Here is a 72,089-nt window from a genome sequence, read left to right as displayed (position 1 = left end):
AAGATGTCATTTCCTTCTGTCCATGTTTGGAGTCTATTTACAATTATTCTGCCTGCTAGTTTAGCTGATGTGTCAAGCAGGAAGATTGGCCTATAGCAAGCTGGCTTGAGGCGGTCACCTTTTTTATTTGGAGGGATGATGATGGAGTCTTGCCACGTCGATAGGGGGCCTTGTGTACAAAAGGCCCTTAGTACCTGCATCATTAAAGGGCCCCATAAGTGCGTGTTTGCCTTGTATAAATCTATTGGGATGCCGTCGGGGCCCGGCGCTTTCCCCGCTTTGCTAATATTTATGGCTTCCACTACCTCCTCTAAACTAAACTGGGGTATTACAGCCGAACGTGGGCCTTCCTGAGCGTCTGGGACCTTTAAGAAGACCGCAGAGTCTATGTCAGTAGATTGGCGGTATATCTTAGAAAAATATAGGATCCAATCCTCTTCCGAAAATGCAATTTCCATTCTGAGGATATCTCTATTCCCTAACACAGGAGTATTTATTATTTTCCAGAAGAGGATGTTATCTCTCGCAAGGCTAGCTTTATGTAAATTTTCCCACAGGTTTCCTCTCAGGGTGGATTTCCTCTTTTTTTATGGCTGTCTTATAAGCCTGTCTACACATGCGTATTTCCATCGTGCATCTTATTGGGGCACTTCAAGCTGTTTTAATCTTGTAAGTGCTTTTGTGCAATCGTGGTCAAACCAGCCACTTTTCCTTTTTTTCCCTGCCTTTCCCGGCCTAGTAGTAAGAACTTCCTTCATGCCTTGCGTTATCTGAGAAAAAGCACTCAAACATTTTCCTGGTTCTTTGTCCTCACTAAGGCAGTCTACAAAGGCTTGGTTGCATTTACATATTAGCTGTTTCAATTGAGCCTGTGAGTCTATCTGAGACCATCATAATGTATATCCATTGCTCGGGGCTAATTCAATGTCATTTACCATTGTGACCTTCCCATCTTTAGCCAATGTAACAGGAGTTAGTGAGAGTTCCAAACTCTGAGGGAAGTGGTCGCTTATTGCAATGTCATGAGTTGTATAATTAGTAAAATAATATGAAAAATGGGTTGACATTAAAACATAATCGATCACTGTATCAGCGCCCCTTCCATTAAAAGTTGGTTTAAACTGTGGTTCTTTGAAATGTAATTTGTTTACAAAAGACAGGCTATGTTTTTGGGCCACTAAGTTAATCGCATCTCCTTAGGTAGTATGTGAGAAATGAGGCCTTAAGCCAGTGTCTTCAGTGTCCCAACCGCACACCTTTTCCAAAAACTTTTTACAAAGATGAATATTAAAATCACCACCCCATATAATAAAAGTCTCACGTCTATTATTTGCACATATTTTCTCTAGGTCCTCTCCCATCTCCATTAAAATATTAAGAATTTCTCCAGGTGATGCATTGTTATAAAAATTAATAACTACTAACTGAGTATTCTGATCCAGGTTACTCTCTATCATGTGGTAGTGTGGTCTCGTAATTCGCATTTTTAAATTCTGTAGCCACAGCTTATTGGAAATGTATGTGCATAAACCTCCTTTCGGTCTACCATGCTTGGTCTGTACTGCTGGTGTGTGGAATGTCTTATAGCCATTTATGTGAACAGGGTTTAATACCCAGGTCTCCTGGTGACATATGCAGGAGAAATCTTCTATAAATTTCACCCAAAGCTTGTTATTAATCTTACTAATTAGGCCTGCCACATTCCAATAAAGTATGGTTATTTCCATATTCTGATAAAACTGGGAACACGCATTATCTGTGATTGGTGGGAGTATGCCGCCTTCTGTTGAGTAGATTGCTGTTGAAAGAGGATCTCTCTGGTTCGACTGGGTCCCTGCGGTATTCCTATCGGATACCATTGGATGCAGTGTGTCTCCCCTATTCATACTAGGCCCTTCTGTGTTCGCTTCCGGGACCACTTCATAAAAAGAGTCTTTCTTATTCATGCTGAGTCAATCCTGACCTTCTAGTGTTGTAAAAGGTTGGAATTTATTACCAGGAACAAGGGGCCTGGACTGTTTAAGGATTGGTTGCTTACTGATTGTAGGTTCCTAAGGTTATGCCTTAGAGGTTTTTGATAGAAAAATCCCAAGGGTAATAGGGAGATTCCTTGGTGGGTGGCTTTTCTAACTCCTAATTTTGGGGATTTGAATGAAAGGACCACGCAGTCTCCTTCCAATTCTTTCTCCCTACTTCCTATCCACTTGACTCTTCTAACCATTTTTATATCATCAAAGAGGGCCCCCGTCCTTCCGGAACCCAAACGTGTTCCTATCCAGTTCAAAGCCTTATTCCTCAGTGCCGCCCACGTTTCCCGCTGTTGGTCACCTATAGAAGGAACGTTTCCCAAGACCACCACGTATGGAGATGCTTCTGGAGGAAGGTGTAGAAGGTCGCTTGGGGAACTTGGAGAAAGATTGAACGATTATTATATTATACGCAAAATGGAAGATAGAAAAGCAAAAAGAGCTGAAGTGGCAACAAAGCTTTTTGATACAAGTAGAGTGTTGAATGAGGAAAAATCGATAGAAGCAGACCCCAATTTACAGAAAAACTTATCTTTAAAGCAATTATTTTTGGAACTGGAAAATTTTTATAAAAAATAAATTAACAAAAGTTGGGATTTATATCCTTAGAAAAATATATTGAGGTAAAAAGAATCCCAAGAGGCTTGCGAATTTTCATAATTCCAACATATTCAGGTATGAAACCTGAATTATACACGGAATGGGCAGAAAATAATACGCAATGTTCATTAAACATGATGAGGATTCTCATAAAGCATGCGCAAATTGGATGTGGAAGATGTTCAAATTAAAATTAAAGAACTAGAAGACAGACTCAGTAGTTATGAGGATAAAAGTGAACAGATCCCTTTACTACAAATTATGGAGAAACGACTTAACAATTATGAGGATGAGATTCAAGAGAGAAAAAGAAATACATTTTAAAGGGATGAGAGAGATTACAAATTTGCAAAAAGATTTGAACATTTGAAACAAGAGTCGAGACATAATAAATTACAACAGAATCGTAATGGTGAAGAAACTTCTATAGAATCAGAAGTAGAATCAAGTGAGGGAGAAGGCTCTGCGAATGGCAACACTTTTTTAGAGGAAATGCAGGTACTTTATTTGGACCAAAAGCTATCGAGAGGAAGGGGCAGAAGCAGGGGTCGTGGTTCTGGCTTCAAGCGAAACCAGTTAGGATCAATAAGAGAAAAACAAGGAGGGCCAAAAGAAGTAGAAAAAAGACAATATCCCCTGTGAAGTCAGAAGAAGCAGTAGTGATACCAAATTTAGTAGTGAACCTCTCGAGCTACCAGTTAACTGATACTGAAGTCAACATTTTGAATACAGGTTTGTCATTTTGCCCTGAGTTTCATTTTGATTACGTTGATACTCGGATTGATATTTATAAATTTGTGAGGAAATTGAAATTATTAAAATTTCATGCACAGCAAAGTAAAAAGGGAACATCTAGTATGATCAGTCAGATCATTGAAGAACTGGAAGAAATCCAATTGAGGATTGATCAAGTTACTGATCTCAAAACCTTGTTTGACTTATCTCATAATTTACAGGATGAAGCTTATAAAGAAAAGGAAATCTTACAACAATTAGACATTGACACTAAAGTTCACAAACCTTCTGGATTGAAGGAGAAATCTAAGTTTTGTCCAGTATTGTCACCAGGGAATAAAGTGGATTTATTTTCAGAAATGGTGCTGGATGATATAGAACGGTTATGTAATAAAAGGTATACCAGTCACTCAGAAAACCTTACGAAGAGGGAATGATTAGCACTGAGGAGCTTGATGTTAAATAATCAGATAGTAATAGAATCGGCAGACAAAGGAGGTAATATAGTGATTCTTAATACATCTGATTATATGGAAGAGGCTTATAGGCAATTGAACAATCAACATAATTATAAGAAATTGACAAAAAATCCTTTGAAGGGTATGACTGCACATTTACATTCTAAATTGGATGATTGGCATCAACAACGATTACTTTATCAGGAAGAATACATTTATTTGAAAAAAGAAAATCCATCCTTACCGACAATTTATTTTTTACAGAAGATTTATAAATCATTGATATCACCACCAGGACGACCTATTGTATCAGCATGTGATTCATTATTTGAAAGAGTTTCGGATTATGTTGACAACTATTTAGCTCCTATGGTTAGAACATTGAGCTCATATATTAAGGACTCTGGAGATTTACTTGGAATTTTGTTGGATTTGGATTGGCATGAAAATTACTTACTGGTTACAATAGAAGTTGTCTCCCTTTATACTTCTATTAATCATGAAGTGGGATTAAAGGCAGTTGAATATTTTTTAAAACAATGTAACATCTCAGAGTTAGAACACTCTAATATGTTGCTAGCCATGATTGACATGTGTTTAAAGAACAACATTTTCATGTTTAATCATGAGATTTTTCATCAATTGTGCGGCACTGCTATTGGCATTTCTCTTTCACCAAATTATGCCTACTTGGTGATGGGTTGGTGGGAAAGAGAAATAGCATGGGAAAGAACTAATGATCAATTTGTCGAAAAAGTATTACTGTGGGTCCGCTTTATTGATGATCTTTTTATTATATGGAAGAATTTTTGCAATATTTTACTATTCTTAATAATAATCAGGTAGGTCTTAAATTCACATGTGAAACAAGCACAACATCGATTAATTTTCTGGCTATTACCATCTATATTGAGAATAATAAAATTGAAACAACAGTGTATCGGAAAGAAACTGCATGTAACATTGTGTTGCATGGACACAGTTTCCATCCTAAATCTTTGATTAGGAGTATACCTGTGGGGGAATTTATTAGAATGAGAAGAATTTGTTCTAATGACAAGGAATTATCCCTAAAATGTTTAGAAACATATGAAAGATTTAGAAATAGAGGGTATAATGAAAATTTGCTAAAGAAAAATATGACTTTGATCAAATAAAAAAAAACGAGAGGAAATTTTATTCAAGAAAAAAGAACCAAATTTAGGTGAACCATTCAGAATGACCATGAGATATACTAAAGAAAGTGGGTGTATCAGAAATATAGTTGAAAAATATTGGAAAATAATTGAGAAGGATTTAGATTTGGGGCCCTTGGTAGGATCCAAACCTCAGTTTACATATAGAAAAGCACCGAGTATTAGAGACATGGTGGTGAAAAGTCATTTCACCTTAAGAAAAGATTCTAATTGGATGGAAGAAGAACAAAAGGGTTTTTCTAAGTGTAATAGTTGTAAAGCATGCAAAATAGGGAAGTCTGTGAAAAAGATAACACTTCCAAATGGGCAGATGATGGTAATTAAACATAAAATCACTTGTAATACTAAATTTGTAATTTATATTATAGAATGCCACTGTGGTCTTAAATATATTGGGAGTACTATTTGTATGCTGAAGAAAAGAATACTAGAACTTATTAGAGCGATAACCCATACAGAAATTACATGTGCAACTACTAAACATATGCAGACACATATATCGAATGATTGGAGGAATTTAAGATATTATGGGATAGATCATATTCCAGATCATAAAAGAGGTGGCAACCAAATTAAAAAGTTGCGTCAATTGGAGTCCAGATATATAATTCAAATGCGCTTATGGGATGATTTATGATGAGGAGCTTTATGTGCATTTGTAAGATGGAACTTGAATAATTAGAGAGAAATGATTTGAGGAAACATTGACTTACAGGTCATCTCATATTATCTATATTTAGAATATATGTGGATATGAAATAGAATGTTAGAATCAATAGGGTGAGATAAATACAGGGAGTGCAGAATTATTAGGCAAGTAGTATTTTTGAGGATTAATTTTATTATTGAACAACAACCATGTTCTGAATGAACCCAAAAAAATCATTAATATCAAAGCTGAATATTTTTGGAAGTAGTTTGTAGTTTGTTTTTAGTTTTAGCTATGTTAGGGGGATATCTGTGTGTGCAGGTGACTATTACTGTGCATAATTATTAGGCAACTTAACAAAAAAAAATATATACCCATTTCAATTATTTATTATTACCAGTGAAACCAATATAACATCTCAACATTCACAAATATACATTTCTGACATTCAAAAACAAAACAAAAACAAATCAGTGACCAATATAGCCACCTTTCTTTGCAAGGACACTCAAAAGCCTGCCATCCATGGATTCTGTCAGTGTTTTGATCTGTTCACCATCAACATTGCGTGCAGCAGCAACCACAGCCTCCCAGACACTGTTCAGAGAGGTGTACTGTTTTCCCTCCTTGTAAATCTCACATTTGATGATGGACCACAGGTTCTCAATGGGGTTCAGATCAGGTGAACAAGGAGGCCATGTCATTAGATTTCCTTCTTTTATACCCTTTCTTGCCAGCCACGCTGTGGAGTCCTTGGACGCGTGTGATGGAGCATTGTCCTGCATGAAAATCATGTTTTTCTTGAAGGATGCAGACTTCTTCCTGTACCACTGCTTGAAGAAGGTGTCTTCCAGGAACTGGCAGTAGGACTGGGAGTTGAGCTTGACTCCATCCTCAACCCGAAAAGGCCCCACAAGCTCATCTTTGATGATACCAGCCCAAACCAGTACTCCACCTCCACCTTGCTGGCGTCTGAGTCGGACTGGAGCTCTCTGCCCTTTACCAATCCAGCCACGGGCCCATCCATCTGGCCCATCAAGACTCACTCTCATTTCATCAGTCCATAAAACCTTAGAAAAATCAGTCTTGAGATATTTCATGGCCCAGTCTTGACGTTTCAGCTTGTGTGTCTTGTTCAGTGGTGGTCGTCTTTCAGCCTTTCTTACCTTGGCCATGTCTCTGAGTATTGCACACCTTGTGCTTTTGGGCACTCCAGTGATGTTGCAGCTCTGAAATATGGCCAAACTGGTGGCAAGTGGCATCGTGGCAGCTGCACGCTTGACTTTTCTCAGTTCATGGGCAGTTATTTTGCGCCTTGGTTTTTCCACACGCTTCTTGCGACCCTGTTGACTATTTTGAATGAAACGCTTGATTGTTTGATGATCACGCTTCAGAAGCTTTGCAATTTTAAGAGTGCTGCATCCCTCTGCAAGATATCTCACTATTTTTGACTTTTCTGAGCCTGTCAAGTCCTTCTTTTGACCCATTTTGCCAAAGGAAAGGAAGTTGCCTAATAATTATGCACACCTGATATAGGGTGTTGATGTCATTAGACCACACCCCTTCTCATTACAGAGATGCACATCACCTAATATGCTTAATTGGTAGTAGGCTTTCGAGCCTATACAGCTTGGAGTAAGACAACATGCATAAAGAGGATGATGTGGTCAAAATACTCATTTGCCTAATAATTCTGCACTCCCTGTATATATATACAATGTGATTGGATTAAAGTACACAAGGAGGTGGTTAACATGAGAATGATAAATGTACATTGGAAATTAGTTGGATTCCGATTTTGATATCAACACAATCATGAACATCTACTTGATTATTGTTGATTTAATGATTTGTCTTTATTTAAAATCATTGGGCAAAAATACATTTTGTTAGTATAATTAATAATCACCAATGTTAGTACAGATCGGGATGTTATAATTTGCTTTTTGTTAATTGGACTACCAGTCCCAGCATGCACTATTTTGGTTAGAAAGGGGTTTAGCTATAAATAAGATGAAAATGGATTGTAGAATTTTAGAACTCGACAAAGACCGTGTTGGTCGAAACGCGTTGTTCTTTTTTGTCACAGTCACTTAATAAATAATTTATATACCATCCTTGGTGGAGTGCTCGACCGAACGTTTCTTCAAGGTCGCTTGGGGTATGTATAGACTTCAAAGGTCTTATTCCACTACGTTGGCTCCCTCCTACGTTTGGCTGGGACTGATTTGCCCTGGCTAATGGTGGAATATTAGGAGCTATCATAGTTGATTTATAGCTAGTATTTGATGCTATTAAAGAGAGTTGTAATTTGGTCGTAGGCTTTGAGGTCAGGTGTGAGTGACTGGTATTTGATAGTATTAGTGGCGGCTGTAGTTTAGTCAGGGTCTTTGAGGTCAGATATGGATAATCTGCACTGTCTTATATGGTAAGTTATGTATTGCTCACAGGATTTAGAATTGACAAATGTATGCCAGAATCTTGTTTCGCATGGTGTAGGCCCTCGAATTGTATGGACTTTATAATTCCTACACCTGTCTCCACCTTACTCTCCACCACTTTTAAGCGCTCCGTCAAGGACTCCAGTGAAGCCCCGATTGATGATTTCAAAGTATTTACTAAATCGTAAAGATTTACAAGAAGGGTTCGAGTCGTGTTTGCTGAGATACTTGGGAGTTTCTTTTGTGATGATTTCTTTAGTGGCTGTCTGCCAAGTGTAAATACTGAATCTTTCTTAGTCACTTTTTTAGGAATATCGGCTGCCTTCTCTACCACCGGCTTCCTTGGGCGTTTAGCTACGGGTGAAAAATTGTCCGGGGTATAGATTAAGTCTGAGGTATTTTGAATACAACCGTTTAAATGCCTTGCTCCTCTATTCACTGCCCCGTTATCACTCTGATTAGAATCGTCAGATATCCCAGTATTCTTTGGTGGTTGGGTAGTATGTTCTTTGGGTATCAGCATTTTTCCTTCTACATTGGCAATTTGTTTGTCTATCAACCCCATTGACCCTGAGATATATTTTAATATGGATGTACTATCTTTAACATTTGGGGGGTGATTCAATGTTGAATGCTTTCTTTTGCCCATGTTTTATAAAATATCACTTTAATTCCAATATGGAGGAATGAGGATGTATAGAGTGTACCAATTGGGTTGAATTACCGACACCAAGGGAGCACCACCCCGGTTAGATAAATTAGATGACTTAACCAAGGAAATTAAATACACAGTCAAAGTCAATAACCAATATTTAGCGATCTACTCAAAGAGTAAAGTCAGATCTCATATAAAAGAACGTTCTCACTTATGTGTCCAGCGCATAAGGGCTCCTAGAATGGTCCTGAGGTTGGTGTCCTGCCAAGGGCTGGAAATGAGGCAAAAAGGTACCAAAATATTCCAAAAGTGCTGCCGTCTGGCCCGGAATGAGTGAGGCTTCTCTTTCGCCTTTCTGATTCAATTGATGTTTTGTGAGGCGCTGTCCACGGGCCCCGAGAGAGAAGATGTTAGAGGGAGGGCCCAGCCCAGCCTCTTCCTGGCAATGATGGGTGAAGGATGGGCCTGCCCTTGGCCCGGGCTTTGCCCGGGCGCCGCCCGTATGAGTACCGCAAAGCAGGAGCGCTCTTCTTGATTTAAAGGGCCTTCCCTCTGCCTGGCCCAGCAGCAGGAGATAATTAGCGCGACCCACGAAGCGGGCGCTACACGGTCCTTTGAAAGGGCTCCTCCCTGCCCCAGCTCCACATTAGTTATTGCATCCTCCAGATTTACTTGGTACATCCACTCAAACCCAGGAACAGTTACCCTCCTTAGATTGGGCTCTGGGAAGGTCCCACTCTAGGGCGCTTTACAATGACGACCGGCAACATGCAGTAAATACATCCACCTGATGCAAGTGCTACATTTGCTTACACTCAGGCATATAATAACCTATATTTATATAGCAATATTCTCTCTCTCTCTCTCCATATATATATATATATATATATATAGAGAGAGAGATAGATAGATAGATAGATAGATAGATAGATAGATAGATAGATAGATAGATAGATAGATAGATAGATAGATAGATAGATAGATAGATAGAGCTTACTGAAAAAAGCAAAGGTTACAAGGATGCACCCTAAGGTAACTATGACTCCCCCCCCTGCCATGCAGAGTTTTCTTATCAATAATGTTATTGCAAACATTGCAGTCATATCAAAGATACCATATAAGAACTCATAAATGATATAATATGCAGAGTAAATAGCTGTGAATGGTGAAGGCGCTAGTTAAAGTTACCTTAGGGCTCGAGTTAAAGTTACTTGAAAGAACTCTAACTACAGCTGCTGAATGTCTCAGGTTTCGTACAAGTAAATTCAGAACCTAACTATAACGTCCCTGTAACCTTTGGTATTTCCAGTGATTTTCTCTGGTTTTTTTATTGTGAAGTAATTTTAATAAGTATACGTTATTCCAACCCTCTTGCAGCCAACGCCTTATAACTACCCAACCCCACGCTATGCAGGCCTTTGGCCGGGCGCAGTGCAGGTTGGGCACAGGGCCTCCCTCTGCCAGTGGATGTGTGAGTGGGTGCATGAGTGTCTGAGAGGGTCTGAAAGTGGGTATGTAAGTCTATGATTGGGTGCATAATTATTTGAGTGGGTGTGTGAGTGGGCATGTATGAGTGAATGAATTAGTGTGGAAATAAGTCAATGTTTTTTCTTTAAAATGTTTCAATAATCATGAATATTTGCTAACAATTCAGTGAAATTTGTGAAGGTTTTGCAAATATCGCACCCTGTGATGCAAAATCATAGTAAACCTTTAATTTACACCCAAAACACACGTATATCACACCCCTGGGGTCAGGGTACCTTCACCATGACCCCTCAAGCCACTTTCATTTTGAATTTTCACCCTGGGGTCCATGTCCTGTGAAATAAAATGGCAGTCACAACTTTCTAGTGAGGTTGCAGTCAGCCAATTGCAACGCTGCTTTTCACACATGTATTCTTGAAAATTTGTGAATATTGCAAATTACTCACGACTAGAGAAATACAAATTTATTTTCCCTTAAATATCTTCTAAACTACTGAATGGATTTACCCCAAGTATCAAAAAGCACAATCTTCGTACCAACAGCTAGCTTTCTACCAAATATGGTGCAATTCCTTCGAGTGGTAGGGGCTGTAGACCTGTTGACAGGTCCTCCCGCCACGCACCCCGCCAGGGTTAAATAGCATTTTTTGTCAAATATGTCGGAAAAATCAGTGGATAGATCCACAGATTTTTACAACATTTTGCTTTTTCATAAACTGTAGTTTCCTGCCCTTTTCTTTTATTCTGCCCCCGGGTGGGACAGTTCCTGGGGGTACTGCAGGCTTAAAAAAGGAGAGGGGCACCCCCCCTCTGGAGCAATGACACTAAAATATGCAGGAGGCACGTGCAGACCCCCACGGCCCAGAGACCACCACCTCCTAGGGCAAAGTGTTTATTGCCACAGATACGGGGACAGCCACTTGCCCAGGGCTGAATATGAAATATATGCAGGGTGTCTGCATGGCCCCCCACAGCCTCAGGGACACTCACCTCCCTGGGGAAATTTATTGAAAATTAAGGGGGAGTCTGCATTGCCCCCCAAGCATCCCTGGGGTCCACTGCCCCCCCCGGGGCTCAAAAAAATATTGAGGGAGTCTGTTGTCGACCCCCAGCCTGGAGGCCCACCACCTCCTAGGGGCTAATTTAAACATTGGAGGGGGACCGAGTGGACAATAATCCAAAAATGACCCTAGGGACCGCCACCCCCCAGGTCCATCTCTTGCTAAGTCATGGGATGGCCACACCGGAACAAAGCTGTTTCCTAGTCACACACCGACGCAGACCCTCTCACACCCACACAGACACTGTCACACCCATACTCACACTGAGAGACACTCACTCACAACTATTCTAACACCCAGGGAAACAGGCCCTGCGGCTGTGTGCTATGTGGGGTTGGGTGATTCTGGGGGTTGGATCCCAGGGCCTGTCCACAGGCCAGGCACCACAGCCAACCCCCACCACGCACAGCCTAAGGACATCCACAGTAGTGGTTAGATTAACATATAGAAATAAAGTTTAGTTTACGTTAAAAAACCATAGGAGTTCATGGTAAAAAATGTTACAGGGACATTATAGTTAGGCTCTGAATTTACTGGCACAAAACCTTACAATTTCAGCAATTATAGTTAGATGTATTTTAAGTAACTACAACTTGCACCCTGAAGTAACTATAGCTTGCGCCCTCGTCTTGCACTGCTAATTACCCAGTTACTACTGCACTCACAGCAACTTTTCTAACACCAATAAAAATATCAATGAGACATTAGCAGTCAAATTATTGAAGAAAACATTGTGCATACCTTAGGGTATTAGTTATAGTTACTTAAAATAACCCTAACCATACCTGCTGAACTTCCATGGTTTTGCATGAGTAAAATCAGAACCAAACTATAAAGTCCCTGTAATCTTTGTTTTTTAAGTGAATATATATATATATATATAACTAGGTGTCTAAAACTATCTTTCTATCTAAATATTTATTGTAGGAAAGTCCTACTTTTTTCCTGGTCACCACCAAACGTTTTGGGCAGATACTCGTGGTTACTGACGCTTGGCTGTGCCCTGGGTACTGCTAAACAGCTCTGTGTAAAGTAGATATGCAAATTAGGCTAATTATAATTGGCTCTATCAACCTACCTATAAGTCTCTAGTATATGGTAGCCATGTAGGTTTAGGGACTCCAGTATAGTAGTGCACCTATAGGTGCACTGCTGAATGCCCAGTGTCATTTTAAAGGCAGGCCTGCCTTGCTGGCTTCTTTTAAGTTAAAGTTACCTTCAAATTCGGCTTTGGAATTAATAGTACTTCCAAAGTCTTAAACTACATTATTTTTACATATAAGTCACCCCTAAGGTGGGGCCCATGCGCCCCTAGGTGTAATGTAACTATAAGCAGGGAGCTAGATAGTTTGAGTTTGGTCTCAAACTGATTGCTATAATAAATGCAACAACTTCCGATGGTTGAACTATTGAATTTAATATAACTAGTTCAGGGAAAGAGTTTTATAACTCTACCTAAAAGTTGCCAACTTCAGCTATGTAGTGCCCCTCTCTGATTGATTAGATGTGAAGTGCCCTGGGCTGAAGACAAAAAATGTGCCTGGGGAGGAGATCTGCCTCAGCAGACGGTGAAACAGGATGGGGGAAAGCAGCTAAACTGGTCTTCAAAGGAGGGAAGGATATTTGGAGCAGCTCAATACCTCCCCCATTTCTGCAAACTCAGACAACCAGGTGCCCTCTTGTTTAGATTAGGAGAGGGCAGGAAAGGGGTGTGTTAAGTATTTTTAGCCACAACAGTGGGTGGGCTCTGCCAGACCTAACCTCCAAAATTCAGTTTCCACCATTTTGGATCTTAAAAGAATGTTGCTCCCTGGGATTGTTTTTTGCCACACTTCCTAGGAAGTGGTCATCCAAGAGTGTAGTATTCTACCTGTGATTGGATAGCTAGGCCCCCTGCTTTTTACCCCAGGAGCAAGGGTACATTTGGTAGAGCTGCACCCACACCTCAGATCCCTACAAGGAACAATGACAGAAGAAGAAGGACTGCCCTGCTAGACACCTGACCTGCCCCTGGACACTGCACTCTGAAGAACTGCGCCAGCTGCAAACTTGAGCTTCACCACAAAAATGATTTTGCCTGGCTTCAACTGGTTAAAGAAGGGACTCCCGGCTTGCTGCATGTGCAAAATAGATATCCAGAGTCCCCTGCATCAACTCCTGAAGAAACTGACTTGCTGACCACTGTCCAGTAATCATTTTGAAATTTGGGGCCAGTGCATTCTGGGAGTTGGAGTCTTAGTCGTCGAAGAGCCACTAGTAGCTTCTGGAACCGTGGGGTGAGCTGTGGACTCCTAAAGGACCTTCAAAGACCTTCTGGGAGAATATCCACAAGTTTGAAGAAGACTGGAGAACTTTTGTTAAAAAGCTTAATAAAGGGGAGTCAAGCTGGCTTACCTCATTCACGACCCGGCCTGACTTGCATGTTCGCCCCGCTAAAGGGCTCCGTAGTCCCAGACTTACAGGAGCTTCTGGAAAGGTGATCCGATAACTTCTCATTGACATCAGCTTGCTGTGGAGAGTTGACCACCGTCAGCAGGAAAAAGCTCCAAAAAAGTGCCAAAGTCCGAATGTAAAAAGTTGACCGGGACTTCCTGCGCAGCGTATCCGAGGAGGGCAGCAGGGACATCGGATCAAGATTCAGCTTTGAACCAGACAGAGTTTTCCACCCTGAAAAATTGTCTAAGTCTAAAGGTAGAATTCTTCACTAGGTCTCCTGAGACACGTATTCGAAGGTTGCTCGAAGGAGGTCAGTTTGGATTGGTGACTTCGTAACGCTGAAGAAAATCTAAAAGAAAACAACTAAGGGGCAGATTTATGGACAAAGGCTCTGCACCTAGTGCAGCGCCACTTTTCTTGCACCCTTTATTGCCCCCCCTAATTCTTCCATGTGTGCACTGTATTCAAAAGACGCACACCATGGAGGTAGTCAGGGGTACTAGCTTCATAATTTTTTACGCTAGGCTGGGACTTTGCAGAATTAGCATAAAAATGTTTACGCTAATCCTGCAAAGCACACCAGAGATCCATTGAAAACAATGGGAACCTCTCTTTAATGCCTGCTCTTAGCAGGTGTTAAAATTGCCGAAACAAATATTGCTGGATCCCCCCCTTGCATACCTTATGCCTGGCATAGGCAAAATGTAGCACAAGGGGTTACAAAGTGGGGCAATGCAAGCATTGCCCCACTTTGTAAATATGGCGTGCTGTTTTTGGCCATCCAACGGCACATTAGCGCCAAAAAAATTACACTAATGTGGCGTTGAAATGGCACTAGGCCCTCTTAAATCTGGGCCTAATTCTGAAGTTAAACTTTTGACCGAGGCCTCCGGCTTGCCATAGATGAGCAGGGCTCCATCGCTGTCATCCGTAAACATTGACTTTGCCTGGTCGAGGTGCAACCAGATATCCCGAGTGGTGCTTTTAGTTTCTATGCACTAAAAAGAAAATAATTCTTTAAAAATGTATATCTCGGGTCCTCCTTTTCCGATTTTATTCATTTTGGTGGCAAATTGCAGATAAAGATATTTCATATTTTGATTTCTAACTGTTTCCTGTGTTTAATTTATTACTGATTTGTGATACTTGAATGATTTACACACTTTGTGCCACATTATAACTTTGGAGGTCTTTTCGAAAGACTGCCAAAGGTGCTGCAGTCAACAGACCGACAGTGCTAGCAGTCTGCTGACCACCATATTAGGAGTTGTGTTTGGACTTCTGCCCATTTACGGTTGCATCACCAACATCGCCATGCCAGCAAGACTCCAACTGACGTGTTACGAGTCGTAATATGGCTTGGTGGATTCTCCACTCTTGGATGACCAGCTCGCTGGAAAAGGTAAATTCACCATCCCAAGGGGTGGGGTGTTGGGTGCATGTGTGTGGTGTGTGCATGTGTGTGTGTGAATGGGGGTGTATGAGTGTGTGATTGTGAGAGAGCAAGTGGGGGTGTCTTGATGTATGCGTGCGGTTGGGGGTGTATGTCTGCATGTATGTGGAGGGGAGGGGGTGTTAGGGTGCGAGTGAGTAGGTGTGTGTATTGAGCTGCATGCGAGTGGGGATGCATGTGTGCAAGTCTGCGAGTGAGTTGGTGTGTGTGTGTGAATGTATGCGTATGCAGAGGGGTATGTGTGTGAATGTATCCGTACGCGGAAGCATTGGTGTGTGATTGTATGCAGAGGGGTGTGTGTGTGAATGTATGAGTATGCGGAGGGGTGTGTGTCTGAATGTATGCATATGCAGAGGGGTTGGGAGTGTGGATGATTGCAAAGAGGTTAGGGTGTGAATGTTTGTAGAGGGGGTAGCATATGTGTGAGTGGGGGTGTGTGTATGTCAGTGTGAGAGTGGGTGGGGTAGTTAGAATGCATGTGCACAATTGTTTGAGGGTTTGGAAGTATATGGATGGGTGGGGGGTGTTTGTAGGTGTGTGTGGACGGGTGGGGTGGGTATCTGCATGTGTATGGATGTGTGGGGGTGCTTGTGCCAGAGACAGGAATGGTGATTCCTGTCGCTGGGTGCGTTACCACCAGGGTTTTCGTGGCAGAGTGACCACAACGGAAAGCCTGGCAGTCTGCAGCCTTGTAATCTGGCAGGCAGGCAGAGGCCTGCCCCCGGGCTGGAGGAGCTCACCGCAGACCATGTTGGTGCAACCGCACCGGCCGGCCAGGCAGCTTTGTGGCGGTTTGTCTTGTGACAAGCCTCACACCTTGTAATGCAGTGGTGTTTACCACCAGATCCGCAATGGTAAAGCTCTACAGCGAGGCTGGTGATCTGATGACCGCTAGCCTCATAATGAGTGCCATTGTCTCCTAAGTTAAGCCTTGTTGCTCGTTGCCAAGCTACCATGGGTTGAGCTAGGGTTAATTTATTTAGACCTAAATTAACCTAGTGGGGGTTAGTGTCCTGTTGCTAAGTATAGATACTTGCCTGCCCTTACCAATAATCCACTTTCCAACAGGAATGTAGGCCTTTAGGAGCCTACCTCACCAGATGCATGGCCTTGCCCATTTTGTAATTTGCTCCCACCCAAGCGTGCATTTTTGGTTCTCATCCAGTTGACGTCCAGCGCTGACTCATGCACGGCAGTATATTGGCATGCGTGAGGAAGAGGGACCCTGGTAGATAGATCATGGGAGTGTATAGATTCCAAGTGTGAAATCAGCATTCCCTTCTCAAAGAGATCCTCCACCATAGAAACCACCTAAACTGCGAAATTAATCAGTTTGGCTAACAAGAGTACAATAAATGGCATGGCGCGGCTGCGCAATGGGATGTTAGGAGTATATTGAGTCACGACTCATGTAAGACAGAGGACCGATCTCCAATACACAAGTGAATTATTAAGTAGTGACAGTAGTACATAGAGACGTCAAATCTTTTCTGAAAAAACAGTGCATGGAGATCCCCTTACATAATAGTGTTGGTGTATAACCTATATTTTTTGTAGATATATACCGCTATCCAATAAGAGAAGCACTGCAACAGTGTCATTAAAAAGTACGAGTGAAAATTAGGAGCTCCTAGACCTACCTCGTCAGTATGTAGCTGTAGCATTTGGAGACTAATATGATGGCAGTCCGATGCCCAGACAAGGTCAATTAATAGATAATTTAATGTTCTGAATACCATTTGAGGAACAATGATGGGAAGTTTAAAAAAATAATACAATCATTTCAGCATCATTACCATCTTAGCCAAGGCCAAGCAGCGAGCCCCCAAGAGTGGATAGGTGATCCAGAACTTCACCTGGGCCTGTAGTGTTGCCATCACCATTAATAGGTTCTGTTGAGCCACCGGGAAATCATGTGCCCCCAGTACTACTGTGTCATGAAACAATGCATTCTGAAAAGAAAACAACTTTGATTTAATAAGATTAACCCCCAGGCCAATAGATCGCCAAAGAACTTTAGGGTTCTAGCTATAGGTGCTAGGTCCCTTGCATGTTGTGTGTATATATAAGTATACGTGTGTATAGGAAGACCTGTGTAATTGAGGCCCACATGTGATGCACCAATCCGTCCCTTCCTGCTGAAATTGTTGCACAAGAGGTTCTATAGCCAGAACAAATAGTAATGGTGACAGTGGGCAACCCTGATGAGTGCCCTGAGACACTGGATATGGTGTACAGATGATGCCCCTGCCTTAGTCCAGGCCATTGGATGTGCACAGAGTATTCTAACCCATTCAATAAAGGTCATTGGGAGACTGAATTTCTGTAACACAGAGAAGAGTTATTCCCTCCCCATTGAGTCAAAGGCCTTCTGTAAGTCTAATGAGAAACAACCTGCATTAAGGAAGAATTTGATAGTGGTGCCTTATATTGAATGAGGTGCTCCTACGGGGAACAAATCTGCTTTGATCCGTATTGGTCGAATCCAGGAGTATTGGGAGTAATCTCTGTGCTAGCATTGAGCGAAGGATTTTGTATTCTGTGGTCAGATGAGACAGCCATCCATAGGAAGATAAAACCTTCGGAGGGCCAGCCTGGTTTTGAAAGGGAAGTGACAGGTAATTGGCCTGATGTGGCTGACAATAATCTGGTGTCCAGAGCAGCTCAATAAAGCTTCTCCAACCAATAGACCAAGCTTGTAGTGAACACAGCTTAGAGTTCTATGGGAAGACCATCCACTATAGGTGTTTTATTACATGACATTTCTCTAATGGCTGCACACAGTCCTTCAATCATGATAGGCACTGCCAACACTGTGCCTATTTCACCTGAGAGCTGAGGGAGTCAAAGATCATCCAGGAAGCTACCTCAAATTACAAGGGAAGATACCGGGGCTAGCATCATATAAAGTGGCATAGTATGCCTGGAAAATGTCATTTATGGCTAACTGCGTGGAACATTTCATCCTTGATGTCAAGATTATTTTTAGGATTGGAGTAGGGGACTTTGGGGGAATGTATCATTTGTGCCAATAGTGTACCAGCCCTGTCTCCCTCTGAGTGAATTTTATGTGTATAGCTGATATAGTTGAGTACCCTCAGCTGCTCTAATTTTTCAGCATGCTGTTTCTGGCTTCCGGTAAATCTGCCAGGCATACAGGATCATCTACTACTACCCGCTCAAGGTCACCCATGCACTTTTTTTCAGTGCGCTTAGTCGGTGCTGCTGCTTCCATAGACAACCCTCGGATCACCACTTTAAACACTTCCCATTCTATCAGTGGTGTTGAGGCCCTAGCCTCATTAGTAATGAAATAACCATCATTGGCAGTGCCCAGGGGCTTCCTGAATGTTGCGTCTTCCACCAGGGATGGTTGCAGGCACTGTATTGGAACCTGCAAAGGGACTTGGCCCAGGTCAGAGCTATCTTTAGTTATTTATGGTTTAAGAATGTTTTTCTTCAGTATGTCATATCAATGAAAAGCCCAGTCACATGATATGGTTCAGTCAGGCATGGAGGACATGGGGCGTGGAAAAAAAGGAGTATTACTTAATTCCTAAATTGTGTACTCTCCAAACATTTGCCAGGGCTCAGTGGGACATCCAACTTGTAAAAGCTAGTGCCTGTGAAGCTAGATTGGTATTAGGAACTGGGAGGTGAAAACTGTCTAAGTCATCATCTGGTACTACATTAAAATCTCCACCTGTGAACCAGGGAATATATGACCAATCTGCCAGGACAATGGACAACCACTGTAGAAGCAGGTCTAGTTCAGTATTAGGGGAGTGCAAACTTCTCAAGACCAGGAGAAATTTTATCGAACTGACCCTGGAAAAAGACATATCAGCAGTGTGTGTCGGTTTTAATGGCCTGTGCTTGAAATTGAACTCCGGCCCTGAGCCAAATGGGCCCCTCATGGTCAAACTCTGAATATGTTGTGGCAAACAATTGTCTCCTCCATTTCAAATGCAGTTTAATTGCCTCAGGTGCAGAGAGGTGGGTTTCCTGCAAGTAAATTATTGAGGTGTTCTGCGCCAGGACTTTATGTCTTGTATAAGAGGAGCCCAATCCCCTGACATTCCACATCAGTATTGTGTAGTGTTGTAACAAAGATGAAGTAGCATTACTGTAGAGATAAACTTAATCTTAAGCACCCAGCCCACACTGCTGCAAATCTGTAGGGCACTAGGACATATCTGGTGAGAAGTAAAACAATTCTCAAATTGAAGGTCCAAAAGTAAACTTCTGTCTGACCAAACAGGGACAATCAACCAAAACACAGTTAACTAAGAATATTGGGTGCAATTGCAATCGGGGGACAAAATGTGTGACAAAACCCATATATTGGCCAATCCAAATCTGGCATGAAAAGCACCCCTTATTTTCCCCATCCACCACTGAAGGAACCCTCCATGTCAACTCACTGGGGAATGCATCACAAAGTATACATAAAGCACGTGAAAACTAGAACTCCATACAGGCCCACAGTGCACATTTGTCAGGCTAGGAGCCATGTGGGAAGTTCCACTCCCTAGTAGAAAAAGAGAAAAAAAGAAGGGAAGGGAAAACAGAAGGCCAACAGGTAGTATATTAAGGCATTAGAGAGAGTATGTACCACTGAAAGACCACTTCTATATGTGCCAACAATTACTTGCTGCCGCATAACAGTAGGGAAGAGTGCCACACTGCCATTTGAATCCAAATCTGAGTGGGCCATGTCGGAAGAGCTTGAGAGGGACCTACACAGCCAAGTGTCCATGAACACCACCATGACCAGAACCTCTGCCCTGCTCTCCCGGGGATTGCTGGGACGAAGGTGCCGCAGCTGATGCCAACCACTGGTTCTGCTTCTGAGAATGGGATGACTTCTGGGCACCTCCCTGGGGTCATCTGAAAGGAGGCTGGCAGTAAGCGGTGAGATATTGATGCTCCTGCTAGTCTCATGCAGTATATGGTGAATCAAAAAACACTGAACATTCATCAAGGAGGACCTTCAATCTATCCGGGAACAGTAGAGCATAAGTGAGACCCTCATTGTAGAGCTGTCATTTCACCGACAGGTACGTGAAAGGGCATCCCTATACTTTCAATGTATAGTCTGGGAACAGGGAGACTGTACTAGTGTCTTCTTTGATAGGTGCTACATGCCTGGCTCTTTCAAGAAGATGATCTCGATCCTGAAAGTTCAGGATCCTCACCATCATAGGGAATGGTGGTGCTCCAGGAGGTGCCGGCACCCTGTGTACTCGTTCAACCGCAAACAGGGAAGCTGTAGCCATTCCTCTATGAACAATGTCAGGTCCATGTCCTTCATTACCAGTGTCCTCACATTGTTTCTGCATGCCCAGCCTTCAACATTTTCATCTCTCCCATGCAAAACAGTAAGCTGACTCTAAAGTTATGAAATGTCAGCAGTATTCGTGGCTTGCTGAGGTGCTAACTCCAGCAGAGTTCGTTCAGCCTTACGTACCTTGTCAGCCAATTAATGGTGATCATCCTTTAAAATACCTAAATCACCTGGAAGGGAGTCTATATGATGTTCTACTGCTGTCCGGGAATTATGTATTTACTTAAGGATGAGGTCAAGCTTATCCAGATGAGAAGGCTGGCACGTGGAAGAATGCAATTATCCGAGGCAATTGAGGGAAAGCCCTCCATCAGATCACGCTGTGGAAATACATATACCAATGTGACATGGAGCTTTAGCCTGGCCCATAATGATATCACAGGGCATGGCATTGCTTGCCACTGGAGCGAGGAAGTCCAAAATGTAAGTCAGTCAGCACAGCTCCTTAGAAGAAATCTAGGGTACCAGCAGGGGGGGTGCAATGCTGACAGCAGTAACTTATCAGTTCCCCAAGTCTGCCTTCAGGTGTGAAGTAACTAGCAGGTGGCAGGACTACAGGCGATTCCCCACTTCCCTGAGTGAGGCTATGCTGGGTCATCTAGAACATGCATCAGGCCAGACGTCAGGTGTGGTGGAGCACGCCTCAGGATTCAAGGTCACCACTGTGATATACCCGACAATGTCTATGCACCACCCTCAGCACATACTCTCAAGGTGAGAACCTCTGTGAGATGCAATGTAGTAATGGCAATATACACGGTACCGCACGAAGCGGAGGCAATGGGTACAAGGACAGCTGTCTGCATCACAACACAACTTAATTTTTCTGCAGGGCAGGCCTCAAGTGTACTGTCTCAAAGACGCAACAGGCTGACACTGCACCACATATCGCATCATCACAGTCAGTCTCATGGGCACCTAGTATTCTGTCCATGGGGGGTGTAAGAAAACTGGGATGTCCCCCAAATTATGCCCTCATTTGGACCCCTAGATTCTTGTTTTATTGACTTTGATAGTGCACAGAAACCTGCTAACCAGGCACCAGTGCATGTGTGTTTTCCCTAAATTATTTGTCTACATGGTAATTCCCTGATTGGCAAAGATGTTACCCAATTGTAATCCCTAGTAAATTGTACCCATATAAGGAAGTTGTGGTAAAGGGGTCCCCAGGGCTGCAGCACAAGGTTTGTGCCATTCTAGGTGACTCATGCAAACTCCTGATGGCAGGCTTGCCATTGCAGATGGCCACAGTTGTGCAAACTGCTCGAGTTTGATTGTGCCCTCACTAAGAGTGGCACCGTCCTATACTCTGCCTTATATGTATGTCAGACACGCTAAAGGTAGGGCCCAGCAGACCAGAAGGCAAGGTTCATTATATTTAAAGTGCAGACATCTAAGCACAAGCTTCTATGTCTCTATAACGTCCTTTCCATTAAGGTACACTATGAGTGTAGGCCTTTCCATAGGATAACATGGGACTTAGGCCCCGGTTGACCAGGGCGACTAGCTTTATTATGGTACTGCCTCGATATGTTGAGTTTGGTGTCAAACAATGTGCCTTCTCTTCCTCAACATGAATCTTGTGTCAAGGAACAGCTGCCATGCACCCAGGTGGTGCACTGATGTTGCCCACATGTTTGCCACCCTCCTTTTTGCTCTGGTGAGTAGCCCATGCTTTCTTCCATGCTTTCAGCCACCAAGACAGGTTTATGACCTCCTGCCAAACAGCCTGGAGGCACCCAGAGGTCCAAAACAAAAGGCTGAGGCAGGAAGGCAGTAACACCTCCCAACACCAAGACGGGGCTAGTGAAATGGCCCATCAGGGCAGTGAGCTTAAAAGGCTTTTACACCCCTAATAGCCATTGGTTCAGTCCTCCAGCGAGAGAATAGCCCTCTTCCTGCCCCTGGCACATTTGCTCATGGACAGGGGGAATTTAGGTATGCAGGACTGTGCACACCCCCAGCAGGCTGACCAGACCTTTAGTGTGAGGAGCCCAGTCTGTAAATTAAATGTTGATTTCTACCATCTTAGGAGTGGCAGAATAGAGGGCTCTGGATAGCTAAAGGTGACCTGTCCCACCGTATGTGGTCTTCTCAGGGGTGGATTAGCTGTTGGAGCTAGCTGCCCATTGCCCATTAGTCTCCACAACCTTAACTCTCCTAAATCCAGGATTGAAAGGACAACACTAACATCAGAACCTCAGACTTGATGGACTAATGTCAATGGAGTGCAAAGAGGGCACAGAGAAGCTATTCATCACCGCCAACCGGACTCTGGTCACTGCTCCAAAGAAAAAGAGGAAAACACTGTCCCCGAAGCAACAGACTGGGAACTGCGTGATCAACGTTCGTCCTAGCCTGAAACTCATCACACCTGACTAAAGGGACACCTGTGGAAGCCAGGAGCACCCTTGGTCTCCCCTATATTGGTGGCACTTGTCCCCTCCAAACTCAAGGTAAAAGCAACAACAGAATCAGAAGTTTCTGTGGCCATTGGGCCAGCTGTGGAATCATAAAAAATCAGGTGGTCTACTGTCTTCTGGGACTTGCAGTACAGTCTGCCTCCATGTTTGATGCCACTACCTCACTCCTTTGGACCCCAGTAACTTCCCAAGGGATTCCGGCACCCTTACTGCTACCAAGGCTTGTTGGTTGATAGCCCGGTAACTAACCCCTTCATTCGACACTGCAGGTGCAGGGTACAGCATGAAACCTGCAGCTGACTTCTGCAACCCAGCCCCAGCTTAGATTTTGCATTTCTTGGTCAGCATCATCAGACCACTGGTAAAATCAGCACTAGAACGAACCCCATTAAGCACTAAGGACAGCCAGGGTAACTTTGCACGTGGACCCCATGGACCTGGTAGAAGTGAACTGCCTGTTGTGGCCTAGTCCCAGGGCCCGAACTACCTTACCCCTGCAAGGGTTCCCACAGCTCGACCTCCCATTGGTCATTTGTCATCAGTGGCATCCCTGCCATTAACTTGAATGAGAGTCCTGTTCAGTACCATGGTCAGTCAGGACAACTCTACACCTGGACATCACTGGCAATTTAAAACTGCTCTGGCTGTTGTGATCTGGTCCCAGGAACTGCACTAGCTTAACCCCCCTAAGGGTTCCATGCAGCTTATCTTTTAAGTGCATTTTTGAAACACATGATATTTTATACTTGACTTCAATGCAGTGTTAAATGCCATTTCTGCAGTGATCTTCTATTGCTTCTAAAATCAGTGTCTCCAGTTCTACTGTAGCTATATTGTTCATTTCTTTGTCTACATTTATACAAAAGTGAGATCCATTTTTATAAATTGGTGTTGGATTTCTTTCAAGTCAAGTCCATTACTTATGGTCCATGTTTGTGCTGTGAAATGCTTAACACATGTTCCTCTAAGTAAAGCCTGACTACTCTTTGCCAAACTACCAGGACTGAGCTAAGGATTTACTGGTGTGAATCCAAGGACCATCCCTGGGGTATTGTGAGAGTATGGCATAGTGAGGACTAACCCACACACTGCATAATACTCCACATTCCTACAGGGGATCTAACAAGCTGTACAGGCCATTTCCAGTTCAGTTGTGAAGATACACGAGGGCCTCAGGTGTACTCAGCCATTTATAGGCTCCAAAAAGTACTCACTACTGCGCAATCTATCCTGCAGCTCCAACAGGAACATGCCCATTGCCCTGACTCCTCAGCACTATACGGACATTGCACTCAGCCCTTCGAAGGCTCGGGCAGATCCTGCCTTCTTGAGTCACCGCTGGTGGCATTGGCACCTTTTCTCCTCCCATGTCGCGGTTCATCTGTAAGCTGGTCGGATTTCTTCTGCCCCAGCTATTAATCACAGGGGCGAGTGTGCAGAGACTGGGCCCTCTGGAGCAGAATGACCGTCTGACTTCTTAGGCCTCGTACTTTTACTCTGTAGTTGTCCACCATGTGCACTGAGACACAATATAGTATTATGTGTGTACATCAATTAGAAAAACAATATTCTTGGTTTGTGCTAAGTTAATTTATAGTATTCACCACTCTATGCAAGATTAAGGCTTCTCCTACAGCATGAACAAATTCTTCATAGCAGTAGAAAACTGGAGCAAAGAAGTGCGATGGTAAAGCAGAATATGTGAGCAGATGCACTGAAGGAAGCAACCAACATAATAAAGGTGCACAACAAGGAAAGACCAGATGTGAAATATGAATGCAAGGGAAACAAACAAAGTTGTCAGGCAAGGTATCCTTAGTTGTGCTGGGATAAATATTTTCTCTTCAAAAGTTCACCCAAAAGTACTTCTCTGCTATCTTGTATTGGAATGTATTTGTACTTTCCCATGGAACAGGTACCTTGATGCGAGGATTGCTAACATTGCCTGTAATTCTAAACTTGCATTATCAGTCACCACTTTTACCATGCCCTTGCCTATAGCTGTGTAGTTTGGTATGTCTTTAAAAATGGCGAGACCTCCATACAACCCAGATAGTACCCCTCACCCTAGAAACTGCCCCTAGCTGTTTAACAAAATATTGATAGAAGTTTTGACCAAGTATGGATCATTAATGAAAGATGCAAACTCCAATGACTGGGGTTTGTATGTAATGGAATCTTAGTTCATGGTTCAGTAGGTAAGCTTGAACTACAGAGTGGATGTGCCTATGTAAGGGTAATAGTAGACGGACAGTAACTATGTTGACTATCTTGGACATGGAAAAAGGATTCATTTACAGTAAGTGCATAACCGTGTCGTGAATTTGTGTAATCAATGTCATAAAAGCTTTTACTGAAGGAACTTGTATTTGAGGCAGTTGCAGTGGCATTTGTACTTCAAATCTGTAAGTATAGGAACATTGTGACATCTTTTGAAACATGACTAAAGACTTGCTCTACTTGAATTCAGCCTGTGGAATCCAATGGACCCTGTCATCTTGGTATTGAGTGACAAAACACCTGAGATATTGTTTGATGGTTTGATTTATGCTTTCTGTCTGTCCTGACCCAGGATGATAGTTAATCATTATGTTAGTTTGATTACCCTGCAAGGTCTTTAAGGATATTCCCAATTGACATCCAATCTGAAACTATGGTGGTGAGAAGACCAAGTGTGAAAGCTATTTCATCCATGAAATACTTTACCTCATTTGTGAGGCAGGAAGTATGAGTAAAGAATACAATCTCCTGGTTTAGTGATCAGATAAACCACTACTCACAGGATTGTGCAAAATTCAAATGTTGTGAGATTAACCCTAAAGTCCATTGATATGGTTCTCCAAGCCTGTTGAGATTGGCAAAGGCCTTAACAAACCTAGGGCCAGATTTAATAAGGCCCTAGTGCCACCTTGTGCCACATTAGCACAATTTATTTTATGTTAATGTGTCCCAATAAGGCAAAAATAGCCATCACACATTTACAAAGTGGTGTCATGCATGCATTGCGCCACTTTGCAACCCCTAGCGCCACAATGTATGCAAGGGGGGCTCTCCGGCGTTACGAGGCCTGGAAAAATGGTGCAATGAAATCTACAAGATGTCCTTCAACAATTTTTGGCATCATTTTTAACGCCTGCTTAAGGCAGGCGTTAAAAGGATGCATCCACTGAAGGCCGATGTGCCTCCTTGCACTTTGCAGCACTAGCATCAACATTTTTTATGCTAGTGCAGCAAAGCACCAAAATGGCATCAAAAATGTTGATGCTGCTGGCCTAACATGTGCCATGTTGTGCCATATTGCAAATATAGGGCAGCCATGGTGTCATTTGGTGGTGGGATGCAAGAAATCTGGCTCATCTTCACCGATGCGCCAAAGTCTTGTAAATCTGGGCCCTAGAGGTTTACTATAGCTGCTCTTTGGTTGTAAAGAGGGGATAAAGGTTAAAATAAAGTAAAGGACTAGGTCACCAAAGTCTGTGGGATAACAATTCTTCACTTTGTCTAATACCAGGTGTAGAGGTGTGTGAGTGTGTACGACAGAAACCTTTTGGCTCCTGGAAGAATACATAGAGTTCTGACTCAAGTGTAAGAAAAAAAGTTGAGTGAAAGTGAAAGCAGATTTAGAATGTTGAGTTCACAGCAACACACTGATGAATAAAAGCATGTAATACATAGCTCTGTGTGTGGTGTTTTTATTGAATGGCACCCAGGCTGGGGAAGTGTTGTATGCTTATTTTCTATTAATTTGTTCAAGGACAGGAAATGTCTGTTGCCGTAAAAGATATTTATTGCTGCATACATACAAGAACCCACAAAGATATACACCAATGCTCTGGAGGTCATGGGTCAACTGCTGTAACAGCCAAGCTGAAGCAGCTAGAGAAACTTGGTTGAACTTACATCATCACTTTCCTTAAGGGCTCCCAGAGCCAGTTTCTGGACACAGAATACAGCTTGTATAAACACAAGTTCTTACTGATCCTAATGGCACATGCATAACCTAACAACTAAAAGCATGCACTGCGTTTAACCATTTATTAGCACACGTATTTCCACCACCCCCCTTTCAATCAAACAAAAAAAAATAAGTATATAGATAAATAAATACAAACTAAATCAAATAAAGATAAAATTAAAACATAACACTAATAAATTTTACATATAAAAATCCTGAAATGTTCTGGGCATACCCACATTTCTTTGTAGTCTTTGCTGCTTTATTTTACTTTCAATGTCTTCTGGTACCTCTTCTGGAGACACCATTTCTTGACAATTTAAAGAGGAAGATGCCTCATTCAACTCAATACACGATTCCTGGCCAGTTGAACTATGAGATTGTATATCACCAAGAAAATCATAATCCTGGCTACTTTCAGCACCCTTCTGTAAAATAATTTTTCTTGCTTGTGTTTCTGTGATTTTTACTATATCTCTTATGCTCCACCATCCTTTGTTGTGAAGAAGAACCGATCCCTTGGATTTTTTTAATTTGGTTGGGAATTCTGACTAAAACCCAACCCCCAATTTGCAGCTCCACCATTTTCACCTTGTGTTTTCCGTCAAAATTTGTTTTGGATTTACTTTGATTACTTAGTACAGTGGACTTAAGTTCTGATATATCCTCAAATTTCTTGTTATTCATTTCCCTCACCCAATCTGGTAACTTGGCACATCTAGGCAGACGTTTATGCAATCTTGACCCATCGCTAATGCAGATTGAACTCCTCCCTTCAAAAATCTGCTGATTTGTTCAACTAGACCATTTGAAGATGGAGAATAAAGAACAATTTTGACTTGTGTAATACTATGTTGACTCAAGTAATCCGCCATCTTTTTAGACGTAAATTGTGTTCCATTATCAGTAAGAATTTATTTTGCAGTACCTTCAATAGCACAAATATTGTCCAAAAATTTGATTAAAAAATCAGTGTCAGGTTTTGATGTGAATCCAACGTACACTAGTTTAGAAAAATAATCTATTAGCACAATCATATACTTCAATGAACATGTAAGTAAATCAAATGGGCCAGCAAAATCTAGTGCTAACTTATGCCAGGCACTGTCTGGATAAGAAACATTCTGAAGAGATGTTTTATGAATTTTCCAATGGTTGTCAGAAACAAAGCAAGTAGTACAATTACCTATAAAATTAGATATGTGTGAGTCCATACCTGGCCACCAATAGAATTGTTTAAGGGACTTGCAGGTGCTAGTTATTCCTAAGTGCCCTTTATGTGCTTCTTCAATTAACATGTTCCTTACCAAAAATGGGGGTACCAAACGGTCAGCATGTACCAAAACACCATCCACTAATGAGAGTTCATCAGCAACTTGAATAAAGGGACAAAGTGATCCTTCCACACTTCTTTCACAAGGCCAACCAGAATGCAAAAATGAGGTGACTTTTGTCAAAATAGAATCCTTGCTAAAAGCTTCCACCCAGTTTTTGTGGGACAGAACACCTTGGTCAAGTAAAACATATTCAATCATTGCAGCCACACATTCACTTTCACCACCCATGCATTTCTCTTCATTAACAGGCAACCTAGAAACACAGTCTGCTCTGACATGTTTACCTCCTGGAAAATATTTGAGAATAAAATCGTATTCTTGTAATTTAGAAAGTATCCTAACTAGCCTACCCGAAGCCTTACCCGTACCAGTACCTTTCAGCAGATGAATAAGTGGTTTATGATCAGTGTACATCTCAAATTGATTTCCCCAATTGTAGTTCTTAAATCTGGAAGGCATGTGCTCCCACAATCCCTTCCCGCATCATGTCCATGAGCCTCTGAAAAACACTGCCAGCTGACGCCAATCCAAATGGTAGTCTAGTGAACTTATATGCACCAAAAGGTGTAATGAAGGTTGTAAGTTCTTGAGAAGCTTGATCAAGCGGGATTTGATGGTATGCTGATTTTAGATCCAGCAGAGAAAAGAACTGAGAATGTTCAATATTGGCTAGAAGTTCTTGTACCTTGGGTAAAGGATGGCACTCAACAACTATAGGGGTCATTCTGACCCCGGCGGGAATACCCTGGGGAGCACCGCCAGCCTGTTGGCGGTGCTCCCGCCGGCCCCGGCAGTCCTTGACCGCCGGGTCGGAATCAGGCCCTATGTTTCTATTAAGGGTGCGAAGGTCAGCACACAATCTTAAGAAACCATCCTTTTTAAGAACAAGAACTATGGGACTGATCCATTCACAGGGTCCTGTATCAACAATAATGCCCTCCTTTACCATGTCATCAAGAGCATTTTTTAATTCTGTTCTAATGCTAAGCGGTACTGGATGAACTTTATGAGGTACTGGGATAGCATTTTTCTTCAATTTGATTGAATGAGTATAATTTAGTATGTGCTCCAGTGAACCTTTGTATAATTCAGGGTATGCCTGAGAGATGTCCTCAGATAACAATTTATCTTGAAATTGAATCATGGAAATAGGCATATTATTCACACAAACAGGATGTTCTGCACCAGGTACCATGTTGAGGCCCAACTTAGCCAAATCACTCCAACCAATTATGTGTCTACCCTTCACAGCAACGTAAATCTTAGTAAAAAATACTCCTGCCTAGGCAAAATAGTTGATCCTCGAAATAACTGACCATGTCAATATCTTTATCCCCATAGGCCTTAGGGTGAACATCAGTATCTTTTAATTTCACTCTGCCTTTCCAATGTGTGTTGAACAAAGTGTCTGAGATGAGAGTGATAGGTGCACCGGAATCACACATCATAACCATTGTTGTATAATCACCAATTTGTTCTTGGCACTCAGGATCTTTGATTCTAGTACCTGTTTTTTTTTCAATTTCTAAATTAAGAACCACATTTGACAAATCTAGTGTATCATTCTTTTCATCCAAACTGATACTTTGAACCTCCAGATTGTTGCTAGCTTTACAAACACTATATAAATGTCCTATTTTTCTACATCTTGTGCAGCGTTTCCCACGAGCTGGGCATTGCAGGAAATTGCCCGGATGTGTTCTTGAACCACACCTAAAACCAATTAGATTACCTTTAAGAGTGTTAATTTTCCCACTTTTGCCGTTGACCTGAACTAGGTCTACTTGTTCTTCTACCCTACTTGTATTTACAGCATTCGAAGAAGAATTAATGCATTCCTGTGACATAATACGTTAAGAAATTTATGATCTCTCAATACTTTTGGCTAAGCTTAATACTTCACTTAACTATGGATCCCTACAGCTTACTAATCTTTTTTTAAATTGTTTTAGAGTACCAACTGGAAACAAACTGATCACGTAAGTAAGTATCAAGTGCTGCCCCAAAGTTACATGTAGTAGCAAGTGCTCTTAAGGCTGACACAAAATCTTCAACAGATTCATCTGGAGATTGTTTCTTTTTTAAAAAAATTAAACCTTTCTAGAAGGACACTTGGCTCTTCAGAATTTTTTTTTCTAAACGTGCAAGGGCATCTGCAAAAATGTTCTAATCTCCTGCTGCATCCCCTGTGGGAACAATTTTAGTGAGGTTGTCAAACACCTGCTTTCCTTCACTGCCAAGACGACTAAATAAAATAGCTGCTTTACATTTGGGTTCATAATCATCTGCACCAACAGCAACCAAATAGTTTTCAAAAGAGCGTAAACAACAGTTCCATTTAACAGGTGGTTTTCCAGGTTGCTGCCGGAAGGGAGTAATATTGGCTAAGTTGCTTGCAGGTAAGTAAGACATGTTTGATGTAATAAATCAGATGTACATATAATTTAAATATGTATATAGTAGTTACCTAACAAAATAACCATAAAGAATAGCCAAAGGTGTGCCTGTCACTGACAAACGTGTGGAAAATGACTAGTGCAGTCTTGTTGTGTCTATCAATTCCAATATAAATAGCTGAGTTCTAAATTAGTAGTGATAAACAGTCAAGATGTGCTTGTCACCGACAAGCAAGTGCAGGAAATAATTACCGTAACTTGGTGTGCCTATCACCGTTGATAGGCTCCTGAAAACTAGTCCCAGGCAGCCAGAGTGAGAATAAATCCTGTCATATCGTGTGTGCACAACACTGCGCATGCACCAAAATAAGACACCTTCCAGGAAGTTGTTTCTGAGCTGTCAAAATAAAAGCCTGCAGCCGGACTTTCCATCTTCAGAGAACATGATGAAATTCTGCCACAAATGCCGGAAGCCAACTGATACCACTTGCTAATGATTAACTGTGTTCAGTAAATCAGTATAAACAGCTTGCCGAAAATATTCCTTGTGGGCTCGTAAATAAAATATCTCCAAAATCTGCTTAACTTATTTTTTCCACTTGTTGCCAAATTGTTGTATGCCTCTACTCCAATAACTTGTTCAAGGACACAAAATGTCTGTTGCCATAAAAGATATTTATTGCTGCATACATACAAGAGCACACAAAGATAAACACCAATGCTCTGGAGGTCGCAAGTCAACTGCTGTAACAGCCAAACAGAACCAGCCAGAGAAACTCAGTTGAACTTAAATCACCACATTACTTACGTAAGGGATCGCAGAGCCAGATTCAGTACTCAGAATACAGCTTGTATAAACACAAGTTCTTACTGAACCTAATAGCATGTGCATAACGTAACAACTAAAAGCACGCACTGCATGTAACCATTTATTAACACACGTATATACAACAGGAAGGTGATAAGTAACCCGATGATCGACAGTGCTCTCTCAGAGACTTTGCCATGGTTCAAGCAAACTGCTCAAGCTTGCCACATGTGCCTTTGTCAAAATGTTGAAGATTGACTCTAGCCAGTGAGAAGCTTTGAGGATAGCGAAAGCTTCACTGAGAAACCTTGCATCACTGGTCAAGAAACTACTAGCAAGGCCATACAGAAAGGTACTGTGCTACTATGCAATAACAAGCTATACAGTGTTTTAAGCGCTACTGCTGAAGGCAGAGATGAAAAAACAGCAAGTCAGATACAAGGAAAGGTCATCTGCTTACTAGTACCTATTACAGAGAGTCATCATACTTCTGCTGAAAAGTGGCTCCAAGTGAAGTGCCTAGGGTTGTGCTTATGGAGCTGTCTATGCCTGCATTGATGAGAGGCTGAGTAGAAGGCTATTCATCTAATGGAGACTAAGAAAAATGCCACATTTCACACAGGCATAGAAGACAGCCCAGAGGCCAGTATGGCACAGGGCCAGGCGGATGGTATGACTGGATCAGATCCTGATGAATGATTGATGAAGTCAGAGAGAGCTCCAGCCATAGTGTCAGCCAATCCAGGAAACAGTTATAATGCTTCTGCCTTCCTGAAACCACCACCACCTTTTGATACTACCAAAAAACCCAAATGTTGGCAATAGATGGGCTGACTGGATAGAGACATCTGATGATTTCATTGATACACTACAAAAGACAGATAACAAAATGATTATCAAATACCTCAAGAATCTTACTGGTGGTGGTGTAAAAGAAATCATAAAGGAAATGCCACGAGCTGATGAAGCTACTTACTGTTAAATTAAAAAAGCCTTCAATCTCAAGTTCAATCAATGTCAAATGTAGATTTTGAAAGATACATTTTCAGTCATGAATGACAAAGAGTTAGTGAAACCATGTATTTGTTGAGAGTGTGGATATGCTCATAAAATACTGCAGATTTAAAGAATTTAATGACGAAGAAGCTATTGACGGGTGCCTGATGATTAATTCAGACAATGAATGCTGAGAGAAATTCTTAATCTATAGCAAGTTCTCATGGCTGACAGAGCTGAAAAGCATGCTGATCGACAAGCTGCTGACATGTAGGCAAGAGGTGGTCAAAGTGAGTCAGTCATGAACATGAAAAGAATGCAAAAACACAAAGTTGAAGGACACAACGTGATATCTCCACGGAAAAGTAAGTTGTGGTTCAGATGTGGATTTCTGTTTCCACACAAAGGTGAATGTTCTGTCATTGGACAGATATGCAAAGTTGTTGTAAAGAGAACCAATTTGTGAGGGTTTCAAATGTGAAGGAAAAAGGAAATGCATCAGGGTGAGAAGAGAAAATGGCCAACAGAACGTTTCAGAGGTTATGCTCAACAGACACCCACAAGGCCAAGTGACACTATAAGCTGAGACGAATTGACACCAAATGAAGTTGATCTTCATCTAAATTATCGTTAAAATGTTCATCAGTATCCATATTAAGTGAAAATGGAAAAATGATTGTGCAATGTTTAAGTTTACCTCAGAAAAATATGCACATGTTGGACTGATTGCATGTGAAGAAAATACCAGACAAAGAAAAGTCAACATGAAAAAGCACCAAAGTCATTCAAACCTTGCGTGGATTACACTAAAAATAAATGGTTATTCTATACCTTTCTTCATCAACAGTAGTGCATCAATAAATAATATGCCGGAGGAGAAATATAGTGAACTATCTCCATGAACGTGGCTGAAAACATTGAAAACCAAAGTGTACACATGGGCTGCATCAACACTCTTGAAAAGGAAAGGTTCATTTGTAGCCACAAGGAAAGACAAGAGAAGAGAAGTTCAAGTTTCCGTTCACGTACTTCAAGGTATTGTGTCAAGTTCAAATTTACTCAGCTTCAGCAAAGCTGCTGGTACGGTACTGATCTTAGTTAACTAAAATATGAATGTTCATCACAAAATAGTAAGTCATTTCCATTCATTATCTCATGGATTAAGAAAATTCAAGACCACAAAAGTAAAATTACATATTAATGAGGATGTACATCCTCTTGCTCAAAGACACAGAAGAATTGCATTTCATTTACAGGAAACTGTTGAAAAGGAATTTGAGTTATTACCTACGCAGGATATCTTTGAGCATTCTACTGGTCTGACGCCATGGATTTCTCCCATAGTGGTAGTGTTCCAAAAGAACTGTGAAGGAGCTGTACGCATCTGTGTGGATATGCTTCAAGCAAACAAGGCAATTGAAAGAGAATGACATTCAGGTCTGCACTTTGCTGGCATGATAACACAATTGAATGGTGTGAAGGTCTTCACTTGCCTTTATTTAAATAAAGTATATCATATGTTGGAACTTGAAGAGAATTGCAGGCACATTCCACTCTTTTCTACACATATTAGTCTGTTTCAGTACAAAAGACTAAGGGCCTGATTTAGAACTTGGGTATGGGTTACAGTGACGGATATTCCATCTGCCGAAATCTACATTCTGTTATGTGCTATGGGATCTAGATTTCGGTGGATGGGATATCTATCACTGTTGTGATAGAGTAACCCATCTGCCAAATTCTAAAAAAGGCCCTACATTTTATGTGTCATCAGCTGCAGAAATGTTCAAGACATATCATACAGCCTGTCATGAGCTATGACGTATTAGTTTGCAGAGCTACACAGAAGGAACATGACAAAGCTCTCAGGTAAGTGTGTATTTTACTTGTTGATGCCAGATTAACGCTAAATCCTGAGAAATGTAAATTCAATGAGACAAAGCTAAAATTCTTTGGTCATACCTTTTCTGATCCAGACATGATTAGTTAGTAAAGTATTGGGCAGCATTTACTGTATCTAAAAAGACAGAAATGAGAAGAAATTGAAGTTGATTCTTTATGGTGATAGTATATGTCATAGTTGATCAGCTACTTTATCACAAAATACATCCTCATGTTCATTTGACAATGTGAACTGCATGGTATCCTCTGTTCCACCCATTGCAGACGTCCAGGCTAGCAAATAGTTAGTTTAGTTTAATCTATTTGGAGATTGCCCTTCCAGAGCAGGAACTTCATAGGATTATAGTAAATGTAGATTTGGCGATAACATCAAATTATCTGTTCCAGATGACTGTTTAGTGACAGTATGATGAGTGTTTCAGTCTCTTTGATCACATCCCTGGAGGTCAGTGACTTCACATCAATGGCCCCTAAGGTTTCTGCCCGTTCTTTCATCACAAAGGGAATTGCTATTTGCACAGCAAATTCTTGATGAACAAATGAGTCGGAGGCTACAGAATCCACAGATACTGAAACAGGGATCATGCCTGTTGGCAATGAGAGAAGTTTGCTCTGTTTTCAGCAAGAATTACAGCCATTGATTTGCTCCAATCCTGCTATTTATGGACTGGCCTGGTAGTTTTGCAACAGTTGCATGCAATTCCTTGCAAAGTGTCCCCGTAGAGCACTGTATATGCATCAGCACTCTTTACATCTATGTTTCCTCTGCTCATTAGTCTTCCTGACTGATCCAATCTGCACCAGGTCTTCAAAAGCAAAGGAGTTGGAATCAGCCTCTGAGGTGGGTCTTCCAGGAGGTGTTTCCTTTGAATTTATGCCCCATTTGTAGGGTTAAGTTAATTAATTCTACTGAAGATGTAGGTTGATTTAAAACCATGGGTACAACATTTTAATCTTCTCATATAACCCATGGTAGAAAACATCAGTTGAAGTTTCATCCATCCATGTCACTTTAGGAAGAAGCTGTTCAAAATGCAACAATACAATTTACCAGTACTTGGTTATCCTATTCCAACAAAAGGAGCTCCATATGAGCATCTTGTTTAGTTTTGCAGCTTTCAAAGATTGCTCACAATCTACCTATAATGGACCGAATTGAAACAAACAAGGATTGTGTTTAAGTCTTAGGACAGGGGTGCTTTAAGAAGGTGTGTAGGAGTTGCTGCAGCACCCCCAAATAACCCTGCAGGAGGTCAGAAGGACAGTAAGCAAGGAAGAGGCCTTTATATTTTGTTTTTATATTGTCACATTTGCTGTGCACTCAAACATACAAGTCAAATGTCGAAAAATCCTTCAAATAAGTCACTACTTATTCTTTTAATACGCACATTGTTTACTTTTGCTTTCTATAACTGCAAAGTGACTGACGTGTAATGTAAAGCAAGTAGCAATGTTCTGCGATACATAGAGTGTGAAAGGAAAGGAAGTGGGGTCAGAAAAGTTTTTAAACACACAACAAAATATAAGTAGTTGTAATTGAATTATACAAATATATAGAACACAGCCACTTTACTTGTGTGATAAATGAATAAGTATATGCTGAAATCTGATGTCCACATGTTATTGTTTTGCACCATCTTTGTAAGGCACTTAAACAGTAAGACTGTTCGTCTGCTGCATATTTAGTGGCAATATCAGTGGAAATAGTGTTTTTTGAAAATGGTATTAGATTACCACATCCTGCTTTAGTCATTTCTTTGGGATAATGTGTTAATAAATGCACAAGTGGATACATACTACTCCCCTATTACTATCCTGCTTAACGGGCATTAAGCATTTGCTACACATGTTCTTCGTGAAGCACCCAGATCATCTCTATCCTTTTGATTTCAGTGATGTGACATCTATGGAAGTACACCCACTTTAAAATTGTTCCATCACCTTTACTAAAAGATGCAGCCCGCATCAAGGTATCCTGGTTCAGGGAGGATGCATGAAAGCTACAATGAATGTATCTTTATTAAACAAGGGAGATTGATTGATGAACTGCTGAAGAAATTGTGCTTTAAAAGCTGAGAGTGATTTTTTTTCAGACGAGGCTATTTAATCACAGGTTGGGATAACACTTGTGGTGATTCAGTCCCGTTATCTTGGAACTAGAAATAGATATCAAGGAACCTGCTGGAGAAAGCTGAGTGGCTCCTGATAAAGCTGTAGTTCAGCTCAGAACTTTATTGAATTTGTGTTCAAGATTTTTTTGCTCAGTGTTTACCATTTCCATTACTTTCTGTAATTTCTCAATAGATCTTCCAAAAGAGACAAAGTGATCTATGTTGGGATTCATAAGTGGCCTGGCAAAATGTCAGGAATCTACAGTGTGGGTGCCTACTCCTTCCCTGTGCACACCCATGTGTCTGACTATAAGTACCCAATAGAACAAGCACTATGTTTAAGGCACTAAAGGAAACAGTAAAGAAGGATAAGAGAAGGGAGAATCACTGGAATAGACTCACGGACTTCCTAGAACAACTCTGTAGTTGTCAATCACCTATGGTGATACAGAATATGTTATTATGTTTGAGCATTAGTAGAAAACGCAATGCCCTTTGTGTATGCCAAGTTAATTGATAATACTCACAACTGTAGGCTAAGGGTAAGTTGACAACCACAGCATAAATAAACACTCCAGTAGCAGACTTAGAGAAGCAGAGGAGATGGTAGCAGTGGGACTGGTTGAACTGCAGAGGTTAAGCAGAATATAATCAGAGGGAAACAGAAGGGAGTGACCGAACCAAAAAAGATACATACAAAAAGAAGACCGGGTGCAAATTGGTACAAAAACCAAGAAACCCAACACAATGCACATTTGCCAGGCAAGGTATTTTTAATTGTATTGCCACCTCCCTGGAAGTAATCCTTTTCCATCTTGGGATGTCTTTGTACTTTCTGATGGAACAGGTAGCCTGATTGTTAGAAACTGGATTTCTGGTTGGCAGACGTATGCACCCAGTTCAAGCATGAACCACAATCCTAGTCAGGGTAAGTCATATACACACCATATATTAACCTGTGCTCTCCCTCTGGTAGCAAGGCACAGAAACGGCAGACTTAACTTAGGAGTCAATGTGTAAAGTATATGTACAAGTAAAAAAAGTGGAAACATGACCCAAAAAATCCACACATGTGGGAAAACTAGTGCTTAATTTAATAAATACAACAAGACCAAAATGACAAAAATGCAAAAAGCAGAAGTCAAGATGAGAATTTTTTAAGAATATCTGCAAATATACTGCTTAGAAGCATAAAGCACCAACCAGGTCTATCTGGTCATGTTAGACTAGGTTAAATCTGAAAAGTCAGGCCAACCACAATGGTGCATGGGTCGGAAAACAATACCTTGGTTCAGGGTTGTGTCGGCTTCGAGGAAGGATGTAAGCAGCAATGCGAGGAGCAGCTGAGTCATTGTATCGTCGTCGATCCTGACAATGTAGGCTTTGCATCAGTTCTGAACTGCACATTGGGAAAGCATTGCTGCTAAACCCCTTGGGAGTAGGAGATACCCTGTCATCAAGACTTGCAGTCAGCAATGCAATGTCTCCTGAAGCAGCAATGCGTTGGTGTGGAAGGAGATGCGTTGTTCCAACTGGCACAATGATGAAGATGCGTTGATTTTACATTTGCAGCACTTTATACCCACTTCTAAAGGCCATTGACTGGATTAACCTTAGTCACCTGGATATCATCTTTTGTATTTTATATTTGAAAACTACACCATATTCATTTGGCATTTATATGAAAAAAGACATAACGTGTACAGAAAAGCAACCAAGCAATAGCCCCATACTAATCATAAAAATACAAAAGTTACACATTGTGAGCATGACACCACAGATATAAGTAGCCCTCCTTAAACTGTGTCTGTTTTGAAGAGTGTGAATATGGATTGCTGGAAGAATATGACACTTGTTTTATGGATCCAAGATATGGTATGATGAGAGTGACCCATCACATAAACCTATGTTATTAATTTGATAGCATTGACCACTAATGGGGTATCTGTTACTGTGTACTGCACTGGTGAATGACTCAATGTAGGTTTTTATGACACAGTAATGGCTGTTTTAAATTGCCATTTCTTGGTGCAATGACAGGCCTCTTACATGTATAAAGGGCTACTTGAGTGGGTTGCACAATAAGTGCTGCAAGCCCACTAGTAGCATTTCATTTACAGGCCCTGTGTATATGTAATATCACTTTACAAGGGTCTTGCAAGTAAATTAAATGTGCCATTTTGATGCAAGCCAATTTCACCATCTTTTTTAAAAAGAGCAGGAGCGCAAGCACTTTGGTGCCGATTAGCAGTGATAAAATGCACAGAATACTAGGAGCAAACAAAACCAGATTCAGAAAACAGGAGGATGAAGGCAAAAAGTTTTGGGATCATTTTTCAGAGAGGGCCAAGTCCAACAGCTATGTAATGAACTCACACATTTCTCACACATAAATAGCAAATATTATTGTTTTGACCACTAATGATGTGTACAAGGGCCATACAAAGAAAATTACATGCTTTTTCTTACTTTATATGTATGTGTAGGAAAAATAAAATTATAGACAATGGTTACTTGTTAAATCATTATACCAAATGTATGCATGAGTTACATGTATGTGACTGTCTTGGTATTATTCTGAAAAGGACATGAGGTCAATAGATGTTGAAACATTACAGTTTTGTAATAAAAGTGGTCTCCGCAATCATTTATCAGAACATTTGGTATGCATTTATAGAAACTATATAGCTTATTTACACATTTTAGGATCTTACAATACACAATTCCACCTAGTATACTCCAAAGAAAAAAATAATAGTTGGTGTTTAATATATTGTGCTTGTACTTATGTGTCTCCAGTCATCCTAGGATTCCTGTAAAGCCTTAGGTGTGTAGGATCCTGTACACTTTCCTCCCATGGTAAGAGTTTCATAGTCCTGGGAAGACTATCACCATTCTGTTGGGCCACTAGGTGGGCATTGGATTCCAGGGATCTCACTCTCCCTGTAGATCATTTCAATGTTTCCTGATTTCCTCCTGTGAATGCCTGTTGTAGATACAGCATTAATTCCCGAGCCAATTCTTTTTCCCATTTCCCTTTTCTGAGTAATAGTTGTACTTCGGACCAGGGCTCCAAATAAGTCTCTACGTTAATCATCTCAGCCAACATGACGCTCAACTCTGTGTCAGTGGTTCTGGGGTTTCTTCTCCCAGCCATGGTTTAAAAGTAAAATATAAGTAAACACATGGGGCCTGAATCACCACTCATATAAAGATAAACTTTTGGTCTAACTTTAGACCAAGGGGGTCATTACGACCCTGGCGGTCATGGACCGCCAGGGCCGGGGACCGCGGATGCACCGCCAACAGGCTGGCGGTGCATCCAGGCCAATTCTGACCGCGGCGGTAAAGCCGCAGTCAGAAAAGGGAAACCGGCGGTTTCCTGCCAGTTTTCCCCTGGCCTGAGGAATCCTGCAGCGCCGCCATGGGGATTCCGACTCCCTTACCGCCAGCCTGGTCCTGGCGGCTTTGACCGCCAGAACCTGGTTGGTGGTAACGGGTGTCGTGGGGCCCCTGGGGGCCCCTGCAGTGCCCATGCCAATGGCATTGGCACTGCAGGGGCCCCCTAACAGGGCCCCACCAAGATTTTCAGTGTCTGCATAGCAGACACTGAAAATCGCGACGGGTGCAACTGCACCCGTCGCTCCCTTTCCACTCCGCCGGCTCCATTTGGAGCCGGCATCCTCGTGGAAGGGGGTTTCTCTTGAAACTCAGAATTACCGCGGCGGTCTTTTGACCGCGCAGCGGTATTCTGACGGCGGTACTTTGGCGGGCGGCCTCCGCCGCCCGCCAAAGTCAGAATGAGGCCCCAAATGTCTAAACTTGGACCAAAAGTCTAATTTTACTCATAGTAAAGTTAGACTTTTGGTCTAATTTCAGACTTTTGGTCTAAACTTAGGCCCAGGATTAAAAAGGCCTAGCGTCACTTTAGCACCGCTGTAATGTAATTTTTTGTGATATAAGGTAGCCTTTTACCCGCATCATATTTACAAAGTGGCACAATGCATTCATTGTGACACTTTGTAACACTTTGTGCTACACTATGCCTGCACCAGGCATAATATATGCAAAGCGGCGTTCCCCCATTAGGGGTGGCCAAAATAATGACGCAAATTTTGTGTCATTTTTTTCAGCACTTTTAACATCTGCTAGGAACATTCATTAGAAATTTAAAGTCCTGTACTGCTTTTAGCTAAAAATGCTGTAGCATATGTCCAAATATCTAAAGTAAACAATAGAGGATAACACAAAAATGTACACAAAGCAAGATAACATCACAAATAAAACATAGAGCACAGAACAGCAACACAGTTGAAAGAAAATAAAACACAATTATTTTAGAACACAATAATATCACATTGCAACAATATAGCACAAAAGCACGGGAGCAACAGAAAACAACAGAACACATCACCACTGAAGGAAATTGCCACAAAACTAATACTCATTCTTGTTAAACATTACCACCTCTGGAAACCTGTGATCATAATATGGTGGTAAAAGATGCTTGCACCCCGCACTGCCTTAACTTACCACCAAGGACAGGAAATAGCGTAATTCAATTCTTTTTGGTATCTGACTCAAGTGTCCTGAATGTTAAATGGAGTAGATCTAGTAGGTGTTGTGTTTTTCATTGTCCTGTCTTGCTTTGCTCTGGCTCAATTAGTACAAATGTTTAGAACATTGTGAATGTCACAGAGGGTGAAATGCAAGTTAGTCAATTATCAGTGTGTCACCTGAGCAGGTAAGTGCGCTTATTCCGCAGGACATCCCGTTTCATGCTACGCACATGACATCCATCTTATTTTAGAGCAGCTGCCTAATTGACCTTGATGCAGCACAAGATAACAAATATAAACTAAGATTATCACAATTAAAAACAAGCATTTGCAATGCAATGTATCTCCCATTACGTCAAGTTAGATCTATTAGCGCTGTAAACTCCTAACCGGACTTTTCCTGTCACATTAAATGAAAAAAAAAAAAGAAAAACGCAATTGCGCTGTGTAAAACACACCGCGCTGCGAAATAAAGAGAAAAGGTAGTCCAGAAACCATACGGAAAACATGGAGCCTTTTATGTTTCCAATAGTTTACTGGCACTCTTGAGGAGGGCTGAACACCGGAAAAGGCATGAAGTAAGCATGCCTTTCACGAATCAAAATAAGCAGATTTTAAAAGACAAGCCCACGAACCAATAAAAGTGATTGACATAACATGGGCGAGGTTCAAAGACCCCTAAAGAGAGATTAGAAGAGGGATAGAGGGCATTGCGGTCGCCCCTAATATCACGAACCGTAAGTGGGGTTTGTTTATTATTGTTATTGCCAAAGTAAACATCTCTATGCTGATGGGATGCAAAACTTCAGTGCTAGATGTAAACTTGATTTCAAATTCACTGTGATTCCAAAGTTCCATTTTAAAAAGTATGTGATTTATTCACTTTCCTATTTATCTTTTACCATAATGAAAATACAAGTTTGGATGAAGGTCGAACATTTTTCCTCTCTCTCTCATTCCATAATATTTCATGGTATAGAAAGGAAGGTCAAAATGGCAAAATATGCCCCAGAAATGTCTTTTTAGTTTGTAAATACTCAGTGGACTGGGACTATCCACACCAGTTCACAGTTCATTTACCCCCCCACTGGTTTGCCCTGTCTTCTTCCTCTATGCATTTCTGATTCAATCATTTGACAAATTACACATCTCTACATTTTCCAACTGTAAATTCAGCTACTTAGCTTGACATTTGGCGAGATAAATTTGAACATTGAAGCGGTGGATTACAGCGCACCATTTTTCGAATGCATATTGTCTGAAGTTTGGATAGTGGCCAATCTTTCTCTTGCAGAAGGGTTAGGAGAGCTATAGCAACATTGTACAAATGTGTTATTTGAGTGTTAGATCTTTTATCAATCCCCATTCGGAGCGTTAAACAACGTCCTCACAAATGTCACAAAAGTCACATTTTAGTTAAGAATCATTATATACGTTGTCTAATGACTTTTTCCCTTCATTATAATATAACTGGGCAGGTGTCTACATAACTACATGGTTGTAATTGTTTAGTGTAATTAAATAGATTGTTTTAATGTTCTGCATTTTACTTGTAAAATCATAAAAGAGCTTCAGTATTCATTGGAGTTTGAAGGAACTTTTGTACAGAGTTTTGAGTTTTCAAAGAAAGAACAATGGGAAAAGGTTTAGGGGACGCCGAAGTGCTCTAAATCAGGATCACCTAACAATACCTGTTCCTCACAACTGAGTAGCCATTCATAATGGCGGCCAAAGTGGCTCATGTCCGTGTTGTTATTTATTGATACTATGGGTCAGATCTACAAGAAAGTGGCACATCAGTCCTGATGCACCACTATTCTTGCGCCATCCCTGCCCCACCCAATGACACCATGGTGGCGTCACATTTACAATACAGCCCACCATGGTGCACATTTCCACAACAGCATCATAATTTATGACACTATTGTGGCATTTTGCTGCACTAACTCTATAAATTATGGTGCTAGTGCAGCAAAGCACTAGGGAGGCCCATAGGCTACTGTGGGCCAGTGACTTTAACGCCTGCCCTGAGCAGGCATTAAAAATGACAGAAAAATTGTTGCAGTGAAGTCTTGTAGATTTCACTGCACCATTTTTTGCAGCCTCCCTGGGTGGGAATGCCACCCTGGCATGCATCATACCTGGCACAGGTATAAAGGGGTTACAAAGTGGTTCAATGCTAGCATTGCGCAACTTTGTAAATATAGCGAAGGAGAATGGTCTCCTTAATGCCACATTAGCGTGAAAAATGATGCTAATGTGGCGCTAAGAGGCACTAGGGACTTGTAAATCTGGCCCTATATTCACTAAACTCAACACAACTCTCTAACAAAAAGAAAGCCTGAGCCTGCTTTTAATGAAAATTCGAATATCTGACCTTGTGCAATGTGACTGGTGCACATGTAAAGTGATGCAATGACTTTGGAACTAGTTTGCACTGAAAAAAAACAACCCCAACTATATAGAGGCCCTTTCACGGACATCTCTACTGGTGCAGAACGGAATATTCTGCCTATTTTTACGAGTAATTGTTGTGTCTATAAACTTTCTGAAGCTCTCTGAGTGCCTGTGCTGATGACGAGCTCAGAAATAGGGCGAAACACATAGGGGCAGATTTAACAGCCCCTAGCGCCACCGGAGAGTCACCTTTTGTGATGCTCCACTGGCACTAACCACTGATCCATATTTACAAGGAGGTGTAACACCACTTTTTGGTGTCTGGATTTTTGGTCAGGCTTTATTTTAATTGTGGAGAGTGAACATTTGTGTTTGGATTCTTTGTGGATTATGGATGTTTTTGTTTTCTCTTTGAATATAGGCTGATTCCTCTGATGCTTTTTAACATGTTTTTATTATTTACCTAACTCCTTCCAAGTTAGCATTGCCCCTCTGAGACAAGCCTACATTTTATCGCCTTTTGGTCCATTTCCATGGCAGTTTTCATTTCCTCAATATGCATGTTTTCCGGTTAAATTTTTATTTTTAGATAAATCTATACAAACATCTTAAACACAAACAAAAAGTCTCTGTCTTGTATTCACAAATCATACTTTTTGACAAACTGTATGTCAGGCAAAGGAAAGAGTTGGCTATTTAGAAGATGCTTGCTAGATCCCAAAGCAGTTTTTAAATGTTCTACAAACCAGTACCCCATTTGGAAAATACAACATAAAGTATTCAACACAGATGAAAGGCTGACACAGCTTTGTGTTGGAAAACGTGTATATCTTTTCATTAGCAAAAATGGTGCTACGAAGTGTTGAAGAGACAGAGTGAAGACTGGTATCATTAGGGTTGTCTCCTACTCCTTTGCCATGCAATGACTTGTTTAAGACTGTACTTGTGTTCTGGGTGGATGTGCAATTGATGCAGGTGGTGGAGAGGGTAGAAGTGTTGCAAGTGGTGCAGGTGTCTGTGGATAATCCCCTGCATGCGTTGGGCATAAAGATTGATAATATTATTGTTTGCCTATTGCCTCTATCATCTTTATGGCCAAGGCATGGTGTCTTCCACTCTCTTCCCAAAAATGTGTTGAGTGTTCTTGGTGCTCCTGTGCCATGTCTTGTTGAATTCACACAAACATTACTCAATGCATGGGGCTGTCTGTCAATGTACTGAGAGAGTCCATTAAGTGAGTCTTCAATCTTATGCAAAGGACCCCTGTTGGAAAATGGGTTATTGGTAAGGGCAGGTAGGTACCTACACCTAGCAACAAGCCACTAACCTCCACCTAGGTACAGTTAGGTCTCAGTAAATTAATCCCAGCTCAACCCTTGGTAGCTTGGCAACGAGCTTCAAGGCTTAACTTAGGAGACAGTGTGTAAAGCATTCAAATATCACAAAACAGTAATTAAATAAAACACAGGAAACAGTTTAAAAATCCAAAACCAATTTATAAAAATAGTTTATATTTTTATCTTTAAAATGACACAAAAACGAATAAAATCGGATAAAGGGAACCGGAGATATGAATTTTTAAAGAATTATTATTTTTCTAGCGCTTAGAAACAAAAAGTGCCAATCGGGTCATCTGGTTGCACCACGACCGGGGCAAAGTCAAACTTTCAGGCCGACCGCGATGGAGCCCTGCTCGGCTACAGGTCGCGGGAGGCCTCGGTTAAAAAGTTACCTTCTGACTTAGGCCCTCATTCTGACCTTGGCGGTCTTTTCGCAAGACCGCCGAGTTACTGCCGCGGTGAAGACCGCCGACCGCGGCGGTATGCCGCTGTGCGCATTCTGACCGCTGGGAGCGTTCCGCCGGAAAACCGCCAGCAGCCAAACTGGCGGTCGGCGGGAAAGTGGAGACTGGTCAACCTCCACCGCCACGCCAGCAGAACACCGCCCACAGAATTACGACCCACATTTCTGTGTGGCGGTCTTCTGTTGGCGGTCTTCTGTTGGCGGTCACCTCCCCATGGCTCCTGTCACCTCCCGGAGGACCAACGCACAAGGTAAGTTGATCGTCCGTGAGGGGAGGGGGTGGGGGGGTGTTGTGTGATGTGTGCGTGCATGGGGGTGTGCGTGGGAGTGTGTAGAGGGGGTGTGTGAGTGCGTGCATGCGGGCGGGGAGTGCTGCTGTGCCTATGGGCAATGTGTGTAGTTCGGTGGGTGCGCATGTCGGCATGTATGTGTGCGGGTATGTGTCCCCGTTGTGTATGTGTGTGTGTAGGGGGTGTGTATATGTGCATGTAGGGGGTGTGTGCATGTCGGGGTGCGTGTATGTGCATGTCGGGGTGGGGGTGGGGAGGGGGTTCGTACCACCTCTGGGGGTGGCAGGGGGGTGGAGGGTGTGGGGGGAGGACTCGGGGGGGCAGTGGGGGGTGGGGGAGACCCCTATCAGTGCCAGGGAAGGAATTCCCTGGCCCGATAGTGCCTACCGCCATGGTTCGCATGGCGGTTCCCGACCGCCAGAAACCGCGGCGGTAAGCAGGGTCATGATACCGTTGGCGGTCTTGGGTCGACCGCCGGACCGGAGTGCGCAGACTCCAGCCCGTCGGTCATGACCGCCGTGGCTGTCGGAGTGGGGAAGTGGCGGTCGGTCGCGGCGGTGACCGCCGCGGTCAGAATGCCATTTTTAATACCGCCGGTCTGTTCGCGGTCCGACCGCCGTCTCTCCGCCGACCGCCAAGGTCAGAATGAGGGCCTTAGTCTTTATTTTGAAGATTTTCTTCACCGGGACGAACCTGCCAGTTGAATCCGACCTCCTGGAGCCCTTGGCCGGACACGCGATGTGGGTTTCCTCGGTGGAGATTTTTACCTTCGGACTTAGTCGTTTTTTCGAGATGAAAATCCTTCGACCGGGGTAAACCTGGATCTTGATCCGACGTCCGTGGAGCCCTTCTCGGATACGATGGCTGGGAGGTCCCGGTCAACTTTTTACCTTCGGACTTAGTCTCTTTTTCGGAGGCTTTTCTTTACCGGGACGAACCACCAAGTCAGGCCGGGTCGCGGTTGAAGCAAGCCGGCTAGAATTTCCGCGGCGGGTCGGTCCCTCTCTGGAGCTTTTTTTAAAAAATTCTCAAATCTTCTCCAAACTTCTGGGGCTTCACCAAGATGTCCTTTTAAGGTTCTTTTGGGGTCCACAGCTCACCCCAAGGGTCCAGAAGTTCTGTGATGGTCCTTGGGGGGTGCGGACTTCAACTCCCAGAATGCACCTGGCGCAAACTCCTTTTTGGCCACTGGACAGTGGTCAGCTGGTCACTTTTCAGGAGTTGGTGCAGGGGACTCTGGTTAGCAATTTTTCACCTATAGCAAACAGGGAGTCCCTCCTTGAACCAGTTGAAGCCAGGCAAAGTCCTTCTTGTGGTGAAGCCCAAGTGTGCAGCTGGTGCAGTCCTTCTGAGTGCAGCTTCCAGGTGCAGGCCAGGGGTCCAGCAGGGCAGTCCTTCTTCTTCTTTAGTTCTTTTCTTGTTGAATTCTGGAGGGGATCTGAGGTATGGGTGCAGGTCTGCCAGTTTTATCCTTGCTCCTGGGTGAAAAGCAGGGGGGTCCTGGTTCTCCAATCAGGTACAGGGTCGTCCCCCTGTGATGACCACTTCCTGGGAAGTGTGGCAAAAATTCATCCCAGTGGGCAACATTCTCTAAAAATCCAACATGGCTGAATCTGATTTTTGGAGGTTACATCTGGCTGAGCCCACCCACTGGTGTGGCTAAAAATCATAAACACACCCCTCTCCTGCCCTCTCCTAATCTAATCAAGGGGGCACCTAGCTGTCTGGGGTTGCAGGATGTGGGGGTGTTGCTGGTTGCTCCAAATGTCCTTCTCTGCCTTTGAAGACCAGTTTGGCAGCCCTCCCCCTTCCTGCCTCACCATCTGCTGAGGGGAGATTCTCTCCCACAAGCACATTCCTTTGTGTGAAGCCAGGCCACTTCACACCTCATCAAGGCAGCTCTGCAAAGCTGCTGCAGGCTGGCCAATCAGAGCACAGCAGCAAAAACAATGCAGGGCTGAAATTGGCAACTTTTTAGGTAAAGTCTATAACTCTTTACCTGAACAAGTTATATTAAATCCAACAACTGGAAGTTGTGGGATTTATTACAACAATTAATTTGATACCAGATTATTGGTATGCAACATTTAAGGAGACTTTAAAATTTAAAATAAAGTCTCCCCATTCTAGCCTATGTAGGCCATTTACTTCAAAGAGGGAAAAACGAATTTGGCTGTTTTTACCTCACCAGGGTTTATAAATCTATTTTTATAAAGTCCCTGCTTATAGTTACATGGCACCCAGCCCTAGGGGCACATAGGGCACACCTTAGGGGTGACTAATATGTAAAAATAAGGTAGTTTAAGACTTTGGAAGTACTTTTAATTCCAAAGTCGAATTTGCATATAACTTTAATTTAAAAGCAGCCAGCAAGGCAGGCCTGCCTTTAAAATGACACTGGGCACCTCAGCAGTGCACCTATGGGTGCACCACCTATGCTGTGGTCCCTAAACCTACATGCCCTACCATATACTAGGGACTTATAGGTAGGTTAACTTAGCCAATTATAATTAGCCTAATTTGCATATTGATTTTACACAGAGCACAGGCCCTGGGACTGGTTAGCAGTACCCAGGGCACCATCAGAGTCAGGAAAACACCAGCATAAAGTGGAAAATGGGGGCAAAAAGTTAGGGGGCCTCTGCAATCATCCCTGTTTTCTCACAACCCCCCATAGCACAAACATCCTGCAGCACATTACTTTTGTTGCTGATAAAACCAATACTTCAGTGGTCCCCTGCATGCCTGGCCATCTCACATGACCAGCAGGTTGATCAGCATGGAGAAGTGTGGCACCTGGGAGGTTCTAGAAAGAAGATTTATGAATGTAGGATGCCTGCTCCTCACCAAGGGTGTTCTGTTCCTCAGACATGACAAGACAAGAGGTGCACTTTTAGGAAAGGAGAGTTTTGGAGATTGTACAGAGAGACCTGTGATTTAAAGCTGTGTGTAAATGACTGCTCCAGGGACGGATGAAGCATCTGTGGCTGCAAGACACATTTTTGGGGACTGGCAACAATCAGAGGGGATTTAGAAGGAACACTGCTGCCCAGCCATGAAGTAGTCTTATTTAAAAATGTATGGTTAATGTAATGTGGCAACACTGTGCATTGAGGTGCACAAGTTATAGTAATCTGGAGGTCATGTATACATTATAAATTTAAGGTATAACTGAAACTTTACAATTTTAAAGGCTTGTGCAGTTTAAGTTTGGTTTGTATAGAAAGAACAAATAAAGTTATAGTAGTTTGAAGACTGCATATACATTGGAAATTGAAGCCATAAACATAAATTCAGAAGACCTCATTTACAAAATTTTGGCACAGGGCAGTGCTGTTCTGCATCAAAACAAAAGAGCAGGAATGGACTTGTCTATAAGATACGGCACATTCCTGTCCTTTTTCCCTTGGCTTGTGGCCAAATTGCTGCCATGCGCCAGCGCAGGCACCCTTGTACCATGGTGCAAAGGTGCTTGCATTGTGGGGATGATTGTTGTTGTTCAGGAAAGCAAACCTTCCTGCACAAAAACAATAATGAGAGGCAAGTTCCTCTTTCTATGTGTGCTGCAAATTGCAGCACACTTAGAAAGAGAAAAAAACAGGGACAAATAAAAATAGAGAGGCATAGAGGGAAGTGGTGTAGAGTGGAGTGGCATAGATTAGAGTGGTGTAGAGTGAAGTAGAGTAGAGTGAAGTTGAGTACAATCAAGTGGGGTAGAGGGGAGTGGCATTGGATAGAATGGTCTATAGTAGAGTAATGTAGAGTGAAGTTGGCTAGAGTGAAGTGGCAAAGAGTTGAATAGTTTAGAGTGTATTGGTGCACAGTGGACTAGTGTATAGTGGAGAGGTGTACAGTGTTATGTTGTGGAGGGGAATGGCGCACAGTGTAAAGATGAAGAAGGAAGTGGCATAAAGTGGAATAGTATAGAGTGGAGTGGTATAGAGAGGAGTAGTGCAGAGTCAAACAGGTTAGAGTGAAGTGGCATAGAGTGGAATAGCGTAGAGTGGAGTGGGGCATAGAGTGGAATAGTGTAGAGTGGAGTGGCGCAACCTGGTGTTTTGTCAAGGGGTGTAGAGTGCAATTGCATAGAATGGAGTGGTATGGACTGGAGTGGCATAGAGTGGACTGGTGTACTGTAGAGTAACATAGAGTGGAGTGGCAAAGAGTGGGACAGGGTAAAGTGAAGTGGTACAGGGTGAAGTGACATAAAGTGTAGTGTCCTAGACTGGGAAAGCATAGAGTGGAGTGACGTGGAGTGAAGAGTCATAGTGTGGAATAACATAGAGTGCAGTGGCATAAAACAGTATAGCATTGAGTGTATATAGTGGAATAGTGTAACGTCCTGTGGCATACAATGGAATGGTGTACAGTAGAGTTGTGTAGAGGGAAGTGGTGCAGAATTTGATAGCATAGAGTGGAGTGACGTAGAGTGAAGTGGTGTACAGTGGAGGTTTAGTTTAGTTTATCTGTCTTATATGGCCTGTAGCTACCGGAAGGTCTCCCAGCGCTATGGCAGACATTGTAAGATATCGGTTCCCCCCTGAAATAACTCATAAGCAGCCAGGTTTTCAAGGTCTTACTGTGAGAAAACAGGGCTGCTTGCTTTTGCTGGTGTTTTCCTGACTCTGATGATGCCCTAGGTACTGCTAACCAGTAAAATGTGTATGGAAATTAGGCTAATTATAATTGGCATTATCAACCTACCTATAAGTCCCTAGTATATGGTAGGGCATGTAGGTTTAGGGACCCCAGCATAGATGGTACACCCATAGGTGCACTGCTAAGGTGCCCAGTGTCATTTTAAAGGCAGGCCTACCTTGCTGGCTGCTTTTAAACCAAATTTATATGCAAATTCGACTTTGGAATTAAAAGCACTTCCAAAGTCTTAAACTACCTTAATTTTACATATAAATCACCCCTAAGATGTGCCCTATGTGCCCCTAGGGTTGGGTTCCATGTAACTATAAGCAGGGACCTTATAAAAATTGTTTTATAAGCCTTGGTGAGGTAAAATATCCAAATTTGTTTTTCCCTCACTGTAGTGAATGGCCTCCGTGGGCTAAAATGGGGAGACTTTATTTTAATTAACAACGTCCCGTAAAGTGCCAGATACCCTGAGTTTGGTGTCAAATTGATTGTTATAATAACTCCCACAACTTACAATTATTGGATTTAATATAACTTGTTCATGTATAGCGTTTTAAAACTCTACCTGAAAGTTGCCAACTTCAGCTCTGTAGTGCCCTTCTCTGATTGGCCAGCCTCTGGCAGCCTGACCAGGCTGCCTTCATGAGGTATGAAGTGGCCTGAGCTGAACTCAAAGGATGTGCCTGTGGGAAGAGATCTGCCTCAGCAGGTGGGGAAGCAGGAAGGGGGACGGCGGCCAAACTGGTCTTCAAAGGCATGGAATGACATTTGGAGCAGCCCAGAACATCCCACACATCCTGCAAACCCAGACAATTAGGTGCCCTCTTGATTAGATTAGGAGAGGGCAGGAGAGGGGTGTGTTTCTGAGTTTTAGCCACACCAGTGGGTGGCTTCAGCCTGATCTAACCTCCAAAAACCCCTTTCAGCAATGTTGGATTTTTTACAAATGTTGCTCTCTGGGATTGATTTTTGCCACACGTCCCACAAAGTGGTCATTAAAGGGGGAAGGAGCCTGCCTGGGATTCGATACCCAGGACCCCCCTACTTTCCGCCCAGGAGCAAGGATAAATATAGCAGAGCTGCACCCACACCTCAGATCCCTACAAGGAACAAGACAAAGAAGAAGAAGGGCTGCCCTGCTGGGCCCCTGACCTGCACATGGACACTGCAACCTGAAGGACTGCAGCAGCTGCGCACTTGGGATTCAGCACTAAAAGGACTTTGCCTGTCTTCTACTGCTTCAAGAAGGGACTCCCTGTATGATACAGGTACAAAGGAGCTGCCCAGAGTCCCCTGCATCAAGTCCTGCAAGTAGAGCCCAGCTGACCAGTGTCCAGTGGCCATTTGAGGATTTTGACCAAGTGCATTCTGGGAATTGTAGTCCCAACTCCCAAGGAGAAACTCAGAGCAGCTGGAACCTTGGATCCAGTTGTGGACACTTCAAGGACCAAAAAAGGACCTCTGGAAGAAGATCTAGAAGTTTGGAGATGTTTGTAGCCACTCCATAAGTTGAAGAGGTGCATTGTGGGAGTTATAGTCCCAGACGCCAAGAGGCAACGAGAGCCTCTGAACCCTTGGATGATGCTGTGGAACACTTTCCTGAATCAAGAAACACTTCTGAAAGTAAGTGTGACAGTGTGACCTCGTGGGAGGTCTGAACTCTGGACTAGTTGCTTCAATACGTTATAAAACATTAATTCTTTAAAAATTCATATCACTGGTTCCCTTTATCTGATTTTAATCATTTTGGTGTCATATTAAAGAAAAAAATATAATCTATTGTTAAAAATTGGATTTTTAATGTGTTTTGTGTTTTACTTATTTACAGTTTTTTTTATTTTTATGCTTTACACACTTGTCTCCTAAATTAAGCCTTGTCGTTCGAAGCCAAGCTACCAAGGGTTGAGCTGGATTTAATTTATTGAGACCTAACTGGACCTAAGTGGAGGTTAATGGCCTATTGCTAAGTGTAGGTACTTAACTGCCCTTAACAATGATCCACTTTTCAACACTAACAAAATGACAATTCCTGGCCAGGTTGACGCAGCTCCGGTGGAAGAGTATTCCAAAGTTTGGGAGCCCCGTAGGCCATGGAAGGGCCTCCACATCGAGACCTATGGATTTTGGGGACATTCAACAAAGAGGCCATAAAGGATCTAAGGGAACTGCGAGGGTTGCAGTAGGAGGTCTTAATAGAGCTGGACCCCTGTTGTGAGGTGCTCTGTACGTGATGCAGAGGGCCTTGAATTGAACTTGTTGCTTTACCAGAAGCAGCCAGTGGAGGGCTACCAAAGCGTTTTGGCAGACTGATGTTTAGGGATGTTCATCAGAAGACAAATGGTGGCATTCTGAACCTCCTGCAGCCTATTCACCACCAATTGAGGTGCGCCAAGATATAAGACATTGTCATAATCAAGACGTGAGATTACTAGGGCCTGGACAGTCAGTTTTCTGGCCAGGAAAGTAAAAAGATCTAAAAATGTTCTCAACAGCCTGAGCACTCTGAAACAGGTGGCAGCAAGCTGTTTTACTTGATGGTCCATAGTATAGCTGGAGTCCAACCATATCCCAAGACTTTTTATTGATTATTTCGGTGGTGGAACGCTGCTCAAACAATTGGGTAAAGGGGTAAAAGTCTTATTATGGAGATTGTTAACCAGTAACATGATCTCTGCTTTGTCCTCATTACATTTTAATCACAGTTGGTCATCCATCTGGCCACATCTTGGAGAAAAGAAGTTAGTTCAGGATGACCTATTCTTGGATCTGAGGAGGTTGACATGGCCACCTGGATGTCATCAGCATAACAAACCATTTACAACCCATAAGAGCACACAATCTCTGCCAGTGGGTACACTTAGAGATTAAAAATCGTGGGCCTTAGAGAAGACCCCTGTGGTGCCCAGCAATTAAAACGCAAACATTCAGGGAAGCATGCACGATCTAGTACCTGAAAGGTACGGTTTTCCAGATAGGAGGTGAGACATTTTAGTGCTAAGCCATCGATACCTCAGTTTGATGTTCTTTGAATAAAAATGGTAATATCTACAGTATTGAAGGCTGCACTGAGGTCTAGGAGATTAATGGCAGCCAAATCCCCTAGATTCAGATGCCGTCTCAGCTCTTCCACCACTGCCAGCAAAGCTGTTTCAGTGCTGTGCTGAGTTTTGAACACCATTTGAATGAGGTGAAGAATCTCATGGGCTTCAAGAAAACCTGAGAGATGTTTATTGACATGCTTCTCTAGGAGCTTGGAGGCACCTGGTAACAGAGAGATCAGCCTGTAATTATTTGGACAAAGAGGGGCAAGAATGTTTTTTTTTTAACAACGGTTTGACTACAGCATGTTTCTATTGGGGAGGGACCTGTCGGCTTTAAAGTTATAGATTCAGTAACTCAGTTAGAACAGGACAAATTTTGCTCAGGCCTTGACAAAGGGCATGAGGCGGTGCAGGATCTAGCGGAGAGACAGATTTTACTACCTGCAGGAGATCTGTCAGGCTTTCAACAGTGAGCACAGGTAAGTCCAGAAGCTTATAAATGTAGTTATTGTGAAAGGGACTGTCTGAAGTGGTTGACTTCCTGGTTCAGCCCATCAGGAAAGGTGGAGTATATATCCATAATCTTCTTTTGAAAGAAAAATGCCATATTGTTACTGTGCTCAACTTAAGCTTCTGGAGAGGTATTAGATGGTGCAGGCTCAGTAATTTATTTAACAACCTGGAAGATGTCTTTTGTGGAATTACAGGAGCTTTCAATTTTTGTTGGATAATAGGAGGCTTGGGTAGCTCTTATTCCCGCATGAGAATTTCTGATGGTTCACCTATAATTAACTTTCATGGTCTTATCATAAGGCTTCTTCCACCTTCACTCCAGGCATTTACATTCCTTTTTTAGTCTCAATAGGTGTGAGTTGAACCAAGAGGATTTCCCACCATGATGGCCATTAATATGCACTTTGGTGGAACAATTTGGTCCGAAAGACTGGGTCTGGAGTTCTCCAGCATGATGGACCAGTTCCTAAAGTGGCATAGAGAGGAGTGGCATAAAATGGAGTAATGTAGAGGGGACTGGCATACAGTACAATCATGTAGATTGGAGTGGTGTAGAGTCAATAGATCAGAGTGGAGTGGCGTGTACTTGAATATCATAGAGGGAAGTGATACAGAGTGGAAAAACATAGGGTGGAGTGGTGTGTAGTGGCATTGCATAGAAGGGAATAGCATAGAGTGGAGTGTCTTAGAGTGGAATATAATAGAGTGAAGTGGCTTACAGTAGAGTGGAGAACTGTGTATAGTGGAGTGGCACAGAGTGGAAAAGTGTGGAGTGAAGTGGCGTAGAGTCCGACTTACAAAGATCCTCCAAAGTTGTGATATAGAGTGGAGTGGCCTGAGGTTGAGTGGAATATAGTGGAGTGGTATACAGTGGAGTGGCATACAGCGGAATAGTTTAAAGTGGAATGTCATAGAGTACAGTGGCATAGAGTGGAGTGGTGTGTTGTATGGTACCATGTAGTTGAAACTGATGTAGCTTGAAAATGACTAAACGTATGTAGATTATGTTTTTGAAGGAATATAGATTTTTGGGATACAAAGGGTCATTTTTGGTGGTATATTTAAATGGGCTACGAATTTTTAAGTTATAAGGGGATAATTGTTAGTTATATGTGGTGAAGCGGTAGACAGTGGTGACCTCATGGTATACCATGGTACATTGCAATGAGACAACTACATGATTGGATAATAAAGACCCTGAGAGCAGAAGCCAATGCCGACCTCTTTCTGCACCATCCAGCCCCCTGGGAACATCCTAATACGGTGGTCTAGAGGTTGCCTGCTTGATTTCTGTCTCTCAGTCGTCGCAGCATCATTGTAATCAGGCCCTTAGTCTGACTTCTGGGTTTTAAGTGGAAATATAGTGAACCACTGTATTATCAGTGCAGGAAGGAATGAAGCAGTTTAGGGAAGTATGCAATAGTAAGGAAAAGTAGTTTTCTTACTTAGAAAAGTTTATGGAGTACTGCTTTGGTACCTAGAAAGTAGCGTGATAGCTCCAGGAAAAATAAATAACTATGTAAAGCAAAGAATTTATTTTTTTATTATTAGTGCAGTATTTTCTGGCAAGTACTGTGGTACTCTGCCATTTATTTCAAGAAAATTAACTGTGTTAAAAATTTAAAATACACTCTAATACACTGGATTTGTGAGATATGGTGTACTACAGTGTATTCCTATTTTTTTTGCAAATTTTTCTTAATGTTTTAAGTACTGTGTCCACTTTCAGTTGCACAGCAGTATGCCACAAATATTTTTTTAAATGTGTGAAGTAATACAACTACTTTTACCTACCTTTACATAGTTAACTAAAGTTCCTCAAGCCTTCCTGTTCTCTTATTACACAGCAGTTTACTATACTTCAACTTAAAATCCATATGGCAGAGTATGTGTGGGCTCAAAAACATAGCTGCCTTAATTTTGTAAAAGCAGTAATTAGCCAAACATATATTGCCTTGTCATCGGCATGTAATGTGTTAGACCATGACATTACTGTAGTATTTAACAGCCACATATATTACTAAGGGCCTCATTATGAGTCTTGCAGTCACTAGATTGCCAGACTTGTGGTAGTGGTCTGGACTGCTGCTGCTGTGGTGGTCCAACAGCCACATTACAACCCTGGCAGTCGGATTGGCAAGGTACTGCTGTCTCCTCCGGCATCCGCTGACTGGCTTACGGCAGGTGCATGTTGCAATCAGCCAGGGTGGCGCTGCACGCACTGCTGCCATGCTCATTACACTCTATTCTCCACCAGCCTTTTCATGCCAGTTTCACTGCCATGAAAAGGCTGGTGGAGAGCAGGTGCAGCGGTCCCCATGCCCAGCACCCTCATTATACTCACTGTCTGCTCTATAGACAGTGTACATTACATGTGTGCTGGTGCCCCCTACGGGCAGCAACATTGCCACTGTTTCGTTTACAAGCCGGCATCAATGCTGCCAGCACTTTCGCACTGGGCTGATGGGTGAAAACCTTGGTTTCTGCCCGTCAGCCTAGCCATAAAGTTATAATAGTGGTGGCCACCCATTTGGGAGTTTGGCGGATGGGTGTTCCCATCTCCCATACTTGTAGTTAGGGCCTACGTTTTATTTCCTTATAACTTTAAATTTACTGAAACAAATTACATCTAGTAAAAGGACCCTTTCTGCTCCATCATCTATATTTCTGCCACTTTTTATCAAAACTGGACCGGACATTTTTGTGTGACGACCATTTAAACAGTCTATGGAAAATGCATTGTTGAGACAACCTCTTGTCTTTGAACCCCCTTACCCGATCACTAGACAACTTTGCATCATTTACTAATGTAGAAAACGCAATAGGTCTGCACATTTCAGTGGAGATTCGTCCAATGGTAGTTCATTAATTAGCGAGCAAAAATCTGAGAAATGTGCATCTTTGGGAATCCTAAATATTACTAAAGAGTGGCAACTGACACTGTTAGATATATATATAAGTGGATCTATGTGTACCTTACTACTTCACTGAACACCTTCCAGTATGTAAAAACCTACAACAAACTATCATTGCATGATCTCATGAATGATGCCATCAATGATATCATTTGAGATGTCATCAGTGATATCAATAATGATGTAATTAAACATGTCATAATTTATGTCATTTTTGAGGTCATAAACAGTGCATCATGGAAGCACAAGTCATAGTTTGCTCAGTACACTATCACTGAAAATTGTTAGTGTTTTTGGTGATTTTCTAGCCTCCGGTCAGGCTTTGCACCCAACTCAAAAAGGGTGCCCAACATTACTGTGGGCAGGCAACCACAGCTGCTGCATATGCCTTCTGGCTTTCACAGCAGGAAGTTGCTGATAGGACCTGGCCACTGTATACTCCACAGGCCAGACCCTACATGACACGCCACAGACATTCATGCCATGCAGATGCCTAACTCCCATTTATTTTATTTTATTTTTCCAATATATTTTTCAGGTTTTGCAATACTTCTGTGGTACCTGCTGCCCCAGCTTCACCCCTGTGCTACTGCATGACTGAGGTTTCATTCAATTTTCTTCTAAATATGACCTGTAGATCTGTCCATTGCTCACCCCTTCAGGTGCCTAGTGGGTCAAGGTGTGTCCATACTCTGTTTACTTATCCTCATTTTCATGGCACAACAACCAATTCCCAGAGTCCCCAAGTCCGGAAATAGCAGCTGCAACAATTGCTTCACAGTTGTGGCCAGCCGATCAGATTTTTCAGTAATGTGGAACAAAAATCTGTCTCACAATACTTAAATGGTCAGTAGAGAAAAAGTTACCTTCCCCAATCAGAACGCTCTAATATTTAAATTTCAGTACCTTTTAACTCCCGTGGGATCAACTTCCAAGATGTACCAGACATTTTATCTCTTCAGGCCCATCCTGAACAGCTTGAATATTTCTATAATAGAACTTAACAGGTTTACATCCGATCACAAAAATCCCACCTTCTGAGTAAAGTAGTTTCTAATTTATTGCCAAATTTAGTGTAATTCCATTTAGTCAGAGAGCTAAGTTTCCTATTATGATTAACTTGGGACATCACTCTTGTGGAACTCCACATTTTGCTTGGCCCTGCTTCGTGTATCAGTGAAAAGATTTCCATGAAGAAGCTGACATAAATTAGCTTTCTTTTTTTGGAAAGATTTATTCAGATTTGTCAAATGCACTACATTTATTAGTGAAACAAAAAACACTCTTCCTATGTAAACTAACAACATTACTATAACTACGCAGTGGTGATCATCACTGTGTAGTTAAAGTAGCCCCAGATATTCTATAGGAAGAGTGCTTGTTATGTGTGGAACAATCTAACAATGGTCTAGCACATATCAAATCTAAAAATGGTCAAGCACATACCAAATGAACGGTACTGTGCCCTGCTTTTAAAATACTGTCAGCTGTTATTGCAATTACGCTCATGTAAAATAAAAAAAATAGGTATATGCTACAGAAGGTTGTTTAATGATTCTAGTTCATGTTTAACCTTGCGTCCCAGATGTCACAGATTGAATGTTGCACTATTAGCTTACCTTCTCAGCATTCTTTCATTGGTGCTGCATGTCTGCTTGTTCTTTAGTGTAATGATGCTGTGTATTGGGGTCTAGGGTATGCATCCTTGAGATATGAATTCACTGCTGCAATTCATATTAGAGATTCTATACAAGCAATCTACATCTTTAGAGCGGTGGAGCAGATATGCTTATATGAGAATATTCTAATGATTTGTATATACATACTAATGAGAAATAATGACAATTGAAACTAATAATTGAAAATAATGTGTAATGTACAAAATGTGCCCACGGGGAGTGGTCACCATCTGTGTTAACAGTACTAAAATATTGTGAAAATGTAAGAATTATGTATTAATATGTCATAACTCATGATATAAACTATGTTTTATGATGCTTCGTATCCTTAACTTAGCCAAATTAGAGGCAAGGTCGGCGCTGGGCCTTGCTTGCTCAAACGTGGAGACACAATGAGCTGCCAAGGACTGGAACTGGAGAAAAGGACCTTGAACTGAACAGATTTCAAATGAGCTCTGCTAGAATTTTCTGCAATGTACCAGTGGACAGGAGACAATCAGAACAAATTGATACGATTATGTGTAGAGTAGGCTAATTGCACTTTCTCAGGACTTGAGCAATGGGAGCACTGACTAAGAGACTAACAATTTTGTTACCTGAAGAGCCGAATTATGTTCTCATCGACGGAGGGACCAGTCATATTAATGGAACTTGATGCTTGAATTGACGCAAACAAGTGGTAAACAAAAACTATAAGTTCGGATCATAACCCCAGATAAGGTTGACCAATTAGCAATTTGTGGGACGGACTGAGAGACCCTAATAAAAAGTCATGACACGAGAAGGGAAAGCACAGCGCAGAGGCGAAAGTTGATGCCGTCAGGAGACGCTGTCCGAAGTGCTGAAATTTGGGCTTGCTCCCTGTGAGCCCGAGCCTTGATGATGACTGATGACCTGGAGTCAAAGACTGACTCGTTGCTCATCTATCTTGGATAGGTAGCTATAAATGTTGACTGACTGTGTTCTTTTTCTTTCTAGGTACCAACTGCGCTGCCTAGAATGTTTTTCTCTTATTGGTTCTTGACTAAATTGTTTTTCGCATGAAGACCCACATGCTGATGCTAATCTGAAATAGGTAGGCTGACAAGGGCGACTGAATGGTGACAAAGACTGACTGACTTGCTTTGCTGAATTATTCAATGATTAGGATTTGCTGACTTATATTGATGTTGTTTTGCCCATTAATAAAATCTTGATGAATTATTGCTCATGATGCTATTAAAGTTTGATTAACCATGGATTCTTGAAATAAAGGTTTTGATTAGATTTGTAATCAATAGGGAAAAAAATGAATTAACCTTATTGTGAGTGATGATATTTTCTCATTAGTCTAGGTTTTACGGTATTACATGTTTGGGTTAAATGTTTTTTGATGTTCCACTGGTTACCACTTAACTAGGATACTCTATGCGATCCAAAAGATTAATCGACCTAAACGCGTCTCCTTGTAAGTTTACTTACTAAGGACAAGACACGCTAGCAAGAGCAATGAGCATACGACATTACTCCCATGCACCACCCTTCATGTGTCTTAGGGCTATGAACCCACCACATTGTAGACAATCCTGGTGAAACTTACTGAGATCAAGTGATGTTTTTCAATTTAGCTTGGGAACACCCTGTATAGACACAGTTTAGGATACCTATAAATCATCATTTAGGGGTATATATACAAAATTACCTAGAGAAAAAGCCAGTATACAACCTATGGAGAAAACAATTGCAACTGTACAGTTATTCTCTGAGTGTACCCAGAAATCTTAAGAAAGACCTCAGTAAAAACCCAACTAGAAGATAGAGTGAAAATGAAAATAAAAAACCTTGAGGAAACAATGGGAGGCAAGTAAGGTTCAGTATTTTCAGTATGAACATCCAGAGCCAACCTACACAGCAATAGTATAAAAGTATAAAAATACCAAGATCAGCCAATTCAGATATCAGGCCAGTGAAATTGAAGTAGCATTTTTGACCTACTATTGAGACCTTTTTCAGGAACAACTGTCACCAAAATCCAATATTTACAAGGTAATGGTCGAGGGATAGGGAACTGTCTGAACTAACTAAACAACAAAGTGAGAAATGTAATAGTCCTATTACAGAGGAAGAAAATGAGGTACAGTTTGGAAGTTTGCACACAGGGAAAATATCTGGAATTGATGGAATCATGGGAAAAACTTATGAACGGTACAGGAAATAACTTTTTTAATAAAAACATTATTTTCTTCACTTTTAAAAACTAGTTTGGTAGCCATAATTACCATTCTCTGGAAAACTAAACAAAGTCCAAAACCAATGAAAGTCACATAGTTAATTTCTTTTCTAAACAAGAAATGTAAGGGCTTACCTAGAAAATTTGCAAGTAGACTATGTAGAGTTGCTAGACATCTGATACACAAAGCTCAAAACAGCTTTCAACCTGGCAGGCACATGCTATAGTTGACTCATACATTAGTGGTTATAATAAACTTAGCAGGGAGAAAGGAAACACATGTTATAACATGTGAAGTAGTGAAAGCCTTTGAGAGTCTCAATTGAGTATATCAGTGGAGAATGATGGATAGGCTAGAAATTAAAGATGGTTTTGTTAAAGAAATACAGGCCTGATATAGGATACATTCTACAAGGGTATTAATATATGAGAGTTTGACATCAAAATGTATCATAACAAAAGGTAACAGACAAGATTGTATGTTGTTGTCATTGCTATTTGACTTTTAGATTGAACTTCTAGCTCAAATATTAGGTCAGACAAAGATAGAAACATTTCAAATGTTTAAGGTTAAAAAACAAAACGGCATTGAACACAGACAGCCTAATGACCTATACTTCTGAATTAGAAAGATCAAAGAGGATAGTCAAAGAACAACTAAGGGCCTGATTTAAGAGGCCCTAGCATCACCTTAGCACCACCACAGCATCATTTGTTTTATGCTAGGGCAGCACTAAACTGGCTTTTTACATGCGCTATATTTCCAAAGTGGCCCACTGCATGCATTGCACCACTTTGTAAATCCTTGTGCCACATTATGCCTACAACAGGCATAATGTATGCAAGGGGACATTCCACCATTAGGAGGCCGAAAAAATGGTGAATATAATGGCCCCATATGTACTCTGCAGGAGTAGCGCCAACATTTTGGCACTACTCCTGCAGAGTACACCAATAGCGTCAGAAATTCTGACGCTATTGACCTCTACCCTGAGCCACGTTGCACCGCATTTTAAATTTGCCGCACACATGGTAGAGGTAGGGCGATGCTAAGGTGTGCAAGGAAAGTGGTGCTACACTGGGTGCAGTGCCACTTTTCTTATCAAAACCCTTAATGTTTTGGTGGGATGTAAGGATACTTGGTAAATGAAGCTAAGTTAGAAATAATGAAATTGCACATGGTGAGTAAAATTGCCCATATCTGTCATGAGATTAAAAAACACTTTTGATAAACATCATACATCAAATCACCAATATTCCGAAGAGAATCCTGAGAGTAGCAATTAAAAAGATAGATAAGATCACAAATCTTTGTGAAAACATTCATTGACAATATATTGGTGAGTAAATAGTGTAAAACACAAATCCTCCACAAAAATAACATAGCTATTGCGCTGTATCCCTTTAAAATATGAGACAAAAGAAATGACAAGAATGCAAAGTAAGATTGATAGTTTCATTTTGAAGGTCTAAAACTCTCTTTGAAGAAACTGAGGAAAACTTAGTTAAATGGAACTAAGTATACCCTACTTTCCAGAAAATAGTCGGGTCTTTAATTTAAATGTTGTAGAATGTTAATTTCTTATGTGAACTATTCAAACGTGGGGCTCATATTTCAGAAAATGTTAGAAGGCAATTATGGTAAATATATTTTTTGTAAGCTTCCTGATCTGAAATACTTTTACAAATGGAGGTATTAAATGTGACAGAAAAACTGAGGTAGAATTTAAGGAGTAATCTTCTTAGGGTGCATATTCTTATAGCTTGGAATAGATTTAGAACTCGTCTGGGACATATGAATTCTTTAAAAAATGGAGGCATAGAAAAGTGGGCCTGTTGGAACTGGCTGACTCTGCATGGTCATCCCTTGACATTTTGCCATTTTCCCTCCATTTTTTGTTGAATTCATTTTTGTTGGCCTTAAGATTCTGTGGCCCGTATTAATACTTTTTGACGCTAAACTGCGCTAACGCAGTTTAGCGTCCAAAAAGTTTTGCGCCGGCTAACGCCATTCTGAAGCGCCATGCGGGCGCCGTATTTATTGAATGGCGTTAGCCGGCGCTAGCAGACCGTCGCTGCCTGGTGTGCGTGGAAAAAAAACACGTACACCAGGCAGCGCCGGCGTAGGGAAAAATGGCGTTAGGGCGTCTTAAAAATGGTGCAAGTCAGGTTGACGCCAAAAAATCACCTCCACCCGATTTGCGCCATTTTTTACGACGCCCAGACGCCATTTACATGACTCCTGTCTTAGTAAAGACAGGAGTCATGCCCCCTGGGCATGGTCATTGGGAATTGAGGCATGTAGGGGGGGCACAAATCAGGCCCCCCTATGCCAAAAAATTTTTTACAAAAAAAATATATTTATACTTACCTGAACTTACCTGAATGTCCCTGGGATGGGTCCCTCCATCCTTGGGTGTCCTCCTGGGGTGGGCAAGGGTGGCAGGGGGGGTCCCTGGGGGCATGGGAGGGAAGCTGTGGGCTCATTTTGAGCCCACAGGTCCCTTAACGCCTGCCCTGACCCAGGCGCTAAAATCTGGCGCAAATGCGGGGTTTTTTGCCCCACCCACTCCCGGGCGTGATTTTTGCCCGGGAGTATAAATACGACGCATTTGCGTCGCAGTCATTTTTTTAGACGGGAACGCCTACCTTGCATCTCATTAACGCAAGGAAGGCATTCACGCTAAAAAATGACGCTCTTTCCTCATACTTTGGCGCTAGACGCGTCTAACGCCAAAGTATAAATATGGCGTTAGTTTTGCGCCGAATTTGCGTCGAAAAAAACAACGCAAATTCGGCGCAAACAGAGTATAAATATGCCCCTGTGTACCTTAACACTGCTAAACAGTGCTAAAGTGCTTGTGTTCATTGTCCTAAACATGGTAAAACTGGGTGACTCCAGATTGGCACATTTAATTTAGTTATACATACTTTGTAGACTGGTATACCTTACACTCAATGCCTATAACTTAAATGCTACTAGTGGCCTGCAGTACTTACATTTGTTCTTTACTACTGTGAATAGGACAAAATTGGGTTTGCCTGATTACATTTAATAAGTGCTAAATTTGGATTTCGAAAAGATAAGCATTTCAGGCTTGGTGTTTATAAAATTGTAATTAAAACTCCTCTTTAATGGTAAAGTCAGAAATTAAATTACAACTTTGAAAATGCCACTTTTATAAAGTTGGCATTTTCCCGCTCTTTGGTGTTTGCAGGCTCTCTTAGGTCACATGACTGGGTGTAGATGACAGTTGAAACTTTGTGAATTACTCCCTGATAGTCATATTACTGGTGGATTAGGTTTGCCTGAATGGGGTATATGCTGGCAGAATGGGGGGGGGGGGGGGGTGGATCTGGGCACAGCCTATCTTGCAACTGAATAGGCTTGCCACTGCTTTGGCTCTGCAGCCAGGGCAGGAGAGTCAGGAAATTCCAAGCACTTCAAAGAGAACCTTCTAGAAAAGTTGCTTAGTTCAAAGAAGGCACAGGTATAAACATGGGGCCCTCAGACCACTCTTCAGTTCACTTTCTGGACCTGTAGAAGGACTCCCGGAGAAAACAGGAGATTCGTCAAGAGGTATGACACCATTGCCAAAAGCCAGTGAGGTCTAAAAAGGCTCTCACTTCTTTCTGGTTCTGAGGAGGTGTCCAAGCCAGAATAATGTCAATCTTTGCCTTCAAGGGCACTAACTTACCGCTTCCTACCTTGTGTCCCAAGTGCACCACAGACCTATGCCCTATCTGGCACATACTTGCCTTTAAAGTGAGGCCTGCACTCTGCAGGGCCCTCAACACCTCCCGGAGGTGGCACAAATGGCCCTTCCAGCTCAAAACTAAAGACTGCAATGTCATCCAAGCAGGCGGCACTGAAGTCCTCCAACCCAGCCCGTACTTGGCTGACCAGCCTCTGGGAGGTGGCAGGGTCATTCTTTAATCCAAAGGGCATAACTCTTATGCATTGGTAGTGCTCCTCTGGTGTTGAGAATGCTGACCTCTGTTTGCCCCCCTCTGTTAAGGCTACCAGCACCCAGACTTTAGGTCAAACGTGCTGAGGAACTTGGCAGCTCCCAACCGATGAATGAGCACATCAGCTTAGGGGATAGGGTGGGCATCAGTCTTAGTGACAGCATTGAGCCCCCAGTAGTCAACACTGAACCTCAGTTCAGGTGTGACCACTGGGTGGTAAAATACGAACACAAAGTGGCTCTTCGTTCGCACTTCCTATGTGTACAGGAAGTAAAAAGTCCAATGACCATTGATCGCAGATAGTGCTGCCAAGTGTGCCAAACTGGTATAACACCTAACCACTTCGGGTGTAATTGTGTCAACTGATAAACAATCAACACATATCAATACATTGTTTAGTATACCAAGGCACACCACATAAATCCTGGCAGTCCATTCCTTGATGTGCTGAGTCAAATAAAGTTCAACATCAACGTGATAGAAATATTATTCATCCAAATTAAAGTAGATTCCATAGAAAAACAGCCAGTCCAATGATACAACAGCCGACACGTGTTTTGTCAATATGACTTTCTTAAGGCTGTAAGTTAAATGTACAAGAAAAGACGTATGATCAAGACTATGTACAAAAAAACAGGGAATCTAGTTGTCATAGTAATCCAAAGTACCATTAGTGTACAAAAAACTCAAACTGTGAGCCCAAAAGGTGATGTAAAAGAAGCAAGCCACCAAAGCGATGGTACAAAGTACCCAAAATGAGAAAAACAACATGCATGTATAAGAATCAAGCAAGCAAGACTCACATTCAATGTGTCTTGAAAAGAAATAGAGAAAGTGTATAGTACACTATTATAAGTTCAATCTCCACAGGTGACTAGGACCCTCCGTCATCCCCCTATAACCAGCCACCAACCACTAGTGTAGTAACACGCTGCAGAGCATGAAATCTTATGTACATAGAGATGTGACCCTTACACAAGAAGTGGAACAAAGTAAAGGGAAATGTTAAGAACAAAAAGGATAACATATCCAAGGTATGTGTATGCTCAAAAGTATCCGGTATGCTGCAAAGATCCCAATATTCAAACAGTACCGCTGCAGGTAAGTTGGAGATTGTCCAAGCATGTAATGTGTTGCAGTTCAAATAATAGATACGACCATGATAAGTCTGAGTGGAGAAGAAAGTAAATTGAATAGCTTACATAGACACCGAGAAGGTAAATATGTGTCATAATACGTATCATTCTCACTAGCCATTTATACAGCCAGGGCCCAGCTATAAAACACGTAAAAGAGATGTGAAAATTCTCAAAATGTCGTAAATTGAAAAGAAACAGTGCGAAACAGTATACTTGCAAATGTTCAGGGCTAAATACAGTATAGACCACTTAAATATTGGTTGGTGAGAAAAAAGGGTCTGCCAGTACACATATTAAAGTCGCCAGCCAAGTCATACGTAAATACGAAATGGAAAATGCACCTGGAGGCCTGTAGGCCGCACCCAGAACCATATGCACAGCTTCATAAATATATGCGACTATTCTGTAGTGTCCCAGGCAGAGACAGTTTCCCACTAGAGTCGACAGTCTGCGTCCCAATAAATGACAACCCAAGTGTTGGTCAATGAGAAATGGGGATACCAGTAACCACACATAATATGCCAGCATAATCCTAACAAAAAGAGTGACAGACAGAGTACCCGGAGGCTAGTCGGTTGCATCCATAAATACCCTATAACCTTATGGATAAATTAAACTAAATAGTAGTAACATGGGGACCCTGTAACTGTCCCAAAGATTACACCTTATCGTAATAGATAGTCTGTCTCCCACATAGTGAACGGATAGAAGGTAATAGATCTGTATGGCTGCCGCCATTTAAAATGCATGGACCTCCCGTCATGGCAGTAGAAAGAGGACTGAGAGTGGAATAAGCAAACAGAAACATTGACATTTTGGATCGTGTGTGTGCTTGGAGCATTACAAAGAAGAATGCCAATATGGACTTGATTCGTATGGCTGTTGCCATCTTAGAATGTGCATGCATGCCGTATTTGTAGTAGAAAGGGGACTAAGGGTAAAAGGAGAAAGTAAAATTTAAAAAATTGAAAAAAATTGAACAAATGAAATGGAGAGTTGCCATTTTAGAACGTGTTTGCAAACTCACTGTAAACCAGGGTGACCAAAGTAAGAGCCCATAAGAGGTTGTGAAAAAAGGGCATGCAGTGAAAATATGTTACCCTGACTGATGTGAACAATCAGGCAGGACCATTTATGGCAGATCAAGTATCAAGCAGAAAAAAGATAAAAAAAGAAAAAAAAAAAAAATATATATATATATATATACAGGAGAAAAATACAGGTTAGCAGCTGGTGTGGCAAAATGATACAGCATATGTTTCACTCAATATAGGCAAAGTAATATAAATACATAAGAGCATACAAACAGAATCTAACAATAATAATAACAGAGTAAAAAGTCATATGTGAACATACATGGAAACAGAAACAAAGGCTTTAATGCTCTCCTGCTCTGAGTTTGAGGATCCACTTGCTTTCCATGCGCCTTAGCATTAGTGTCCTGTCTCCACCCCTTGGCCAGGCACCCAGTGTCTCTTTACCATGTGTGGTAATCCCCAGAACTTCTCTTTGTTCATGGAAAGAGTTGTAGTGGGTTGCAAAAGGATGATCCGTATTGTTGTGTCTGAACGTTCTGATGTGTTCTTGAATTCTCTCCTTGAAGGGCCTAATAGTACTACCCACATATATATGTTTACAAACACAAATTAAACAGTATACTACATATCTTGAATTACAATTCATGAAATTGGAGATCCTGTGGGGTGTCTTAGTGTTGTACTGAAAAGTGGTTATTTTGTCCTTAACATAGCAAATGATTTGATACCACCCACATTTGTGGAAGCCACTGGGTAGCTTCGGGAGCCACATTTCACTCATTACAGGAGGCATGAAGCTTTGGCCATGTCAGTTGCATAATGTACGTCCCCTGCTATGTGTGATACTTGGTCTATTTGTGATCCCTTTTACCAAGGTATTGTCAGCTAGTAAGAAAGACCAATTTTGTTTTAAGAATCTTGTAGATTTCAGTACTAGTATTATATGGAATAATGAGAGACAGTTTTGTATGTTCCTTGCTTTTGCCCTTGGTAGGGGCAGTAAGAAGAACCTGCCTATTTATTTTCCTAATCCTCCTGTTGGTCTCCTTAAGGAGGTTTCCAGAATAACCGCGAGCCAGAAGATGCTGTTCCATGTCACGTAGTTTATGTGTGAATAACTCATCCTGACAACAATTGCGTCTTATCCTAGTAGCTTCCCCATGGGGTATGGCCTTATTCTGTGATTGCGGATGAGCATTCGTGGCAGGTAAAATGGAATTACAGGCTGTCGGTTTTCTGTACATCTTAGAACTTATTTTGTCACCCTCAGCATAAAGAGTGACATCCAGAAAGTTGATCCTGGTGTCACTGTACACACTTGTGAACCTAATGTTAAAAGTGTTGTTATTGAGATGTCCGATAAATAAATCCAGGGAATTGACATCCTCAGACCAAACCAAGAGTACATCATCTATATGTCTGCCCCAGTATATTATATACTGAATGAGTTCAGGGGAACAGTTGCACCATAGATGTTCCTTTTCAAAGAAGCCCATAAATTTGCAAATGATGGAGAAAATTTGGCCCCCATGGCTACTCCTGATACTTGCTGGCACCAAGAGCCATTATGTACAAAAAAATTGTCATCTAAATCCGTCTGTATAAGATCTACCAACATATTAGAGTGTTCTAATAGGGAGGCATCCAGGAGTGTTCTACAGCAACCATGCCTTTCTCTCTCGGAATACCAGTATAAAGAGATGTGACATCCAGAGTAACCAAATAGTGTCCGTAGTCCATTCAAAATCAATGACCTTACATAACAGATCTTTTGTGTCCCTAAAATGTGAGGGTAGGTTACAAACAAAGGGGCATATTTATACTCTGTTTGCGCCGGAATTGCGTTGTTTTTTTTTTTACGCAAATCCGACGCAAAGCTAAATCCATATTTATACTTTGGCGTTAGACCCGTCTAGCGCCAAAGATCTTTGGAGTTTGCGTCATTTTTTAGCATGGACACCTACCTTGCGTTAATGATATGCAAGGTAGGCGTTCCCATCTAAAAAATGACTCCAAGGCATGTGCGCCTTATTTAAAGTCCTGTGCAAAAATGACGCACGGGAGTGGGCGGGTCAAAAAAAATGACGTCCAGCCGCTTTTGCGTCATTTTTTAACGCCTTGACAGGGCAGGCGTTAAGGGACCTGTGGGCTCGGAAGGACCCCAGAGGTGCCCTCCCATGCCCCCAGGACACCCCCTGCCACCCTTGCCCACCCCAGGAGGACGCCCAAGGATGGAGGGACCCATCCCAGGGAACTTAAGGTAAGTTCAGGTAAGTAATTTTTTTTTTTTGTGGCATAGGGGGGCCTGATTTGTGCCCCCCTACATGCCACTATGCCCAATGACCATGCCCAGGGGACGTAAGTCCCCTGGGCATGGCCATTGGGCAAGGGGGCATGACTCCTGTCTGTGTTAAGACAGGAGTCATTTCAATGGGGGTTGGGAGTCAAAAAAAATTGCGCAAATCTGGTTGAGGCCAATATTTTGCATCAGACCTGACTTGCCCCATTTTTTGACGCCCAAGCTCCATTTTCCCCTACGCCGGCGCTGCCTGGGGTGGGACATTTTTTTTTACGCACACCGGTCAGCTGCGCCGGCTAACGTCATTCCATAAATAAGGCGCCCGCATGGCGCTTTTGGAATGGCGTTAGCCAGCGTTAAAATTTTTTACGTACAACTGCGTTGGCGCAGTTGTGCGTCAAAAAGTATAAATATGGCCCAAAGTGTTGCAAAAAGATGTCAATAAATTCCGATAGTTTCTCTGTTGGTGATCCTATCCATGAAATTATTGGTCTGCCTGGTGGGAAAGTGTTGGTTTTATGCACCTTAGGAAGAATGTAAATGCAGGGAGATTTTTCTTGTAGGGTTGTAAATGTACCTATTTTCAATATCTGTTAAAAGACAACTGTCTCTCCAGTGACTAAGTTTCCTTTGTATGGTATTGCTGACCTCCTTTAATAGGTTATTTGGGAGTTTATAGTAAGCTGTAGTGTCTGACAGCTGCCTATCTATCTCATTAATATAATCATCTTTATTCATCAATACTAGGTTACCCCCCTTGTCTGCCTCCTTAATGACAATGTCCTGTGCTACAGACAGTGAGCCTACTGCCTCATATTCTTGTCTTGTAATGTTGTGTATAATGGTTTTGTGTTTTGTAGTGTACAGATCCTCCAATTTGTAAAAATCCCTGGTTTGTAAAAGATTTCAATCACATTATCAGGTGGTAAAGATGGAGTAAATTTGGACGTTCATTTGAGGCCAATATCAATACTCAAATGTGGATCTGTATCTAGATCAGCTAGGATCTCTATAAGTGAATGCATGGAGGTAGTACTAGTAGTATGTTCCAAGGCCAGCAGTATCTGTATATCCTTTACATCTTTAATGGTCAAATCACTGTGTGTTTCATTACTAGTAATAGGAGTGACTGTTGCCATTGTCTCCTGAAAAAATCTAATAATTTGCATTTCCGAACAAATGTGAATAAGTTAACATGGATATCGGAGAAATACGGTAGTAAGGTAGGCACAAAACGCAAACCTTTGCTCAAAATCTTTACTTGCTGTTTATTGAGTATCATGTTAGATAGATTTACAATAGAAATCTCATTGTGAAGTGCCTGTGGGTTGCAACCTAATTCCTCAGAATGCGCCCAACCGACCTCGTTGTTACACCCTCCCTTCCTTTCTCTATTTCTTTTGTTTTTCCTTTTGCCTCTTCGAGTTCTCTTGTGTACAATTCCTGTCCTATGCGTGGTTGTTTTTGCCCCTTGCGATATCTCTCTAGTTCTAATCAAAAATATGTTTTTACAGTGACAGCACTAGATTGCTGTTGATTTGTACTATTCACAACCTGACTTATAACGCTAGAGTTGCTAGATAAATCTGTATCACTCAAGGAGACAGTTGATGTTGCATCAATATTTCATCTCTGGTTGGTGTCTCCCCGTTGATCAACTTTTATATTGTCAAATTTGCGTGAATATGTGAGCACCCTACCACTCTAATAATCATTTGCATCCCTTTTTAATTTACATAGTTTCTTTTCCTTAATGTACTGTTGGTGTTTTTGAAGAACCCCCTTTAAAACTGTATAGTTTTTTCAATTACTTCTGAGAGGTTAGTTCCCTAATCTCTCTTTCCAAAATTTGAATGTCCTGAAGGACCCCTGGATGGTGCAGCCTTGGGGATCAGAACTACATGACTGGGCCAAGGGCTGTTGGAGTGCCCAATCACGACTAACACCAGCATCTTAGAGAGCTCCTCCTTGCGCTGTTTGTCACTCTGTCAGTGGCCCTGTAAGACTTGACAGGTAGACTGTCCACAGTATCAATATCATGATTAAACCAATGGGTGACCCAGGGGTGATTGAGAACAGAGCTGAAATTTGTCCCAGCACCTGGTGACAGTCCCTCTGCTGTTCTAGGATCAGAGTAGGGGAGAGAATCACAACCTCTAATGAGCGATCCTGCTGTTTTAAAGACAGGAGATTGGAGAGAGGTTCATTCTCTTCTTCCACCCCGACATCTGTTACCAAGAGCATGGTCAACTCTGACCTCTCACAGTGTGGTTTGAGGCAGTTCATGTACAGAACCTTCAAAGGGTTCCTAGGAGTCTGCATGTCCACCAGGAAGATGACATCACTCTTGCGCTCCTTCACCCCAAAAGGCCCAGACCAGCGGTCTTGCAGGGCACGGGACTCTACTGGGGCCATCAACCTTACCTTCAGGCCAGGCTGGAACTCAGACAGAGTGGTATTTTGATCATATCAATGCTTCATGTCCTCCGGGCTAGCTTCCATAATCTCCTGAGCGAGTTTCCGGAAGCGGGCTATTTGGTTTTTGAAGACCAACATGTAACTGAATATCCTAGGGGGACTTCTTGGAAGCTTGCTCCCAGCCCTCCTTCACAAACTGAGAGACCCTATCATAGGGTGCCCATGCAGAAGTTCAAAAGGGATGAAGCCAACTCCCTTCAGTGGCACCTCCCTGTAAGCAAACAACAGGCAGGGCAACAAGACACCCCACTTATGCCTCTGGGGTTCTGAAAGACCCATAATCATGCCTTTCCTGGTATGGTTGAACCTCCCAGCCAACCCATTACCTTGGAGGTGGTTAGGCTTGATGAACTCTTAGGTAATACCACAAACCTTCCAGATAGCCTTCAAATACAGCAACATGAAATTGGTACCCCAGTCGGATACCACCTGTTAGAAATGGGGTATCTAGTTGTCAGTCGGTTTGCACCATGTCCAAGTAAGGACCCTCCCTCTAGTCAGGATAACGGAGATACCTGCTCTGATAACTGAAAATGCTCACTCCCTTGGTAGCTTGGCACAAGCAGTCAGGCTTATCTCAGAAGCCATGTGTAAAGCATTTGCATATAACACACAGTAAAAAATGAAAACACTACAAAAG

This window comes from Pleurodeles waltl, chromosome 2_2, assembly GCF_031143425.1.
Source record: "Pleurodeles waltl isolate 20211129_DDA chromosome 2_2, aPleWal1.hap1.20221129, whole genome shotgun sequence".
Lineage (NCBI taxonomy): Eukaryota > Metazoa > Chordata > Amphibia > Caudata > Salamandridae > Pleurodeles > Pleurodeles waltl.
This window is presented reverse-complemented; position numbering follows the sequence as displayed.